At 39.2% G+C, this 60,948-nt stretch overlaps 4 protein-coding genes across 4 annotated transcripts in view; 1 reads left to right on the forward strand and 3 right to left on the reverse strand.

The window, feature by feature from the left end:
- LOC149087661 (uncharacterized) overlaps positions 1–2,381 on the forward strand; it is a 2,907-nt gene extending 526 nt beyond the window's left edge. The window contains exon 2 of the mRNA XM_089231941.1: positions 2,196–2,381. Coding sequence (XP_089088067.1) covers positions 2,196–2,381 — 186 coding nt within the window. The remainder of the gene's footprint in view (positions 1–2,195) is intronic.
- A 23,833-nt stretch (positions 2,382–26,214) lies between these two features.
- LOC149087662 (protein roadkill-like) lies at positions 26,215–26,955 on the reverse strand. Its single transcript, XM_089231942.1, has one exon. The coding sequence runs from the start codon at positions 26,953–26,955 to the stop codon at positions 26,215–26,217; it is 741 nt and encodes a 246-aa protein (XP_089088068.1).
- A 15,848-nt stretch (positions 26,956–42,803) lies between these two features.
- On the reverse strand, positions 42,804–46,457 carry LOC149087663 (speckle-type POZ protein-like). Its single transcript, XM_089231565.1, has one exon. The coding sequence runs from the start codon at positions 46,374–46,376 to the stop codon at positions 45,396–45,398; it is 981 nt and encodes a 326-aa protein (XP_089087691.1). The 5' UTR covers positions 46,377–46,457; the 3' UTR covers positions 42,804–45,395.
- A 6,970-nt stretch (positions 46,458–53,427) lies between these two features.
- On the reverse strand, positions 53,428–58,540 carry LOC149087664 (speckle-type POZ protein-like). The gene is made up of 2 exons (XM_089231853.1): positions 56,991–58,540; positions 53,428–54,113 (listed from the first exon to the last, which is right to left on the reverse strand). Exons 1-2 carry the CDS (start codon positions 57,015–57,017, stop codon positions 53,847–53,849), a joined length of 294 nt encoding a protein of 97 aa, XP_089087979.1. The 5' UTR covers positions 57,018–58,540; the 3' UTR covers positions 53,428–53,846.
- Positions 58,541–60,948: the final 2,408 nt, after the last annotated feature.

Raw genomic sequence — 60,948 nt, forward strand, 5'->3', positions numbered from 1 at the left:
CGGGACGACCAGCAACTTCCAGCCTCCCCAATATTTTCCTCAGGCCAGTGCCTCTGTTTGAAGGTGAACTTCGCCTCTATTGCTTCATTTCAGACGAACTGTAAATATGAAAATCAAGGGTTGACATATCCCAGCGGCCAGGTCGACTAAAAAACGGGCATTAGCACCAAAATTTTCCATGAGAGTTCCAACTTAGTAAACTGAGTTGGAATTCGAGGACTGCACAGAATTTTTGAAATTCATTTTAGCAGGTCTGCCAAAATGAAATGGGTGTCAATAAGTCCAAGAGGAAGAAGGAAAATAATTGTTTTGGATCAGTTTTCCGTCAAAAAACATATATGCCTAGCCCCTAAACAATTTGACTGGCATATAAATATTTTTGGATTTGTCAAGCCCTGATGAAAACAATCACAAAATAATAGATCTGCAAAATGAGCAAGAAATGGTTTTGTTTTTTCTTTTTGCGATTCCTTTATTTTCATATTTAAAATGGTATACCATTATAGATTAGCTAAAACGTGAAAATATACAAAAAAAAAAAAGGATGAACACGGGAATCACGGAATTTGGTGATTATTCAGACCGTAGTCTGCCAACGAACCTGCAACAGGTGTTGCAGAATGATGGTGATGAGTCGTATTGCGGAAAACGTAAATGTTGCAATGGTTGTGGGGGAGGGGGGAATGGTGATGATAGTGGAGGTGCAAATGGTGGATAGTTCGGGTTTGTATCAAATCCAAATATGAGGGCGGTGACGGGGTTCTTTCTCCGCCGTAACAATTTTAGATTGAATGCCCAAGGATTCAATTTCTCCCTCGAACAAAGCATCCCCTATTAGTTTTGGCGCAAATTTTCTTTGATGTTGCGGAGTCGATCGGCTACGCACTTCCCGAACCGATCAAAAGCATCCTCTGCATTCAAAGACTCCAATTTTTTACTGGCCATCGTTAAAACATTGACAATTTTATCATCGTTTGTGGGTGCTTTTCTCTTCCTGGACGAGCCCCGTGAGCGAAGCACACTGAATGCCGAAGTGCTCGAGTTTGCTGAAGTTGCCGCTGAAGAGGATGGTGTCGCCAAGATTTCTTGATCACTTTGACCCTCCTGAAAAAGATCAGACAAGCATACAATAGAATCTTGATAATTCTAGGTGAACGACCGAGAAAATCTCGGATTTCTGAAAATGCGGATTATCCAAAAAAGTCAGAGAAAACGTCATTTTAAGTGTGTGTGTGTGGGGGGGGGGGGAAATTATACTCTAACCTACTTCCATTCCACCACACATCAGCTTATCTGAGACTTTCATTCGTCACTAGATGTGAAATCACTGGCCGTGGTATATATAGCCCAGGCTGATAAGATACTAGCCTAAAGTACCAAAGGATGTTTAGAGGTGTCGCGAGTTCGATACCCGCGTCCTTGTCAGAAACGTTCCTGACACAGGGGTACAACAGAAATCGCGACATGACTGCAGAAAAAAAGTTGCTACCGCAGGGAGTCACCCATCGAGGGGTTAGCGCACCAACCTCTCGATAAGTATGAAAACAAGCCTGCCGTTCGGAATCGGCAATAAATTGTAGGTCCCGGTATAATTACCACTCGTGTGCAGAAAATGACCGCGGTGTGACAAAAATGATCAAATGTGAAATCACTTGGTTAAGTCTATTTACTATCAGTTCCACAGTCTTAAGCAAGATTTTATCGGAGGGGGGGGGGGAAAGTTTGTTTTTTACTGCGAAGATCATCTCGGCTGGGAGAAAAGTTACACCCCCCTCCTTGTGTATGCCGGATATTAATTGCTCTCTACCGCCCGAAACAATACTTGAAATTTTGAAAACATTCCTGTCAACGGCCTTGATTTAGAATGGCGCACTCATGTTGAGTACTTACGCAGTTTTCAGTTTCTTCAATTTTTAAGAATTCAAGTGATTGGTTTCATTCTCAACCAGAGGCGCCGATATGAAGAAAACATTGGAGGTGCTGGAAGTTGCTAGTCGTCCCGGGACTCAAGCAGAAGAGGGAGGGTCCATTGCATTGTTTCTTCAGAAACTATTGGCGGCCTCGGACCCCCTACAAAATTTATTGGGGGGAGGGCGAAAATGGCCTCAGCCCCCTAGCTTCCGGCGTCTATGTTCTTAACATAGGTATTCAGCTGATCATTCAGTTAATTAAATTTTTTTTTTTTAATTTTTCAGTTTCCCAAAGACTCAAAGGACTGGTCAGAAATAGTGGCTGAGTTTCAAAATAGATGGCAGTTTCCTCACTGCTTAGGCGCCATCGATGGGAAACACGTACAAATTGTTCCACCAAAAGGCAGCGGGTCTTACTACTTTAACTACAAAATAACTCAGTGTCGTTTTAATGGCCGTGGCAAATGCTAATTGCGAATTCATTTACTGCAGTGTTGGCACAAATGGACGTGTTTCTGACGGTGGAGTGTTGAACAACACAAAATTTTATGAGAAATTGATTACGTATGAACTACATTTCTCTAAATTGTCTACTTCGAATCGAATTCTTCCGTATGTTTTTGTGGGTGATGAGGCATTTGCAATGCGTCCTGACCTCATCAAGCCTTACAGTCGTGACGTATTGTCTTTCGAAAGAAGTATATTTAATTATCGACTGTCGAGGGCACGACGCGTTATCGAAAACACGTTCGGAATTCTAGCAGCAAGATTCCGCCTTTTCCATACACCTATTAATCTGAAAATTGAAAATATAGAGGATGTGGTTCTTTGCATGCTGCACACTGCACAACTTTTTGCGAAGGATATCGCCAACATCGTATACCCCCAGTGGCAGTATGGATGTAGACAACATTTTCCCAACATTCTGTGGAGTTGGTGACAGATGTGACCCTGAAGTCATGCATGATCTTCAGCGGGGCCCGCGGGGCAAACTATTGGAAAGTGCCAAAATTGTTAGACAATTTTAACGATTATTTTAATGGTGAAGGGGCAGTTCCTTGGCAAGAAGAATGTTTCCTTGCCTAGAAATAAAAGTTGACTCGGGAAAATGTAATAAATATGTCGTTGCAAATTACGCAAGTGTTTTGTTGTTTTTTTGGGTGCGAGTGTGTACCTCCTCTTCTTCCCAACTTTTTCCCATCTATTCTGAGATGGGAGGGGTTCGAATTTCTCGAGGCCTACGTAATTTAATGAGTATAATTCACGGATTACTTAAAAATAAAATTATAGGGATTATGTACCACATTCGACTAAATCTGCCGGTGTTTGTGTGCGCGCGAGAAAATTTAAACTTGATTACTTACTTCTCGTTCGGTTCTTTCCAAAGCTGCATTAACTTACAAGCGGCTTTGGTTCTTTCCGAGGCATCATCTTCCTCAAAAGTTTCCCTTGGCGTCCTCGGGATATCTTGATCTTGCAGGAAATCAAACAATTCGTAGTACCATAACAATGGCTTGTAAACTTCCTCCTCTCCTGCCCCTGAGGCGGCTGATTTTTTTGACTTTGTTCAGCTCTTTCTTAAACACACATCTCATAGAGCTTATCTTTTTCGTCAGTTTCTCTGTTAGCTGTAAGGTCAATGTCTTTGCATATGATGAACTTGTAAAAAAGTACAGTCTTTTTTTATTTCTGTCCGCATAATCTTTACTTTTCACATGCCACAAGCAAGGAAAACTCCTATACAGCTCGATGAATTCCGTGAGAAAATCTCTCGAGCATCGTCGCAAATCAGACATAATTTAATGTTACAAAATCGATGAAATCAAAATTAAATCAAAATACGAAAAGATATAAGAAATTAACTATCCAAAAAACGAAAATTACCCAACAAAAAAAACGTTGGCGCAGGGCAAGAAAAATACGTGCAACTGAGGTCAGTAAAAGGCAAGAAGTGCCCTGAAATGTGCCTTCTGATTCGTGGATTGTATACTCCCTTGAATGGGCGCAGGCCATTCCAACTTTCGGGGGTCCCACAGTTACGCAAGTTTGACCGTTTTCTTCGAAATGGTGGACAATGGCATTGTCCCCTAATTGCTTACTATTAATCCGAAATGGCCTCGGTCCCATCCTCCTCGAATTATCGAGATACTACCGTAATTCTCTGCTCGAGTAAAAATACCACTGTCAAAAGTGTCTCGATAAGAAAAACGGATTATGGCGTGTAAAACATTTCGTGCTGCTTCATCCCGAAATTCCGTATTTACACAAAGTTTTTGGTGCCAATACTGATCAAAAAAAGTTTTTGACCAGTTCAACAATATTGCATATCATGAAGCTAGAATACAAAAAGTACCTTAGTTGTACAGCCAAACGCGGTTAAAACGATATCGAAGATTCTGCGAAATTTTTTTGGTACAAACGATTCGTTCGTCATTATAAGCGAGGCTGACGTACTTCAGATTTTTTTTGATCAAAAATGTAATCGGATGCAATCAAATAAAGTTATTCATCGACCATAATTGATCTACGACAGTACGGTGAATTGGGATCATAAATACGAGACATCAATTTTTGCTAAAAATATCATTAATTGTAAATAAAATTATCGAAAATTGGGAAAAATGTGGGGGGGACACTCGCGAAAACAAATGTCATAAGGGGTCATTCAAGTATTACGTCAGCAAATGTTTAGCCATTTTTGACCCCCCCCCCCCCCCACCGTCAGTAAAATTTCGTCAACACACTGCCCCTCCACCTCCTATCACATAATGGTGGGATGAGAAACGTTCGTGGAAGGGGGTCATAGGGGGCTCGTGCACCTACCCCCAGACGAAAAAAAATTACAAATTTCGAAATAAAATTCCTTTATATGTTATTATAATCAATTTCTGTTACTTAGTTTCCTTGCTATTTGAAGGCTAAGAAAAAAAAAACTCTTTCTTTTTCAGAAATTCGTTGCGACGCACCCTTTAAGCCATACATGGTAAACCCTTGCCCGCAGACAAAATGTGGCCCTGAAGATTATCTGATGTAACTTGCTGCCTCAAACCCAATTTTACAAAAATAAACTAAGCGGCACATTTACAGACCCCTCAAATGACCTGTGGCACAATTCAAGAGCATTTAAGTGGCCCGTGGCATATTTTCAGATCACTGAAGTGGGTGCGTGTCACATTTAGAGATCCCTTCAGTGACATGTGGCACAATTTTAGAGCACTTAAACGGCCCCCAAGTGCGTCTGACTGGGAAAAATGAATTCAGGAAATTAAAATAAAATACAGTGGATCCCGCTTATAACGTTTTTCAAAAAACCGCCATGAGGAAACGTTGTAAGCGGGAAAACGCTTTTAACGGGAAATCTCAATTAGAATTACCTAGACCCCCAAAATTAGTTGCATCAAGCGGGAAAACGTTATAAATGGGAACGTTATAACCGGGATTGACTGTACACGAAAATTCATTCCATAAAAAAGGGTGCGAGAAGGGAAAAAACTGACGACAAAACGGAAACTCACCCTTTTATCGTAGGATTTCGCGGAAAACTATTGCTCGGCCACCAGATTTTTTGACGCGACCTTGAACCACTTGACCTTCGATTTTTTTCCGTCTACACGACACCATCTTATCGCAGACACTCCCTCTTTTCCCCAAAACGGACGGCAAAACGGTGCGTGTAAACCCATGGAGGAAAGAATAACCTTCCTCCATTATTCTTTCCTCCATGGTGTAAACCGGCCTTTACGATACACGGTCACCCCTAATATTGATCCATGGCACAATGACAGCCCAGCGGTACGTCCATAACATCCTTCAGCCACATGTGTTGCCACTCATGGCAGGGCTCCCAGGAGCCATTTTTCAACAAGACAATGCTGGGCCACACACAGCAAGGATGTCACAAGACTGCCTCCGCCACATTACCACCCTTCCCTGGCCTGCTCTATCCCCAGATATGTCACCAATCGAGCATATTTGGGATGGCAAGTTGGACACCCTACGAGGTTGGTCGAGCTAGAGGCGCGTTTACAGCAACTGTGGAACGAGATGTCTCAGGACATCCTACGGAACTTGTCAAAATCAACACAACACAAATCCCCAGTCACCACCGGGGACGGTCGCAAAAATTTTTTGCTCCCAAATGATAGACTAAAATTATCATTTCAAGGCCCGTACTCAGTCGGAGCCATATCAAACAAATAATCACAATTTCCCCCCATTCTTTTTCTAGTTAACTAAGCTTTGCAATGGATCCCTCAAACGACTGTAAATATATCCCCGTGTGTTTCTTTCACGACGTGATAGAGCAACCAAACAACCCCGGTTGGCGTAAACTCACGGCGGAAATTCGCAGCAAGAAATCCACAGCCGAGCATGTTCTGTCCATACAAGACTTCTTCGAAGGCATTCATGATGACTACACCAGCCTGTTACAAGCTGACAGCATGACGTCTAAATCGTGCAACAAAGGTCTCACCCTACAGAATGCCTTCCTGGACTTTGGGAAAATCGCAGAAACATCGGAGCCAAAGGAAATCAAACGCCTTCAGCTTCTCACAGAAGGAGGTATCAAGTACCTGATCAATTTTCCGAGCCCATGCTTCTACGACGAGTACCCTGGACTAGCCGCCAGAAAAAGACTTGAAATCCGTAAAAAGCTGAAAAATCTTGGAATCACCAAAACCGATTTCAGACAACAGGAAAAAAGCCAAAACACCCCTGGCCCCTGCTTCGAAACTACTAACGAAGCCCACAGCACAGGAGTTATATCGGAACCACAGCGACAACTCTCCCGGAAAAATCCCGGAAAAGAAATCGACTCCGGAGAACTTCAAATAATCCCAACGGTTATCTTCGAAAATACGACGAGAGCCTTCCCACAATGCCTTGCGGCGCAACCGGCAGTGTCCCGACAGCCGGCCAAAACGGACCAATCAAAAAGCGTCCCTGCAAAAGTCGCCACTCCCACCCACGTGAGTGACAGCTCACAACCACCGCAAGGAAACAGGCCAAGCTTCGCCGTATACATCTCGGCAGACGACCGCTGGTTTCAGCTAGCCGACCCCCTTCGGAAACTTTGTGCACACGACTTCAACGTTAAGCTTGAAAACGAACTCTACAAAATTTCGTTCCAAAGCAAAAACGATTTCAACTGTGCTACAAAATTTCTCCGCAGCAACGAAGTCGATATTCCCCAAATCGCGAACAGTGACCAAGAAAGCCAGAGCTTCGTTCTCAAAGGCCTTGGAATTACAACACCTTCTTCTCTAATCGAAAAAGAACTTAAAAACCTTGGCTTCTCGGCCCTGAGCATCACACAGATGTCATCCAAAAAAAAATCCACACGACGTAGAAAACTTCCACTTTGGAAAGTCACACTCCCCCGTGACCAGACGTCCCGCAGCATAATCGAAGTTTCCTCACTAAAATTTATCACCGTCAAATTCACCCCTTTTCGACGCTCACCAAGACGGCCCACACCAACCAGATGCACTCGCTGCCAGCGGTGGACCCATCGAGCCGAAAACTGTGAGTTTGAGGAACGATGCATCAAGTGCACTAAAAAGCATACGGGACAGCCATGCTCGAACATCTTCGGAGTCCACCAGCCGACCTGTGTGAATTGCAAAACTGGAAATCATCCAGCCAGCTATAAGAAATGCAGTGCATACATCGCTGAACTAAAAAAAATACGAGCTAACCACCCGAAAGCCCAAGACAGTGCACCCGTTTCCAGTGTCACTCAACGTAACATCGAAAAAAACCCCCCAGTTTTCGTGCCTCGCAGTGTTCAAAAAATATCATCGGCACCAAGAAAAAAAATCTGTGTCTCTCCCACGCCACCGTTGCAACAATCCACCGTTAAACCGCTCGATCCAAGAAAAAAAGACAAGTCCGCAGAGAAAGTGAATTCAAACCGCAGCGAAAAAATCGACTCTACGGACTTCCGTCCATCGAATGGATCTACCGACTTCCAGAAAAACTTAGAAAAATCCTCGAAAGCCCCAGCCGAAAGAAATGCCCACGCCGAGAAGCAGCCAGAAGATGCCGAACCCTTGACGGCAACACCGGCCGCCAACCGTGCCGACCTCTCTGACAGTTCTTCCACGTCAGATGACAGCTGCCCAAACTCGACGTATTACATTTTCGAGTACGCAAAATTATGCTTCGAGGACTCTCTACAGTTAAAAACGAAAAAAGAAAGGCAAGCGGTCTACGAGAAATTTCTTGTCGAGGCAGGAAATATAATCAGGCCTAGCTAAAGCCTCATCGAAGCTGCATTATTTAATCGGATTATCTCACTATCTTTTTTCTTTTTCCTTTCCCCATCTTTGATCTGTCTTAATCAAAAAAAAAAAAAAATTATAAATATTTTGTGAAAAAAAAAAAAAAAAAATCGTGTTGTGAACATATTTAATCGTTTTTAATCGACTTTAAATTTTCTCTTCTTTTAGTCGTTTGTCGAAACTCTATCATTTTTCCCAACTTTGTAATAATCGTACTAATTCTATCTCTGCTTTTCCCTGTCTTTGCTTATTTTTTACTGTATGAAATATGTATCTTTCCAGATCCCAGCCAATAGGGAATCGAGTCAGCGTCTCAGCCAATGAGAGACGCCCTGGCCAACATCAAAGCGTTGCCCGACCGGGCTTCTTCACAAGCGAAGCTAATATTACTAATAACGCAAGGCAGTGGCGGCATTTTTTCGACGTTAAAAGTTACATAATCGCCAGACCAATTAATTGACCATTTTTCTTTTAAAAGAGGATTTATTCCCAAACCTTCCCTTCTCATACATGCACTTTCACAACTACACATACATAACTCTCTTGTCTGTCCCTTCATCGGGGGTCCCCAAGGGGCCCCAGCCCTTAAGTTGGCTAATGGCCCATTCTAAGGGCCAGTCACCATCGCAAAATTTTAAGTCTGGTCTGGTCTGGTCTGGAACTTGTATGCCTCAATGCCCGCTCGTATCGCATCGTGCATTCGCGCTAGAGGGGGGTCCAACAGAGTACTAAAACTTCTGTTCATCTGTACTTTTTTCTACAATAAATGATCCTTTTTCTCGGATTTTCTAATCACTTACTTATATCAACGTAGTACTTACATGTGTACAATTTCGTTTCATTTTGACGACGACTTCTGGGTGCGCAAATTTTTATGGCAATGAGTGTATATTTGTAATTCCGATAAATTTTAAGAAAATTGATTGGCCGCCAAATATTCTGTATTCGGCCAAATCATTATTTGTCCCATCTCTAATTCATACATTAAAAAGCTTGTTTATTTTTAGCATTTTTTAAATAAGATATTCGATTTCGTGGATAAAAATTAATAGATGTAAATTAATAACTAAAATGCAATGATGATGGCTGATAATTATCCCTAACTTTTTAATCATGTCAAAATAACAAAATAATCAACAAGATTTCGTGATTAAAATTAAATCATTGTTAATTACATTATGCTTAGAGAAAAAAGAAAAGAGCCGCTAACTCACAACAAATAGTTTCTCACCTGAACGTGGTGTGCCATTGAAATTAATTAAAAAAATTATACCATTTTACATCAATAATTAATTTGATGCATCAAAAACAAAAATAGGTTTCTCCGATTTGCATTCTAATTGCAGAGCTCTGGCTAGAAGTAAGTCTCGAAGTAGATCGGGCCTAACCATTAGAGGCTCGTATTGTTCGGCGTGATTGAAATCCGTCAAATTCCTGCAAATGAAGTCCATGGCACGTTTCTTGATTTTGTGCGCAGAAAGAATGTCCGCGTGCAACAAAATATTCAACGCATTCGATAAGTCGATCTCCAGGATCACTTGCTTCTAACAAGCGTTTTTTAGTTCCGGTATCTGGTATTTGTCGGCGGCTTCGAGGAGACTCAAGGCAGATTCTACCGGTATTTTCGGGTATTTGAACGTGTACAGAAACGTAATCATGGCCTTGATGGTCTCGTAATCGAAGTCGGGTATTTCGATTCGGTTCTGTTTACTCTCACGCAGACCGGAATTGAACATCGTGGAGAAATAAGGCGAGCTCCAGCACAAGACGCTCTTGTGACATCTGATTTACTCATTATCGACGTTTACCACGATGTCGTTGAAATCACCGCTCCGCAAGAAAGAAAAGAAATCTCGCGTGGCCTTGTTTTGAATATTCTCGAGCACCGATTCCGAATGTATCTCAGCGTGCAGTGTTACGCAAATTTTGAACTCTTCGTCTTCTTTCATTGAATACAACGGCAAACTACAGAATAAATGCGAATCACTTTTGTTGGTTTTTGAAAATAAAAAACAACGATTTTCTCTACTCACTTCGCTATCACTTTTTTTTACGACAACAGTAAACTTCGAGGCGATTTGATCATTCGGACATTCTTTCAAACAAATGTTCAGACCAAAACCGTTACCCAAATTGCCGTGAAAGAAACTTTCCAGCACAAGATACCAGGAAATTTCTGCCTCCGGGTCAGGAAATATTTCGCTTCTTATTACACGATCCCTGACGTCACATTTACGCAAGTTCGTCCACTCAAATTCAAACTTTTTCATTACAAGCACGGCATAATTTTCTGGATCGGTAATCTTTTGCAAGAAGGAAGACGATGTGTTATATTATTTTGGAGTCTGTGCTTCGTTTCTGCCGAAGAATACGTAATATAAACATCAGCGAAAGATGAACTTGTTGTGACTACAACTGAGGGAGCCTTCAAGACTTTATCTACAGAAGATAAAGTCAGGGTTACCGTACAATAAATTCTATTGTCAAAATGCTGTTTCGTTTCATTAACTCTCCAAGGGCGTTTTTTCCTCAAATCAATCACAAAAAAAATAGGCAGCGATGAACACAATGCCGCAGTTATTTTCGCGAAAACGTCAATCGTGTGTAGAGAGGAAGTGGAAGTGAATTTAATTTTTTTGTACTATAAAATGCTGTGATGGGAGATTTTTGCTTATGCTTAGATAATTATATGAGCAACGTAAATAAAATGTATATAGTATATACTCCACATCAATATTTGGCCCATACGCTATTTTCATAATTTCCCCCGTTTTTTGAATTCAAATATCTCAGCGAATATTGCAGTTAGAAACAAGGAATTTTTTTTCCTTTTGATGGCGTCAGGAGACACAGGGCAACAGATTTTAACCACTACCCTTACGAGCTATTCCCAAGAATTTCAGATGATCTCTATTAGACGCATTGGTAATAAATATGGTAACCTTGTCCTAAGTTACTGCACGTTACAAAAAGGAGAAAGAAAAAAAAAACAAATAAAAGGTAAACAGTAAAATAAATAAATAAGTGAGTAAGTACGAAGTAGATTTCTCTTTTCACCCACACCCTACCTGTTCTCTTTCACTCTTAATAGGTGTATAGTAGAAGGATATATCACATGTGGGAAAAGGTCATTAATAGGACGGAGGTAAAGAGAACAACTTACAAAAAAGAATAACTTTGTTTCATAAGGGTTACAACAAAGCTCCGCGGTGATCAGGAGAGTGGAAAGAAAACAGAACTTGTTTGAATTTATTCCACTGGCGTTTGGACGCAATATTACGTCCTCGTAAAGGGGTTTTAATTGGGCTTTTCAAGACAGGGTGACCAAATCGAAAGTTAATTGTATTTAATAACTATACATCCCCTTGCAATATGAATGACGCATCTGAGGTCCAAACGTTATTTTGATACTGTTTCTGATTGGAAGTATGCTTCTAGGATCAACGTTTTATCAGTAATTTGCGACCACGGGATTTAACGCATCACCATGTATGTATGTTCACGTCAGTACTGGGCATTGGTTTTGGGCCCGGTGTTTTTGGTATAATTGTCTTTGGAATTTTACGTTCTACGCATTCGGTGCCGAATTTTTGTAATTCTGGTTGTACTTTGCACTCACATATCGCGACATTTTAAGAAAATCTTGAAATTATCAAACTTTTTCAAATTCGCAGCTTTGTATCATTCTGAGTGTTAGGGAGACAGTCTTGTGTGGAACTCAAAATGAGTTGTATATTACACATACTCTCTTCTTCGATATAACACTTGGCTAACTTGGATCGGATTATTAGTCACTGAAATATTATCTTGTTCATGTACACATGTCGAAGCCGGAAAGTCGAAAATATTGATGTTCACTTTGCGCGTGCGCAGTTCGCAACGTCCGGCTGCCTCGTATGTCGAGAAGTGGTAATTACATAAACTTTCATCCTTCTTTAAAATTAGACCAAGATGTCTTCGCTATGTCTATTTTTAGCCGAGGTATTGAAGTTTGAAATTACTTCGACAAAAACTGTCACTCGTTTGGGAGCGATTGACTCCCCGCACCGCGCATCGATTTTTAAAGACGCTTCCACGTCAAAATAAAATAAACAGGGAAAAATTTAAGATGGCCTAAATGAACATGGTCGTAAGGGCAACCCGAAGCAAGCAAATTAAATGTGTGGACAGATTAAAACATTATTCCCTGTTACTACATACTATATTATACTATATTACACATTCCTCTGCGGAATTTCTATCGAATCGGTATGTGTGTTCTGAGCAGGGGCGTAGCCAGAAATTTCGTTCGGGGGGGGGGGGGGGGCCCAAAGTGACAGAACAATGAAATTGGCCACCTTTTTCCGGTCATTTTCTCACATTTCGGGGGGGGGGGGGAGGACCAGACCCCCAAGTCCCCTCCCCCTCCTCGCTACGCCCTTGGTTCTGAGTGTATTTGTGGCCCGCTAACGTATTCATGCAGTCAGATTATTATTGCTTATTTCGTGTTCCTCTGGTGCTGCCATAACGGAAATTTTTGATCCTAATCCAGGTCTGTTCAATGTTAGTGGTGCTGCCATCTTACTTCCATATTTTAAAGCGAAGGTGGTAAGTGCTTGAATTTTCATGTTGTGTAACTATCGTGTTGGAGGTCTGCCCGCTCTCTGAGGAGATACTTTTCAACTGACAATTTTGTTATTCAAGACACCGGCTCGTATCCACCCTTTGAAATTGGAAAACCGCAAAAAAACCAACATCAGGCTCTAGGTTATTTCTTCTATCTCTAGTCCTACAATGCTAGAGCCTTTTTGCTGGAAGTTGGTTTTCTGTGGTTCCCAACTTCAAGGCGTGAATACGAACCTATCTCCCCGTTAAAAAGTCTCGCCACAGAGAGCAACAGGCCCACGACACTAAAAATATTCAAACAGCAAACTTCCCTCACAATTTATAATATAGATAGCACCACTAAATTCGCACACAACACTATATATATGGTTACCAACCATCCTCCTTTTTTACGTCATTTCAAGGGTCCTCCTTACGTTTCAGAAAATTCACCCTTTCGTCCTCCTTTTCAGGTTTCCAGAATTTAGTTTTATTTTTTTTCCCCACTTTGAAACAAACATCTCTTCATCGATACGTTTCTTGTGTTTTTTTCTTCACACACGCATTCACCAACAGCCTTTCTCAGTTTTCGAATCTGGTAACCCTACTAAATGTGCACTCAGACTGTTAGGCACACACTCACACTTCCGGCACAACTCAATCGGTAGTAAACTGCCCATGGCGATAGACCGTAGTTGCGCTCCGTTTGAAAGAAAGAAAAGAAAGCGTTATAGCACAGAGCGGCGAATTCGAGAAATGAGTGGTCAAGAAAATTAGACTAGAATGAGAGAAGGGCGGCGAAACCGTGCATACACCTCTGCATGCGACTCTAAAACTGTCTCTATGGGAAAGAATAATCTATAGAAGTAGTATCCTCATCAGACTAAGGAGAACCTGCTTCCCTAGGCGCCTTTCTTTTTCTAGTGATATACATTGTATTAGGATTGAATGACCTCACTACTTCTCCTCAAACGCATCAAAGTGTTCTCCGACTGTATTCTACGAAAGGGAGGTAAATGACTAAAATGCAATGAAATTTCTGAGGCGCCTGGAAAATTAGTGGGCCCTGGGCACGCACCCCGTTTGCCCATGCGATGAACAGACCCTGACCACAGGGATGGTTGCTGCTTTGCGTAGGGTCCGCTTATGTCAATGTCTTTGTTGTGATCATGTTCGTAGATGATGATCATTTATGACATCAAATTGAACAAAATTATAAATTATATTTTTACGTGATTTTTCCCACCCGTTAGATTTATTAATTTGGCGACGATTAAAAGACATTCGAGCGATAATGTGCCAACATGTGGATAGCGGGATTCGAGTTTTTTTTATACGTTTTATTCATTGTTTTCGATTTTACTTTCGGGTAAGAACATTGAGATAAATTTTGTTCATAGCTAATACTCATTTAGGGAAAAGTTGGGTTTCAGAAATTACAATCACTCAATAATTTGATGGAGGGGGCGAGGGGAATGGAATGATCGGCAAAAATGGATTTCCCGCCAAAACTGAGGTATTATAATGAACTCGATTTGCACCTGAAAGCGGGGGGAAGGATGCAATTGTATGAAAATCCTTTCATCAAAGCGGAATAATCCACCAGCACCATTCCCAATTCAGTGTTTAATAAATTCACTGATATGCAATAATTGAATAGAGAAGTCCTGCGTTTTGAGTAAAGTGTAGAAACATGACTTTCCAGCGGGGGCGTAGCCAGAAATTTCGTTCGGGGGGGGGGGGGGGGAGGACCAAAGTGATAGAACTTAGCCAAATCTTTATATTCTATTCATCTTTTTCCTCTTTTTTGGTCATTTTCTCACATTTCGGGGGGGGGGGAAGACCAGACCCCCCCAAGTCCCCCCCTCGATACGCCCTTGCTTTCCAGTGACATTTTTAGTTCTTACCCCCTTTCCCCAAATACGGCTGTTGGGCCACACGAGGCGCCGCTTTAAGAGCGGCACGAAATCCGAGATAAAAGGATAAAAAAAAATATTGCAAAAATGTAAGAGGAAAAGAATTTCGAGGAAGGTTGCCGAATCCAAAAAAACGAGAGAGCGGATAATAATTTTTTAGAGCACACAAAAATGATTTCTCTCCGTTCTGGGAGGCGCACCAAATCCGAGATAAAAGGATGAAAAAAATATGGTTTTTTTTGGTGAACACCAAAAATTGGACCCACACGGGTAGAAATTTTGTCTTGAGACGCTCCTGCATCCCTCCCTCTTGAAATGGGTCCATAATTTCCATTGAGAAGAAGGTGCTTGAAAAAATAGTGGAACTCGGTTATAACGACATGAATTGTAATGACATCTCACCTATAATGTTGACATTCGGTGGTCCCGGCTGATTCCCATAGAGAATAAATGTTAACCCCTTTACGATCACGGAGAAATATTTCGTCCAAACGTCAGCGGAATAAATTCAATCTAGTTGTCTGTGTCTTTCCTCTTTTCTCACCATAGCGAAAATTTGTAACCCTGTGAACTGAAGTTTGTTTTTTTCTTCCCCGTTCTCTATAGCCCTGTTAAGTGATTTTTACCCGTCCCCTCATATAATGTATCTTTCTACTATGTACATGCAGTGGCGGTCTTAAGGCAGTGCGACCGGTGCAATTGCACCGGGCGCCAAATGAGAAGGGGCGCCGAAACGCGTTAAATATAAATTGCCTTAATATCCAACCAAGAGGTGTGTGGGTGGGGGGATATGGACGATCACCACACCAAAAGTCTGATAATAATGTAGAATGAATCTGTAAGTATACTGTACTGTCCCGTATTTTACGGGACAGTAATAACTAGCAAAAATTGCCTCAGACACATCACTCTGGATTTTTGCCTGGGAGGGGGGGGGGGTGCTGGCTACTGTTTTTTCACCGGGCGCCACTAAGTCTAAGACCGGCCCTGTGTACATGTAAGAGAGAAGGAGAACACGTAGAGTGAGGGTGAAATCTATTGAATATTCTGTTATCTAGAGTTGCCTATTATATACAGTTTTCCCTTTATTTTTTCTACCTTTTTCCTTCCATCTTTTCTTTCCCCTTCTTTTTATCCCTAAGGTTAGGTTAGGACAGCGGTTCTCAACCTTTTTTGACTCGCGGAGCCCTTTTCAGTATGTAATTTCTATGGAGGAGCCCTTTTTTGTACATAATTTTTATAGCAGAACCTTGTAGGCCTCTCTTATTTATTTCTCTATCAAAAATTTACTGATTCATTTTATTTTCCTCGAGTCACCGCGGAGTACCAGTTGAGAGGTTAGACCTGGGTTAGGACAAGCTGACCAATTTAATCGCCGATACGTCAATCAAATAAAGATCATGCAAATTTGTTGCCAAAAAGCCAATGCGTGAAGGGGAAATAATGAGCCTTGCTCGTAACGCCGATGAAGCGCACGAACTCTGTGATAACGACACATTTATCGTTGATTTTGATTCCACTTTTAAGGGGTACGCCCGAAAAAAATTCTCAGAAATAGAGCTCACATAAGTTGAGAGAGAAAATGTTTTGTTTAGAGTTCGCTAGTAGTGCCGTATTTTCCGTTGAGGATATTTTTTATGAGCAAAATTTGGTGATTTTTTTCCAGCAACGTGTGTTGTATTCTTTGAAAGTGCAAAAAATTCAAAGATTATTCGAGCACTTTTCCAGGCAAAAATTGAAAATTCAAGGTCATTTATATCATGCTATTGATAAAAATCGTGATTTTTTTTTTCAAAAATATGAAAATTAATTGGATCTTTTCATTTATATTAAACATTTACTTATTTTAATTTCGAGTTTGAAATGCAAATTTAGTGAAGATGAATAATTTTTGCGCGCGCGCGAAAAATATTTCACTCGCAGTTTTCTTGATGATAAATCCTCTCGTAAGCGTAGGATCCCTGAAGGGGTAATCCTGTCGCAGTAGAACCTCTCAATAACGGACACCCATGCGACAGAAAATTTTGTCTGCTAACTGGGAGGGAAATTCGTTGAAGCCCCCTATTCCATGGGATTTGAAAAGTGTCTTAATGGGAAATGTCTGTTATCAGAGAAGGATTTATTATATTTTTGACATTTTGCCGCCCTTTTTACCCATTCTTCACTCTAATTTCCTTTTCAACTCATCCCTCAAATTTCCTGTCCCAGGCTATAGCGCACTTGTCCCCCCCCCCCTTCCGTAATTATGCCCGTCTCACTCTTTTGGTATCTCATGACGTGGTTACTCGTTCTCTACAATTCCACGCTCACACACTCTCTGGGTTACTCTTGTAGTCACATTAATCTTTCTGAGGCTCTGACTGATAAATTCACATGCTTACTCATGGAAATTTCAACAAAATCTAATTTTTGTGAACCTCCTTCCATTTAGGACCCCCGGGACGTATACGACACAGGGTTACTCACATGCTCGCACACACTCCCTAGACCAGCGGTTCTCAACCGGTGCTCCGTATGCACTCTCCATGGGCTCCGCGACCGCTCGAGGGAAATAAAAAACAGTAAATTTCAAAAAAAATATATAATTATAAATATTTTTAAACAATAAAAATAAACCAGTAGCTTTGATGAATAAATAAAAAAATAGGCTTACTGGGGCTCCGCCAAAGAAATTTTTCACAAAAAAAGGGCTCTTCCATTCAAAAAGGTTGAGAACAGCTGCTCTAGACCAGTGGTTCTCAACCGGGGGCCATATGGCCCCCTAGTGGTACTGGGATACTTCAAGGGGGCCACGGAAGAAAATGGAGAAAGGGGCCATGACAGGTGGTTTGGAGGTCTGTAGAGAGCTGAGAAGAAAAATGGGTGGGAAGAAATAAAGCTTTTATATATTTTTTTTTAGTGACTACAGAATCCAACAAAGCCACCCATAAGACCAGGGCCGTCTTTGGGCATGGACCCACCCGGGCCTCACCACCTACATTTTGCAGAAGGTTCCCTAGGATGGGGTTTTTCGCAGACCCTCGGCTAGATTTTTCACAGACCCCTCCTCTATTAAATTTATAGTGTGAAAAACAAAAATGATGAAAACCATATCAGCCTCCGGGCAGCAACTCTGTCAGTCCCACTATTGTGAGGGGTCATACCAGGGGATCTTATGTTCATAAGTGACCCCACCTTATATTTTGCATAGTACAATAAATTTTGAAAATACGTAGGAAATATGCGCGCTGTTTATTTCCAGCTAAGTATGGGACTACCATAGCATCACTTTGCCTATGGGGGCACCCATGATGTTCAGACGGTCCTGAATAGAACTCGGACTAGCGGGGAGCTCAATAAATTCTAGGCCAGTGGTCTGGAGACCAATCTTATTTGAAAAATTTTCGTTCAGTATAAATTCACTGAAAAAATCAATTCAATACGTATAAAGAATCTTGCTTCTAGATGACTGTCCAAAACTCTGGGTAAGACAGGGGAGCCGCGAGGAAAAAATATGGTTCAAAGGGGGGCCACGGGCAAAAAAAGGTTAAGAAACACTGCTCTAGACCATTCTTGTAGTCGCTCAGTAACCAGCTCTTAGATGTCTGGGCTATGGGGTTTACCCCTTCTACTATATTTACCGCCACTCATTCCTCAAAATCTGTCATCCTAGGCTCACTTAGCCACCTTTCCCCCCCCCCCCCGCAAATGCGCTTCTGTCTGTTATGGAACGTTTTCCACTATACATAGTTTAACGGTAAACCACGGATTCAGGAAAAAAATGAATATTCTAAACAGAGATGTGCCCCCCCCCACCCCACAAAATTAATTCAGAGGTATCTTAATCTCCTACATCAGGGGTTCTTAACCTTTCGTGTTCCACGGACCCTTTGTGCCAATAAGATTAAGACCACGAATCCCTTCACAGGGTGTTTTTTCTTCATCGCATAATGATGGGAAAACAATCAAGTTAATTGTAGAGAGATTATCATAGGCGTAAACTTATTGAAAATGTTGGGGGGGCTCCGGCTCTAATAGAACCTCGTTTATACGACGCGTCGTATAAATGCGAAAGCAGTACTGCAAAACGAACTTTTTCCGAAAATTACCCCCCCCCCCCACCTTTTTTTTACAGACGTTTCCGAAAAAAAATTTTGTGAAAATCTGTCGTTTTGATTCAAAATCTTATGCTTGAGAAGAAATATACTTATAATACTATCATAACATTACTGTTGCTAAAGTCTCAAGCACTTTTACGGTATTCATTTCAAGATTCAACAGAAAAAAAAGTGTTATTTAAACGTTATGTAAAACGTCCTTTACTTGACAGAGAACACCGTTACAAAATTATCGAATGTGGGGGCGACAAAAATCCCAGTTACAGCCCTGGCTATCAGCATACCGTAGCCCGTTCAATAATTATTTCAGTACCTGTCAAAAGCCATTGAACACAGGGCCACAACTAGGGAGGAGCAGGCGGGTCTCGTGCCCCGGGCGCTAGACCGGATGGGGTGCAAATTTCATTCTAAAACCTCTCCTTCAACATTACAAGGGGGGCGTCAAAATGCGCGCTTGCCCCGGGTAACCAAGCATCTAGTTGCAGCCCTGATTGAACCAGTCAATCATCTTAAATTTTATTACTTTTTCAGTAAAAAATATGCATGAGAAACTACAGTCGGTCCCGCTTAGTTTTTCCGCTTACAACGTTTCTTCATGATGGGTTTTTGAAAACCGTAAAACACTGTATTTCAGTGACACGTTTTCACCAGTTGAAAAATTATGTGATTCGATTGATAGAAAAGGTGTTTTCCAAAGACTTGGGAGTTCGAATCGAAGTGAAAACGTCGATTAATTGAAGTGTATACAGGCAGGGCCCTGGGTAAAGCAGGAATTAGGAGGCTCTTGCGACAAGAGTCAAAGATGTTAATTGGTCAGTGAATGTATGTTGTTTGTACTAATAACTAGAAATTCCTAAATAAAATACATGTAGAAATCATTTGCATGAGAATGTTTTTGCAAATGAATATGCACCGAGATAAATAGAAAAGATGCATTTAAAAACGCATTTGCGTTTTTTGCTTGGTTATTTGTTCTTTAGCACATATTTTCTCAGTTTTAGTTCATATTTAGCCATTTTTTTTAAGTGGAAAATTCGGGCTCTAATTACAGGCGAATCCCGTTTTAACGAATACCGTTACAGCGAAAATATCATTTTAACGAATGGTTTTCTAATCCCTCTAATAAGTATACATAGGAACAATGCAAACAATCTGAAATTTCTTTATAACGAAGTGTTTTCTCCGGTTTCTTGGACTTCGTTATAACAGGATATTCGACTGTATAACAATCATTTAATGTATTGTTACCAAGGTGAATGGGACAAGGGCGTAGCCAGAAATTTCGTTCGGCAGGGGGGACCAAAGTGATAGAACAATAGATTTGGTCATCTTTTTCCCTTTTTTCGGTCATTTTCTCACATTTCGGACGAGGGGACCAGACCCCCAAGTCTTCCTCTTCGCTACGCCCTTGGAATGGGATACCCCTGAGCATGAGCTACCCAAGAAAACCAATCTATTGGGGGGGGGGGGTACACGGAATTTCTTCCAGAGAATTTTTGAGTTGGTGCCAATTTTCCAAAAGCATTTAATTAACAAAAATTTATTTGATTGTTGGGGGCGTAGCCTTTGCCCTTGAGCCCCATTCTAGTTTGATCACGGTCCAAGTAAAAATATACTTTCATTCTCTCTCTCTCATTGAAACGAGCACAACTCCGGTCTATCGCCATAGGCAATTTATTCAGATCTAGTCATGCCGTAAATCTGAGTATATCCTCCCAGGATCCCCCAGATCTCATGAATCCCGAAATCCCCTGGGCGGGGTCATGAAAATGACTATATACAAAAAATATATTTAGAACAGTATATGCATCTTTATTTATTCCAGGGTTGGACAAACCCCAAGTGCCAGGTTACCATGGTGACTGGAAAATCTGTATTCGCGCCTAAAATTTTGTATATGTGATTGCTAAATCAGAATCTAGTGATGGCTCAAAATTTTCCGATTTCATAATTGTCTTCCAACATGGAAAGGAGCAGAGCCACAACTAGAGAAAGCAGGTAGGTCTGGTGCTCCGGACGCTGGACCAGAATGTGAGTCGAATTCACCCTTTAACTGCTTCTTCTACATGCAAGGGGCGCCAAAATTCCGAATTGCCCCAGATGACAAAGTATCTAGTTGCGGCCCTGGGAAGGGGGTCATCAATTCCCAGAAAGGTTGAAAAAAGATTATTTAAGATACTTTTCTCGTGAAAAAACCATGCTTGGCTCTTACAAAATTTGGCTGGTGCCTAAATTTTTTAATGATTTTTGTCAAGCCCCGTATTTATTTATTTATATTTTATGATACAGTGTATATTTCCCCCAAAATCAAATTACATGTCACTTATTTAAGATTTATTTTACTCTCATATATTGAGTCATATATCAGGTTTTAAATTAGAAAAATAATAATTTTTTTAGTTGCATAAATTTCTTATTAAAAACTCGATTCAAATATTGTCACTTTTACAAGTACGCAAGCCAAATGGAGTTTAAATTTTTCTTAAATAAATTTTAAATATGATTGAAAAAAATAAGACATATAGTAAGTTTTATTAATTTATTGATGTGTCTAACAGAAAAAAAATTATTTTATACTACGCTTTATTGATTATAAGTATTAGAGGGCTGCAAAATCTAGATTGTTTTTGAAGATTCTGAATAAATTATCATTAAAGAAAATGCTTAAAATGCAGGAATTTATCAAAAATGTGTAACTATATTTAATATTGCTTACTTTTTCTGTCAGGAAACTGTGCGGAATCACGAGGAACTTTTCCGTTTTCTTGTAATACAACATGTTTTACTAACAGAAGGTTTATACTGTACGTGCACAACCGAATGTGGTCCACACAAACCATAAATTACTGTGGAACTGTCTATCTCAACATTTGTGGGGGGTGGGGGGGGGGTTTCAGTGGAAAAACAAGGAGTTTACTTCAAGTGGCTCCAAACACAGCTATTCTTATTTTGCAGAATCACAAACCTCGTCTAGATTTTTCTTCACCACCGTAATTTCTTTATATTCCAATTAGGATCATCTATGTCGGCGTCCTTCAGGGATGGCCATCCATTAAGCACAAAAGCTTTTAAAGCCTTGACCGGCGGCGTCAAGAAGAATGTAGTTTTCAGGATCAGAAGGGGGGTCCCCATATGGACGGATGCCTCCAGGTGACATATTCCCCACATAAGCGACACGCTATACACTCCCCGTCCTTCTAATTAGGAAATGGTGATTGTATTCAGTAAACCTGCATTGAAGCAGCCGAAACTGAACCCTATTGAAATGCTCTTTGTCAGCTGCAGAAGGTGCGGCCCCTTTATCATGAAAAAAAAAAAATACATGGAATTAAAAGTCCGCCAAAGATCCCAGGCTAGAAGCCCTTCTCCAGTATGTGGGAGTCCATGGCCGTGCTTAAAGCTCGCTGAGTGCCCCCCCCCCCCGGGAAACACGCCACTAGATGCCACGGACGGGCTGTAACTAGGAGTGAAGATCATTTTATTGTCGGGAAAGGGGGGGGGAAAGCATCGAAATGCCTCCTTGAGATCGACTGTGATGCCGCAAGATATTTAAAATTTCTAACAGTGCTGCGAACGTAAACAGGGTATGTAAAACCCCCTCTTTGCGGTCACCGGCTGGACAAATAGAAATTCGTCAGTAAAAAATAATTGATCGGGAAAGGAGGAACCCTATTAAAACATTGAGAATAATTCTTCATTTTGAAATAAACACAATTTTTTGAATAACATAAGTAAGAAATACTACATCCTTTTTAGAAAAATTCCCCAATTTAATTTGCAATGGAACATAGAAAAAATTACAGTATTTTCCGATAAATAGAGGTCGCATCCTGTAAAATGGCCGGAAAAAGTGTTTGTGGAAAAATCGCCACTTTTTTTTTAACATGTCACAGCTTCGTATAAAGGCCGAAACTCACTGTACTGACGTGACGTGATTATTCCGAGTCTAGGTGTGGAAAACGTGTCCATGCGATTTTTCTGGGGGGGGGGGGGAGATTGAGCCAGCTCTCCGAAATTAATAAGAGGGGGGGGGGTCTCGATCCCATTGGCTTAAAACAAGTTACGACAGGTAATACAAGTTACGACTTAATGCACTTAACATACGACTTAATACAAGTTACGCTTACGACAGGTCCAAGCACTTCCCTGTAAAAAATCGGGGTCCTCGCGAAAGATCTGTCCAAAAGCCCGGTCCAACGGAGACAGGATCATTTTAGTCGTGGAGGGAGGGAAGAGTATGTAATTTTTTCACCCTCTCCCCACTAAAAAAACGATCGAAACGATATTTTTCGTTCTTCCACCCCCCCCCCCCAGAATTAGCACTCCCCACAAGAAATCCGCCTGTGAAAATTGCCTTCTTCCCTAGTTCCGGCCCTGGCTACCTAAGTGTTGGAGTACTGGAAACAGGGCTGGGGGGGAGGGGTCAAATGTCTAGGGTGCCGGACCAGAGGGGAGGGGGGGGGGAACGCAAATTTCACCTTTTAACCTCTCTTCCAACATTTATTGAAATACCGTATTTAAAATTTCTATATAAGAGTGCTGCTAACGTAGATAGTTTGAGAATCCCTGATTTATAAGGAGGAAATTTCATATTCCTAGTATTAGAATGCAATGGTACCCGGCTCAGGGGGCTTTGAAATTTTCCATTCATTTCTTATTTTCTTTTTTTTTTGTGTGTTAATTTTATTTTACTATTATTTATTTGATTCCCCTCAAAGGCACCGGAACCTAGGAGTGGAGGATATTTGAGCCCAAAAAATTTTGTAAGGCGGTTGAGCCCCCCCCTGAAAAATGTTTCGGCATCGGTCCTCAAGATCTGTTATGAATGGGCATTTAGAATGTGCTTTTTTCCCCAATATTTTTCAAAAAAACATTGGGGGGGGGGCCAAAAAGTTATTGGTCCTCCCGCATATACGGGACTCAAGCGTGTACAAAGGAGAGGGAGAATGCATTGCACAATGGTTTTTTTCAGCAGTAATTACTGGGAGGCTCAGTCCCCTTACAAAATTTATTGCGGGGGGGGGGGGTGTGCTCAAATGGCCTCAGCCTCTAGGTTCTGGCACCTATTATTTATAGAGTGTAATTTATTTCGGTTTCAATATCATTGCTTCCCAATTTTCAACCTCCCCCCCCACCATGCATCTTTGGGCTTATTTTCATGTCGGCGCCATGGCCGTCCTCCGGTCGCAGTGAACAAAAGAAGAGACACTCAGTTTTTGCCACAGGCAAAGAAGAAAGAGCCCCCTCAACACCTCAAAGAATCTTCCTCTCAGCCGTGCCTTCTGGCAGTAAATTGGAACCGATGGAGGGTGCAATTGGGGATTGAACGGCAGGGAAGAAATGAGATAAACGTATTGTCATGGAACAAGAAAGCCAAAGACCATCCAGATTTTTTAAAAGAACTAAAATTTTGAGCAGATTGTTTCCATTAACTAATTCATAATTAGGACAACTTTTGGTTAAAAAAAATTTTTTCATCATTGCAAAATGAATAAGCCATATTCATACGAATTTTTGGGGGGGCTGAGCCGCGTCTTCAAAAATGTTGGGGGGGCTCGGGCCCATGGGCCCTATAGAAGTTTACGCCTATGGAGATTATCGTTACATCGAGAGGTAGCAGTGTAACATTAGAACAGAGGTCTTCAACTTTTCAGACACGGCGGGCCAAATTGAAACTTCCCACTAAGCCTGCGGGCCTCCAACCAACTCATGTAATATAGTGTCGTCTTAATACAAAGGGTGAATGGGGCCCTGAGTTAAACAGGGACAAAAACTAAGAGGACTTATTATTGTGATACTATATCTTTTATCAAGTATCACTTTCAGTTAGTTCTTAAATATTTTTTTTTCACCAATTCTGAGAAAGTTTTTGATTAATTACTGATTAAATTAATTCTGATCTTAATTGTAATCTGAAATCACTTTAAAAATGATTCTTTAATTATTTATTTCGGTAATTGAGGGAAATTATTTTCTTTCAATAATTATTCAATTATACTTTTATTGATTGTAAAATAATATCCATCAGAAAATACGAAATCGTTTCTCTCCTTGATTCAAAGTTTTTTTTTTTTTTTCATTTTTCTCTGGACTCAACCATTCCCAAAAATTACAGCCCATTTTTGCTTCTTCAGATTGTCACAAATTTAGCTTATTCCCAAGAACCATTATCGACTGGAACAACTTACCACCAAATATTGTAGATTGTACTACGATTTCCGCGAATTTTCCTGTTCCGTCAATCGCCATTTTCGTCATACATAACTTCCGCATCCTCTTGTATAGGCTTCGGCCAAACAACATTGAATGAATAAATGCATAAAGTTAATCTGAAATTGTTGTTTCAAAAAAAAATCTAAAACAATTTCTTCCAGTTATTCTGAATTTTCATAAATTCTGGAATTATTTCTTTCAATAGAGTAGGCTAATTCTAAGAAAAAACCGATTTTCTATGTTCTCAACCAGTTTATGAAAATGATCGGCGGGCCATAACAAAAGGCTCCGAGGACCAAATGTGGCCCCGCGGACCATGCTTTGAAAACCCCTGCATTAGAGTAGGCTACTATAGACAGGCCCGCCCTTATTTTCGTTCGGAGATGGATGGACCACTTGCACATTTCGGGGTGATAGCACAATAGATTTGGTAATTTGCTCACATTTCGGGGGGGGGGGGAGAAACCAGACCCCCAAGTTCTCTCCCCTCCTCTCACTACGGCCTTGACCATAGACATTTCCAAACAAGAATAAAAAATAACGTTGTAACGAGGTGTTTCGCTGTATTAAATCCGTTTAGGAAAAAGAAAATACGACCATGTTTTGAAAAAAAAAAGATGATTAATTTCATAACGATTAAAGCAATAAAAGATAAAAATCAGTGCGATTACATATATTTAGAAATTTAACATGAAAAAAACAGGCCTAAAACAACATTAAAAAGATAAGTTTTGAAATTAAAATTACTGATTTAATCATGATAATTATATTCGAAATTCCTTCAACGCCGGCGAAACGTAAAATTAGAAACTGATTGCTGAATAATAAAAACAATACGGTCTTGGCTAGACATTTGGCAAATATATTCGCGTTGGCGAGTCGTTTTTTCCGGGTCATTAGTTAATTTCTACATGCACGTGAAAATAGTTATTACGAAGCTATTATCATTTTAAATTCGGATTCATTTTCGCCAACACCAAATCTCGAAGAAGTTCAGGCCTCGTTTTCAACAAATGTTCATATTGCTCAGGTTCCATAAACTCTGATGAATTCTTCCATATGAAATCCATGGCTTGTTTCTTGACTTCGTTAGCTGAATGAACTTGAGCGTGGAGTAGAACGTCCATCGCATTCGATACATTTATCTCCGACAACACATACGTCTCGCAAATAGCTTTCAAATCCGGTATTTGGTACTTGTCGGCGGCTTCTAGGCAGATTCCGCCGATAACTTGGGACATTCGAAAGTATATAGTAAGTCAATCATGTTCTTGATAGTTTCGTAATCAAAGTCGGTTATTTCGATGAGATTTTCTTTATTCTCACTAAGGCCAGATTTAAACATCACGTCGAAATAACACGAATTGCAGGACAGGATGGGTCTATGGCAATCGATTTCCATACCATCGACTCTAATCACGACATCACTGCAAATTCCTTTCCGCAATAAGTAAAGTAAATCCCGCATTTTTTTGAGCTGCGAGATCTCCTTATTAATAAGAGTCTGTGTCGAATCAATCTCGACGCACACGATCACATGAAGATGGAAGTCGTTAACTTTCCTGTACGAAGACGGTATTGCAATATCGTGTTCCATAGAAAGGAAATCTTTACTCGTAAATAGAAAACAACCACTTTCTTTGGATATTTCGCGATCACCACTTTTGAGAACGAAAGTGAACTTGGTTGGAACATTAAGGTCCGGGCGTTTCTTCAAACAGAGTTGTATCTGGAAGTCAAGCTCCGATGAGACATCTTCAGAATCAGCTTCCGCACTTCCTAGTCGAATGAACCAAGACTGTTTATCATTGACTGCGTGAAAACATTTGCTCTTCAAAGAACGGTTGCTGGTCAACAGACTTCTTGTCAAGCTCCACACATATTCGCATTTCTTTTCAACATGCACGGAATAATTTTCGCTATCCGTAGCCATTTCCAACAAGGAGAACATCGTTTCTTTAGGAGCCTTCAAAGAACGCTACAACTACACTGCACTCAAGGTTGATTTTAAACCCAATCCGTATATTCTAGAATATATTCTAGAAACCTTGCCAATCCGTGTCTCAAGACAAAGCTGGGTGGTAAATTTGTAGTGAGCATGCGCAACAAAGAAAATGTAGTTTGAACTTTTATCCGTTTCTCTTTGTATACGGTCCATGTGGGGGAGGAGGAAGTCAAGGTTACCATAAGTTAACGCAGCGGCTCTCAACCTTTTTTGACTCGCGGAGCCCTATTTAGTATATTATTTCTATGGCGGGGCCCTGTTTGACCAGAGGAACCTTGAAAAAAAAAACCCTTCTTTTTTTGTGAACCTTGTAGGCCTCTTTTATTTATTTATCTCTATCAAATTTACTGATTTATATTATTTTTCTCGAGTCACCGCGGAGCCCCTGGGAGATGCACACGTAGCCCTTTAGGCTCCGCGGAGCACCGGTTGAGAACCCCTGAGTTAACGTAATATCGCCAAGTTGAGTGTGCGTGTGTCAGAGAGATAGTTTTCTTTTTTTAAGTTCTATTCCTCAAATTTCAAGTAATTTTTTTTTTAATAGAGTTGTTTCTCACCGAGAAAAAACAAACCTCTATTTTTGCAAAAATACCCTTAAAATTTTGGAGAGAGGATTGAAATTGCTGTTCAAAATTATGTTATTTGAACAATAATATAATTTTGAACATCTTATTATTATTTTCAGACCCAACACTGATCACGCGCACGCAAATACACTTCATATAGTAAACAAGTTGTCTGAGCTTCAACCGCGAAAAAAAATTCTGTAACCATTTTTTATGTAAATTCTGAATTTTTATTGGGATGCTGGAATTATATTTCTTTCATAAATTCTTAATTTTAATCAATTCTGGAAGTATATGATATTATACAGTATATCATGGTGTTATACCGTGACCCTTATTTTATTGGCATGAAGGTTCCATGAAACACAAAAGGTTAAGAACCCCTGATTTATTTTATTAATTTTAATTTACTTGGCCATGGTCTGAAAGAGGTTGAGAACCAGCATACTAAACATATATAAAATGTATTGTAAAATGCGTCTATATTAAGAATAAAAGAAAGAACTCTTCTCTGCTGACAAACACACAGATCAACTGATAAGAAAACTTCATTTACAGTACTTGGAATTTCAAGGAGTATTTTCACTCCTCAACGAAATTTGTAGGAGTAGAATTTAATTTTGATGGGAGTGAAAATATACTCCTTGAAAATTTACCTCTTCAAAAAAATACTCCTTGCAATTTTTTTAATAAAGTTATTTCTCACTGATAAAAGAAAATACCCATCTTTTTACAAAAACCCTCCTCAAAATTTTTACTCTTGAAAATTATATTTTTGGATAACTCTGACTATGAAATTCTCGAATTATTTCATAGTTGAACCAGAAGACAAGTTCACGCAAATGGATATATATCATAGAAAACAAAATCACGGGATGGATAGATCACAAGAATAATATACACGGATGGTACCTCGGTCTGCAAGTCACTCTGAAAATTTAGAATTAACGGGGGGAAAAGTCCCAGTATATATATACAAAAATTCAGAATTAATGGAAAAAAATTCCAGAATTTACAAAAATTCAGAATCACACTTAGTTATTTTCCAACGAGATCTGGTCTTTTTTTCGACCATTTAGCTGGAAAAATACCCATTTAGTTGCTCGTTGTTTTTTTTTTCAAAAAAATTTCTGTGTTAGTCTTTTATTAAATTACGTAGAAATACGGGAATTTCCCGGAAAATACGGAACGTATGGTCATCAAAATGATGGCTAAAATTAATTATGGTTGTTTATGGGCGGTTTCCAGTTGTTTTTGACGATGAATCTAGTAGGAAAAGTTTTTGACTGTTGGCAGCACTGTTCAGAATTAATGCAGAATAATCCCAGAATTGATAAAAAAATTTAGATTTAACGAAAGAAATAATCCCAGAATACATTAAAATCCCTAGAATTGAGATGAAAATTCAGAATTAATGAGGGGAAAAAAATCCCTAGAATTGATGGTGATTAAAAATTAATGAGAGGAATAATTCCAGAATCAAATAACAGTTGAACCTCAAACACTTTGTTTACTACAAAAAAAGTGTTTATGTGATGTCTACATTTTTTTACTTCTATTACTGTAAGTGCGGGGCCCGGTGCGACCGCACCTGTCGCACACCCTTAAGGGCGGCTCGGATCGAAATAATGCATTATTTTATATGAAATGAACGAAGATGAATAATTTTTTTCAGATATAGAAACCGAAATTATCGTTATATAATCAGGTTCAGGGGTCTGTCCAGTCGAAATGTGGGTCATTTTCCGGACCCTTCACAAAATTCCGAATCTGAAAAAAACGGACCCTTCATAAAATACAAATTAATGAAACCATAAATTCAGCATCTCATTTCTTTTGTTATAATTGACTAGATTATTTTTGCTTCCCACAAAAAATTACTTTTCACAAAATTAATGACCCTTTTCACAAAAATAAAGAAAATTTTGATAAAAATTGGGCCCTACAAAAAAATGTCTGGACAGACACCTGATATTACAGTGCTGGACAAATCCTAGGTGACAGGTCACCATGGCGACTAAAAAATTGGAATTGGTGCCTAATATTTTTCATGTATCGTAACGCAAATGAAGTCGAAGGACAGCACAAAAATATTGGAAACTATGCCGGCGCGTGTGCTAGTTTGTCCTAAGGGCGATTTCTCTACTCCCAGTCTTTGGACAAGTGAAAAAATTCACTATTTTGGACCGATTTTTGTCTGGAAAAAAAATTGCTTGGCACCTTCAGATTTAAAGAGAAAAAAAATTCAAAAATTCAAAATGAAAATTCAAAATTACTAAGAAATGAAATTCCTAGAACCGATAAAAATTCAGAATTAATGAGAGAGAAAATCCCTAGAATTTATGAAAATTCGGAATTAACGAGATAAAAAATCCCTAGAATTTCTGGAGATTTTGCTGGCGCCTAAATTTTCTTTCTTTCATTTGTCAAGCCCTGATATATTATGAAGCAATAGAATAAATAAGAAAAATAAATGAAAACCTGTGCTTCAGGTATTTATAGTCAATTACATATAAAATATTTGAATTGGCTTTCATATCATATGAAATAAACAAAATTATATTTCTTTATAAAATTAAGATTTCTTTTTAAAGTTTGAAAAGCCAATAAAAAAATAATCAAAAATCCCACTCACGTGATTCCATGGTTCTAGGGCAACGCTTTTGCCCTTTTTTTATTCACTCATATTGAAAATGGAAGAACAAAAAATAGACACATAATTTCGAATATTATTTCACCAAATATCCGGACTCAACTAGTTTCTCTCTAGCAGCAATAACATCGCTCAAGAGGTTGGGCCTCGTTTTGAGAGGCGTCAATTCGTTCATCAGTAGATTACCTTTCGAATTTTTCCACATGAATTCCATGGCTTGTTCTTTAACCACATCAGCAGAATACGTGTCCGCTTGCAACAGAATATCCACCGCATTCGATGCGTCGATATGTGGGATGATATTTCTTTCGCAAACATCTTTCAGGTCAGGAATTTGGTATTTGTCGGCAGCTTTCATCAGATTCATCAGAGATGCAAGTGACGACAGAGGAACAGTGTACATGAAGCTAATCATGGCCTTGATGGTCTCGTAATCGAAGTCGGTTATATCGATCACGTTTTCTCCACTTCCTTCCATACCCGATTTAAACATAACGTAGAAATAGGACGATCTCCAACACAGGACGGATTTGTGGCATTTGATTTCTCGACCATCGACTCTGATGATCACGTCACTAGTATCACCGTCTTTACAAGGTGAGTCATGCGAGACACCTTCGGTGGATGGGGGAGGCTCATCAAATGCTAAAAGAAGTTTTACACTCAAGTCTTTAACATTTAAGAACCTGATAGGTATCTTTTCGTATTCGGATAACGGATTAGATTTAGAAAAGACAAAAGAACTCGATATTTCCTTTATCACAGTACGGTCCACTCGCAAAATAATCCTGAACTTCACTGAGAGATTCGAAACCAGGTTTTCTGGTCGCAAGAAACGGAGTCGGAAAGCAGTCTCATTCCCGCTTTCTTTTATTTCAGCGATCCAATATTGTTCGGAAACACCGTCAAAGAAGCCCTCGCTAATGAACTGGCCGGTCTTCTTATTACTTGTTGGCCACTTCAATTCAATTCCTTCAGCACCCTTCAATGGCGTCGTCGTCATGGTGAGATTTCGTTGAAGAACGACCGTTCTTTAGTACCACGGGACAAGAAATACGAGTATCAAAGCAGCACTAAATCCAAGGTTTTTAGAATATATGAAAAACGTGAAGAGTAAAACCTTCACCCAGTGCTTGGACGTGTATCTTCCTCGGTCTCCCAGACAGGTAAAATTAAGGCGACTAGATAAGTGGCTATAGGTAAAATAACACCGGAGGTGGGAGGGGGGGGGGGAAGAACATCGTTACCAATCGCTATATTTTCTCGCCAAGATAACAGTTTCAGAACCATAATCCATGTTTTATCTGTGGAGACATCGACAACAAAGAAGTTACAGGTGAGATTGTATTCGGAGACACGCCCAACAATGTTTTGCATGAATAACGTCAATACGAAGGATTTAACAACTGGCTGTTGCGAAGATATATTTGGGAAAGAGAGAAAATTCAACTGCCCCTGCGGGGAATCGAACCCACCCGCGATGGGTTAGATTCCCCGCAGGGGCAGTTGAATTTTTCTCTTGCGGTCACTCCTTCGTATGAAGTGACTGAATGAAAGACCATGCGCATGACCGTATGAGCGACCAAGTGAGTTGGACATTTATCCCATGACATTTTGCTTGTCCTGACAGTGTGAATGAGTGATAAAGAGTAGGAGTGATCAAATGAATTGCACATTTCACCCTGACATTTCACCTACCCTGATCACATGAGTGACCAAGAAGTGACTGAATAAGTGACCATGCGCATGACCACATGAGTGATCAAGTAAGTGAGTTAGACCAGAGGTCTTCAACCTTTTTCTAGTAGCGAGCACTGCCTATACTCGTCATTAAAAGACGAGCACCCTTACAGCAAGTTTGACATACGAATGCATGAAATTAAGATGATTTCAATCCATGAATGCAATGGGTACTAGGTGCTTAATTGGAGTTGTTGAGCAAGTGCTCGCGAGCATGAAATCGGACACGAGCACTCTGGGTGGTTCGGGGAGCACTGTGGTGCTCGCGAGTAACGGGTTGAAGATGCCTGAGTTAGACATTCAGCCTCGGACAGGGCCGCAACTAGGGGTGAGCAGGCGGGTCTCGTGCCCTGGGCGCTGGACCAGAGCGGGGCGCAAATTCTATTCTCAAACCTCTCCTTCAACATTACAAAGGGGCACCAAAATACGCACTTGTCCCGGGTGACCAAACATCTAGTTGCTGCCCTAGCCTCGGATATATCAAACTCGACATTTTGCCCCTTGTATAAATATTATGTGAGTTATACGGTCACTCACTTGGTCATTCACTCACATTCACTTGGTCATTCACTCAAATTCACTTGGTCACTCATACGGTCACTTACTTTTTGATTCACACGGTCATTCACTCGGCCATACATACGGTCATTCACTCGCTCATACATACAGTCACTCACTCAATCATAGGACATATAAATACAGTCACTCGCTTAATCACTCATATTATCACTAATTTATTCACTCATACGGTCACTCATTTCGTCATTAATACGGTCACTCACTCATGCAGTCGATCGCACACTCACTTAGTCACTCATACAGTCATTTGTTCACTCATACTGTCACTCACCCACTTATATAGTCGCTCACCTAATCACTTGGTCACTCCCCATTTATATGGTCACTTACCTAATCACTTAGTCATTCATACACTCACTCACTCATGCATACGGTCAGGTGCAGGAGAAAGTCAGAGGCGAAATTTCCGGATCTCAGTAATACCATACATCCTGTAAATTTTGAATTTTCCATAATTCTAAAATGATTTTTCTCATCGACTCGAAATCCCAGATGGCATTTTGTCAAAAAGTGGCCGTCAGAAGATGCGAAAGATAAATGGGGGAAGCCACTATGGTTGACTGGGTGTTTGAATTCTGTGGGCCCATCTACCGTCTCCTTCATCAGAATGTTTTTCCCGCATCACCCCTCCCAACTCAAACTACCCATATCCTATGGGTCGAATCTAGGATTCATAAGATCCTAGCTTCCATCAACCCCCCCCCCCTCCCCTTGGACCATTCCATCGTCCCCGGGGGCGATATTGCCGTCTTCGGTAAACACTACGATAGTGGGAATCAGTCCGGAACACCAATTGACGTTACGGCCGAGGTATCTCTATAACCAAGGTTGATGAGGGCTTAGCGAGTCAGAGCCCAGGGCAGCAATTTCAGATGAGCGGCGAGTTCGAGAATGAATTATATTTCATTAAAACAACCAAAAGCCTTGTTGGTTGCATTTTTCAAGTTTTATAAAAGAACTTTTATCAAAATTTTGTATTATAATCCCGGCTTAAGGATAACGATATGCTATGGGTATTCAAACTGATTTAAAATTTCATATGAAATTACTTATATTTTTTTGTTTTTTACTTCAAAAACATCATAATCTTGGCTCAAGTTTCCCCCCCCCCCCCACCTTGCCTACACCAGTGGTAACTATATAGGAGCACCAGGAAAAAAAAATATCCGGATATGAGAATCAACCGCTTATAAGAATCAAAATGACCGAACCAAACATGATTCTTATACAAGCGTCGTCTACTGTATGTACAGTAGCCACTGCTTATAAGAATCACTGATTATAGGAATCAATCGCTTATAAGAATGAAATCGGCAAAACCAAATGTTATTTTAACGTAGGAAAATCGTCGGTTGTAAGAATCAGATTTCCGCTTATAAGGATCAAAAAAAAATTTTTTCTCCAAAACTGTCACCTTTAAACTCAGTAGTAGGAACTTGTAAAATATTTTTGTTATCTACAAGATTATTTTTGAGGACCACTTATTGTCACTCTTAACTTTGTAATAATCATCCAATACTGACTGCCCCCCACAAGGTCATCTTAAGAGCATCATGCCCCCCGGGACAAGTGAGTTTTCTGAAGCCCTACCTGGCTAAAAATGCTTGCCTATAAATTTACATGTTTTTTTCCTTGAAAATTTCAATCAGATCCCATTTTTGTGGGGCCCCTTTGGACATGCGTTAAGACGGCACTGCCACCGAATAAATAGTAAGGAAGCTTTGTAGTAAAGTGAGCTTCCATGAATGACAGACCTTGAATGATAGGGCCTTAACTTTGGGGGTGCGTGAGTAGACGGATCTGGTGCCACGGGTGCTTGACTAGAGTGGGGGGCCCTGAATTGACTCTCTTATTATACGGGGGTAGCAAAATGCTTGCTTGCGCCGGTTTTTTTAGTTCAAAAACATCGCAATCTTGGTTTAATCTTGGTAGGGCGTAGCCAGGGGGGGGGGGGACTTGGGGGTCTGGTCCCCCCCCCCGAAATGTGAGAAAATGACCGAAAAAAGGGAAAAAGATGGCCATATCCATTGTTCTGTCACTTTGGTCCCCCCCCCGAAATGAAAGTGGTCCCCCCCCCCGAACGAAATTTCTGGCTACGCCCCTGGTTTAAAGCGCTCCTTGCACTCCTTACGTACTACAGTGGTAACTATATGGGACAGCAACAGAAGAAAAAACTCCAGATATAAGAATAAATCACTTATAGGAATCAAAATGGCTGAACAAAACGTGATTCTTAAGCAGCGGCTACTGTACGTGCCTTTCTTTCATAACTGTAACTGGAGCGAGAAAGTGCCAAATGTGGTTGGCATGAAGCATTCGTTATAACTGGGAATGCTTTTTACGTTGTTTTGTGGGCACACAATAGCGAATGTGACAGTCTAGTTCCCCACCCCCAAAAGTTCAAAAGCTTATAATTCCAAGAAGGATCAGTGTTTGATCTCATTTGTTCCAAAAATGAAGTCACCAGGTGTTTATCAGACAAGGCCGTCGTCAGAAGCTACATTCGACCGCGCCCTCGGATTTTCCTTATCAGGAACGGCCTTGTTATCAGAGATTTTCCCCCCTCTGATAACAGAACAATGAAGAAAGTTATTTAGCATTATACGGTAAGCAGTATACAAAAAGAAGCATTTACAAGATTAGGTGGTGATTGTGCACTGATTGACCACACCATGCAGTTTCAAAAACCACCTCCTACCTGTATCATTTATAATAGGCGGCAGGCGGATGCGTATTTAGAGGGTGGAGCGGACTATATCTCAGGAGCAGGGAGGGGGGAAGTAGGTTCGTGCAAGTCATACATGCTCAAAGGTGCATTAAGAGCATTAACTTACAAGCGGCTTTGTACATGCTCGACCCATGGCATGCGGGGCCAAATGTAGCCCTCTGAGACATCTGATGTTGCCCACGACTCCAAACCTAATTTTTTTTTTTTTTTTTTAAAAGAACCCAGTGGCAAATTTACAGCTGCTCATTCAAGTGACCCACGGCGCATAATATCCCTTATGGCAGGGCAGCATAAATCGCAAATAAATCTAGGCGCCAGAATAACTTTTTAGGCCCCCCCCCCCCCGAAACAACTTTTACTCGAAGGAAAAGGCCCAAAATAACGCTTCTTTTGACTTTTTCAGGGTATAGTGACCCTCTTTCATGTCGGCAGATATGCTGCTATAAATTTCCAACATTTTATGCTGCCCTCGGCCTGCAATTTAGTAACTACAAAAAGAAAATTAAATTTTGCAGGTGACAATACGAATTTTTTAGTTGCCGTGATGACTTGGTGCGTGGGGTTTATCCAGTCCTGACATAAGGAGCCCATGGCACATTTCCAGATCCTTTGAGTGAACCACTTCATATTTATAGATCACTTAGCTGACTCGGGATGTAGTTTAAAATCACTCAAGTGGCGACGGCTCAAGTGACCTGCGCCACATTTCCCAGATCCTTTTAGTGACCAAAGCCGCTTGTAATGCAGCGACTCTTAATGCAGCTTTGTTAGTGACCCGCGTTGCATTTACTGATAGCTTGAGTGACCCGCGATACAGTTCCAGAGCACTTAATTGGCCAGTGGTGCAACTTGGGCGATGTTCTACATCCCTTCAAGTTACCAGCTGCATAGTTCCAGCTTACTCAAGTGGCCCACGGCTCATTTAAAGATCACTGAAGTGGCTCACGGCCCATTTCCTAGTTCATTTAAGTGACATTCGGTCAGGCCCGCAACTAGAGTGGAGCAACCAGGCCACTGCCCCCACAAAATAATGTGCACGTATTTTGCGTAATAACTTGACAGAATCGTCAATATTGTCAAGACATATAAGTAGGTAACATACTGAAGAAATGAAACGAAATAATTAGTTTCTTTGGCAGAAAAGGCAAAACCAAACGCTTCACTACAACACGATCCAGGGCCGTAGCCAGAAATTTCGTTCGTGGGGGGACCACTTTCATTTCGGGGGGGGGGGAGGGACCAAAGTGACAGAACAATGGATTTGGCCATCTTTTTCCGGTCATTTTCTCACATTTCGGGGGTGGACCAGACCCCCAAGTCCCCCTTCCCCCCTCGCTACGCCCTTGACACGATCATAGATTTTGGGAATAATGCAGCCTTCCATTTCGCTTCTTTTGGGGTAGTTCAGCTGAGGGCAAAAGAAGAAGTTGTAAAGCAAAGTACTATCTCCACATCGTATAGCGTGTTTACAGGGCGAGGGCATAGCCCAGGGCGGAAAATTTGAGGGATGAATGGTCAAGAAAATTAGTAGAATGGGAGAAGTGAGTGAGGCAAAACTTGTATTACTCTCAATAAATTTCTTTTCTCCCCCCCCCAAGGGTGGGGTTAACAGAACTTTAAATTTACTATAGAGAGGCCCGTTTGAAGTCCGACATGGGGGGGGGGTGGCTAAAAAAATATCGCAACCTAGGAGCCCTGCTGCAGGATGTGCGGGGTGGGGGGGGCATGATAGATTAGCATCTGCCGAGACATTTAGGGACTAGATCAGTGAGTGACCAAAAAGAGGGACCTAGAGGAGGGTCATGAGGCGTTCAAATGTAATATAGAGGGAATCATATCACAGAGTAATTTTCAGATTACCTAATCCACGTGCGCGAATCCCCATGTAACAGCTAGTTTGATACATATATATACAGGGTGTCCTGTAGGTGCTATCACGGCGTTTATCTCAACCGCCGTTTGTCGTAGAGGCATGATTCCAATTTAAAAAATGCTCAACCAGGCGTTCAAAAATTACCCTGTACCAGTTTTGAGAGTGAAAATACATTATGTAACAAAATAAAAAAAAATCTAAATTTTTATACGGTCCTCCTGTGCTCTAACATCTAATAAGAAAGTTGTAGCCCTGTGTTTCCTGATGCCAACAAAAAACATTCCCTGTTTCTAGGTGTAATATTCACAGAGATATTTGAATGTGAAAAACGGAGGAAATTTGGGAAAGAACAGCGTTAAATGCGGAAAACCGTTTTACCCCCCCCCCCCCCACGTATATATATACAAAGGTTTTCAACAGCTGGCTGATGCGAATATGTATTTAGGAAAGAGAGAAAATTCAATTGTCCTTGTGGGGAATCAAACCCACGTCCTTTCACTTTGTGGTCTAGGCCCTAGACTCTAGGGTGCTACGCCGGAAAGTTAGAGGACGTGGGTTCGATTCCCCGTACTGGCAGTTGAATTTTCTCTCTTTCTTAAATACAGTCGAATCCCGTTATAACGAACTCCAAGAGACAGGAGAAATCACTTCGTTATAACGAAATTTCGTTATACAGGAATTAAAGGTTTTTGCATTGTTCCTATGTAAACTTATCTGCGGGATTAGAAAAGTGTTCGTTAACACGAGGTTTTCGCTATAACGGTATTCATTAAAATGAGATTCGTCTGTACATCTTCGCATCTCAGCCAGCAGTTAAAAACCTTTGTATGGATAGCGGAGAGTGACATCATACTCGCACCCTGTATATTTCAGTGGGTGAAAAAATATCACAAAACAATAGTTCGTTGGCCTCAGCAATGAATTTTTTAATGCTTACTTTTTGGTACCGTGGCTCCCAAACAAGCGTTTTCGACATTTTTTTTTTGTCTCTGCAATGGTTTGTCACTCACTTCTTTAATAATGAACATGAAAAACAAACCAGGCAGCACATAGCTAGTACAAAGCAGTGTATAGCTAGTACAAAACAAAACTACAATCACAGATATTGTTTCGGGCATCATGGTGCAAATTTAATTTTTTAGACAATATATGAATGTGTTGAAAGTTAGATCGAAATCAAAAATCAAGTTTCAGTCGATGTCCCAGACTTATGTTCATAGTTTCTTGAGAAAGTGTTTTCTTCTTGTGAATGCTCTAGGATTCCATTGACATTGGTGGATGTTGATGATGTCGCATACCCCGAGTTCTAGTCGTTTCAAGCTCTAGTCGTCGACGAATTCGTCATTTCATTCACAATTTTTTCTACAGCCTCACGATCCGGAAGAAAGATATTTTGAGGGCAATAGGCGTTGACGTATTTGAGATTTTGAGCAGCTTGCATAACTTCTATGAAAATGTTTTTGTTCACATATTCAAACCTATTAAAATCCAAAATTTCGAGCCTTGGGTTCGGATTTTGATGCAAATAAGCTTTCAGAACTTCGGTTATGACACGGCGTAATCTAATAATTGAGAATATATGAATTTTTCTTATAAATAATTAAAAAGTTTTTTACTAATTTTGTTTATATTCTGAAATATAAATCAGTTTTCATTGCCTGAAACATTTACAAGACAATTTTTTGTATAATCACACCCCAATGACACCTCAGTTCGAGGTCTCCTGGTCCTGATGAGAGGTTTCGAAAAAGTTTGGTTGTACAGATTTTAGAAACCTTCAGATTAAAACCTTAAAAAGTTATTTAAAATTAAATAAATTTTCAGAAATTAGTTCAAAACAAAGCGTAAAACTCAAAGTTGATTGACAAAGGAAGCTATTCTTATACAATCGCCTTCATTCTAAGAAGATACAGAACTGTTGTTTTCTTCAATGTACATACACTTAAATACTGTAACCCTCACGTTTCTTTGCATGTTGCCAAATTCAGCCATGTTGGTTTCATTTTCTTGCTTTTAAACTTTAATATTGTAGGCTACAAACTTCAATATTGTAGGCTACAAACTTCAATATTCCCTGTCTTCTTGACGGGAGAGAGAGATGCGAGTCACCACAGAGAATATTCTCTCGAAGGACTACTATTATAAATAACTTGAGAATAATTCTTATCATTTTCAAGATAATATTTTCAAGGATATTATAAATAATCGTTCCTTTGTTATATGCAGTCGTCTATAACACCACTATGACATAATTAATTTTTTGGAATCGATCTCATCAGGCAAATTTGAATAAGACAACAAAGGGGAAAATGTAACCTCTTCTGAGAACTTATTTTCTAGTTCTTATCTGTTAGTCTCCCTATTCAGAGATGTAAATTCGATCAGCCTTGTGTATTTGAACAGTGGTAAGGGCGATTATGCTCTGCACACTATTGACGGATAAAGTGAGACAACAAGAAAAAGAAATGTTAAACGCTAGGGCACACGCATAATCACCATTTTCGTTTCTTTACATGATAAAAAGGAGGAAAAAGCACGTAGTGAATTTTCCAAGTAGCCCTGGACCTCCCCCCCAGAAGGGGACGAAGAGCTTACGTTGCTTCTGCTAGGTGTCTCGCAGTTTCTCCAGTGAATTTTCCGAACGTTGTAAGCGGGAATAGCAAAAAAGTTAAACGTTGTATCCGGGAAAAGTTAACATCAATATAGAAAAAAAGTTAAATCCGCGAAAATCAGTCGTACTAAGGCGGGAACGTTATAAGCGGGATCGACTATATTACCCGACACACCATCATTGAAAAAAATAGCGTTCCATCTAACAACGGTGAGAATTCAGAATTGAGCTGGCTAAAAAAAATAAGCACTGCAGAATAAAATGCACCTCTTGTAATATGCGTTGTGTTTAGTTTCAAATTATTAGACACATTTCCACCAATTAATTAGCACTTTTGAAAACTTGCCAGAGTAAATATCTGAAAGTGAAAAAAAACACCTTCTCTTATAGCCATTTTTTATTGATAAAATTAAATGAAATGTTTATATTTTTGTAGTTTAATATTCGTTGAACACTTTTCTCTAACCGGCAACACTTTCAACCACTAATCCACAATCTCCTTGTGACATCTGATCTCACTGACCGAGCCATTTTACAGGTTACTGCTAAAACTTGAAACTGGTAAAACGGATTACCCGCATTTAATGCTGTTTTCTCCCAACATTTTTTTCCCTTCGTTTTTCAAATTCGAATATCTCAATGAATATAGCTCTTAGAAACGTGAATTTTTTTTTTGGCATCAGGAGTGACAGGGCAACAATTTTCTAATTTGGTTTTTGAGAACAGGGTGTCCGCATAAAAATTTAACATTGTTATTTTAATGATTATACAAAAAACCCCTTGCAACATGAATGACATATCTCTCAGTACTACACGTTATTTGGATACTTTGTTTTGATTGGGAGTATGCCTTTAGGAAAGCGCTTCTCAACCTTTCTGAACCCAAGGACCAGTAAAATGCCTGTAACAGGGACCACTCGTGTGCCGTATTACGGGACATTCCTGTAGTTTTGGTCGTTCCGAATTGTTTTATACGTTTGTACCGTTTTTTCAACGATGCTTACTTGAATTTGTAATGTAATTTGTAATTACTTGTAATGTTTATTGAAATCGTTAATAAACGGAGTTTTGTATAATTGTATAAATTTTGTAATTTTGTAACGGAGTTTTCATGACCTATTATGATAATTTAGCTGCAAATACAAATATTCAACTTACATTATTTGTAGGGATGGGACGAATAGTGATTTATCCGAATACCGAATATTCGGCGGCCGAATATCACACAATTTCTTTAAAATTCATCAAAATTATGAATAAGATTGACATTTTTTATTGAAAATAAAATTGCTTGGAAATTTCAAATTATTGATATTGAATTGATTATATTAATTAATTGAGATTTTTGTTGCCATGATACTGAAAATCAAATTTATTAATCATGTATTGTATTTTAATATTAGTGATACCTCAGTAACGAAGATTATTTGTTCCGGAATCACTTTAATTAGCCGAACGTGATTTCCCATAGGTTTCTATAGAAAATCGTTTGATTCGTTCCAGCTTCTGCTAAAAATTTAAAAATAAGTTAATAAAGATAATAAAGACATAGACTAGATTAGTAGTAATTCAGTACTCTACTAGTATTCAGACATCTATGTCTTAGATGTCTAGAATTTGGCTCAATTTTGAAGTGATGGCATCAAATTTTAAAGCGTTTTAACTCATTAATTATGGGTTCGATCAAAAAACGGAAAATTTTTCCATGTATTTTTCCATATATATATATATATATAGATAAGCCCGTTATTTCGTAAGGTTGGGATTGTCTCTTCTAGGGAAAAGCATTTTCAGTTTTAAACTACTGACCTTCATTATAGGTTTAGTGCATAACACAAAACCTATGATTTCAATAGGTTTTGTGTTATGCACTTGAGCGTAAAGCACTGCCGTGAAAGTTCACACTAGAAATATTCGAAGTCCTTGGAAGGAATTAAGAAATTTTGCATTGATTCCTACAGGGCCGTAACTAGGGGGAACAGAAGGGTCTCGTGCCCCTGGCACTGGACCAGAGGGGGCGCAAATTTTATTTTCAAACCTCTCCTTCAACATTACAAGGGGGCACCAAAATGCGCACTTGCCTCGGGTGACCAAGCATCTAGTTGCGACCCTGGATTCCTATATAGGGGAAAACTATTTTGGTTTCTTTCTCTGAACAATTGGATTTGCAAACGGACTTCCGGAAAGTATTAGTAAGTTCGTAAACCGAGGGTCGACTGTTCGCAGAAGCATAAACGTTATAATATGAGACCAAGAATACTTAAGTTACTCTCCCTCCCAGTAATTTATGAGTAAATAACGTAACGCATCTCACCTTCATGGCATACGCCCTTCAATCACGCATATACGGGACGGGACATCTGGCATCCATGGCTCTAATATTCTGATATTTTACTAATTTTTGCGCCTCTATGTAGAAGTAGTGTGATAATATTTTCGTAATACATTGTTAGTTTGCAATTTTAAATACATTGCAATGCCCACCAAAAGAGAGTTTTGAAAATGTCCCGGTTATCATAAATGGATATCCCGGTTTTAACAACGATTTCCAGGATTTGTCCCGGTTTTGCAGGCGCTTCATCTGGCCACCCTACCCTAATAGAATCATTAAAACTTGAATACAATTTTCAACCACAACTTATATAGATTTCTGGTGAAATAGATGAAATAACCAAGGAAAAAAAAAATCTCCGGGAATAAATATTTTGAAATTATTACTGCTGTATTGAAATGTGAATATATATCGGCTCGTTTCTGCAACCACGAATGAATTGCTTTGAATATGCACCAATACTGACCATCCGAAGGTGAAGCTTAACATTTGAATATTTTACGTAAAGTATTTTATTACTTTACGAGCAATAAAAACTTTAAAAAGTTAGTAAAATTCTTTTATCTCTAAATATTTTAATATTTTACACGATAGCTACAAATGAAATACAAACAACTTTCTTTTAACGTTATGATAAAAACAAAGCTAATAAAACAGGTGTTCAATAATAAAAGGAATTTAAAAAGAACTTCAATAATAAAAGTCACTTGTTCATAACCATTTCTGAAAAATTAAACCGGAAAAATTATTGTCAGAAAAGTTCTTTTTAATCATACAAACGTATAATAGACGAATAATATTGAATTTGGTACAATTGAAAATTTTGTATATAATTATCACGAACAATAATGAACACTGCATCATTTTTCCAGTAAATATGCATTCTCTTGCGATCAGTCCTCATTTAAGAGTAAGGGGCCGTTCAAGTATTACGTCAGCAATTTTTCAGCCATTTTTGACCAATCCCTGTCGGCAAAATTTTGTCATCTCTGCACCCCCCCCCCTCCAACTCCTATCACATATTACTGGGATCAGAGACTGTACGCGGGTGGGGGGGGGAGACATGGGGGCTTCTGCCCCCACCCAAACGATCAAAAAATATTTTTTTACATGCAAAAAATATTTAAAAAAAAAAGGAAATAAAAATTTCGAAAGAAAATACCTTTGTATGTTATTACAATCAATTTCTGTTAATTCCAATGTTATTCGAAGGCTAAGAACTCAAAAATTCATTGTGACCCACCCTCCAAGCCATATAATGATAAATCCTTGGCCCGTGGGCCAAATGTGGATGATATTTGTTACCTGATTGATAATGTTACCTGCCCCCTCAAACCTAATTTTGTAAAACTAAGCGGCACATTTACAGATCGCTTAGGTGACCCACGGCACGATTCCAGAACACTTAAGCGATCCGTGGCACATTTAGAAATTCCTTGAGTGACAGTTGGCACAGTTTTAGAGCACTTAAGCGACCCGCAGTGTGGTTCTACATAACTCAACTTACCCCCGGCACATTCCTAGATTACTTTGGTGATCCGCGGCATAATTACGGATCACTTGACTGATGCGTGGCACAGTTCGAGAGCACTTAAGCGGCCCAAACACATTTCTCGATCACTTGAAGGAACCACGAAACATTTAGAGATCACTAAAATGACTCTCTGGGAGACTTATCAATAGGGAGATTGTTAGTTCAGGATGCCATTAAGGATATTTCATATTTTTATAAAGGGTGGTTGATGACGTAAGCATCATCCAACCCCCCCCCTTGTCATCAAAAGTCAGCAAATTGGACCACCCCCCCGCCCTCCCCATCGATGCTGACGTAATACTAGAATGATCCCTAAGTCGTTAATTTTTGAAATGCCCGCTTATGAAAAGTATGCAGTAGCATCCACAAAATGTTGCATATAAATCGAATTTTAAGAAACAAAGACTTCAAAGTCAGGAACAAAATTGAGAACAAACGTATCAATCGATTTAAAACTATGCATCATATTGGGAAGAGTGTATATATTACCTATACATAATGAAAATTAGTTCCGAGATTTTTTTAATTAGAAAATACAGTATTCTAACAACAAAGTGTAAAATCAGTAAAAACAGAAGTATTAAAAAAAGTTATAACATAAAAAGGATTCAAAAAATCACCATTTTTTTTAAAAATTAAATTTATAAAAACTAATTTTCATAACAATAAAAACACACGATCAATTAAGGAAACTAATTTAGATCGAAATTCCAATTATAAATGTAATAAAAAAGAGGAAACAGAAATATGTGTCGACATGAGCATGATTTATCTCAGTATCATTTTTAAATACGTATTACATTCAACAAAAATGATCATCGTCGCAATCGGAGCGTAAAAATAAACAATTTCGATAACCGTATAACATTAAAAAGTTGGTTGATAAGCCCTACGCATTCTATAAGTTTTGCATACGAGGCATCAGCTGCATGCCCTTAACCAGAAATTAAAATGTAGGCCTATATGTAAATATTGTTTAATGCAGCAAAAAACAGTTTTATTATTTTTTTAAATTCTACTAACCCAAATCCAAGCAATTGGTTTTCCTTGATTTGCGATATAAACCCCCGGCACATGCGAAAATACGTAGATGTTACGAAAAATGTGATAAGTCAGTAATTATGCATAATCACTAATCATCTCAGTAAGGTTGACAAATTTCATTGCATTTATCACTTTTACCGCATGCATAATTCCCTAATGGAGTTTGATAAATGTGGAAGAAATGCATGGAAATACAGTATCACTAACCACTGCGCAGTTTTGCCCGTACGTGATGCCATGTAGTAGACGGTATTTTGTCATAAAAACCAAATAAAATTAAAATTAGTTTATTCACCGGCCTAGTAAATGCTGGCTTTCTTCATATTTACCAACATGTACACACACATTGCCAAACTTTACCGATGAAATTAATCATCCTCACTGAAGTTCATGAATAATGTCCAAAAAATTTGAATTAAAAGATGACGATTTATATTATATTTACCAATATAAGAGCTGGGGATTAACCATTTTACAATATTTATCAAACTTACCGGAGTAATCGGCGTCTTGCATAATCACCGGATTTATCACACTTTCTGTAACATATATATGAGGAGAAAAGAGTAGTTAAAAAATTAAATAATGGGTTATCATTTCATAATATTTTGCTCACCACTTTCTTTGGCCATACATTCTTTTTTTGTGCTATAATAATTATGCTAACACATATTATTTTATGGTACTTCATACACTAAAGAAGAAACCCGATGATTCGATTCAGATTCAGCTGGAGTTGACATTAGACAACAGGATGGCTCGAAGGAGGTCTGGTCTCGTCATCAATGGCTCGTACTGTTCGGCTCCATCGAAATTCTTGAGTATGAATTCCGTTGCCTGTTTCTTGACTTTGCCAGCGGAATGAGCATCCGCGTGCAACAATAGTCCCACTGCATTCGATTTATTTATCTCAGTGATGAGATGATTCTCACACGCATCTTTCAAATCACTTATTTGATATTTTTCAGCGGCTTCCAAAACATTCATGGCAGATTCTACTGGTAATTCGGAGTATTCGAAGGTGTACAGAAACTTCACCACAGCCATGATGGTTTCCTTATCGAAGTCAGTTATTTCTATGAAACTTTCTTTACTCTCACTCAGACCAGATTTAAACATCGCATCGAAATAGGACGTCCTACAGGACAAGACGCTTCTGTGGCACTTGATTTCTTCGCCATCGACTTTGATCACTACGTCAGTGAAATCACTTTTCAACAAGGATGAGAGTAAATCTCGCATATTCTGATAACGCACGATTTTATTGATGATTGCTCGACCCGAAGGGATCTGAGCGTTAACTGTCACAAAGATGTCAATCTTTTCGTATTTACTTATGGAACTATCTAAGCTGAAAGCCTTTTGTGGGAAACAGTGGCGCTCTTTTGATAAGACAAAAATTTCATCGTCTTCGTATAATACACGATCAACCAATTTCACAAGAATTTTGTATTCTGCGAAGATTTCATCTGATTTGTAATCATTCAAACCAAGACTAAAATAAATTTCGGAAGATACGCCGGAGTGACGACGTAGCTGAATGAACCAAGAATAGTCCGATGTGACTGGAGGAAAACTTTTGCTTTTGGTAAATGAATGTTTATATATTTCCTTTATCTGCAGGCTCTTCCATTCGAATTCAAATTTTCTGAATACACGAACGGAATAATCTTCATGATCCGGAAGAGCATTTAATAAGGAAGACATTATTTTATGGTGTTTTTAACTAACTGTGGCCTTCACCGCAACCCTGGTGCTCTTTCAATCTAGAAGAGAAAAAACAAATCTTATCCGCACAAAAAGGAAATAGAAAACAGTCTGGGTTATACGAAATAGCATAAATTCTCTCGCCAACATTGTACAGACAGGAAGAAAATAAACCATCTCGCCAGAGATATTGGCGTAGTGCCGTAGCGTAATGACTGAAGAATCTGAAAGAGAAAAGGCAGTCAAAAAACAAATAAATTTTTAAACCCTTCCGTGGATTTATAAATTTCCACTGATCCTCATTATAGCCTGGCCCAAGGGAAATAACAAGCCCTTTTATAAGGCTGAGATTACACTATAAAAGTTTGACAAAAGCTGTTTTATGAAACTTCAAAAATCCAACCAATAAACATATTAGTTATATTCATTCGAGCAAATGCAACTGATGATCTTATTGGTTGCATTTTCCAAGTTTTACAAAAGAACTTTCCTAAAACTTTTAGTGTAATACCGGCGTAAGAAGTAGATGGTAACTTCATTTCACCCTATAATAGAACTCCAACAAAAGGGCGAAAAAGTCTCATAAGTCATAACTAATGACTAGGGCTCGGACTTTTATGCCCTAAAGATGATTGGGCTAAGGACCCCCTAACGTCGTTGCTGATAGATGAAAAACCTGAATTTACCGATCAGCAACGACGTTTCATCTTTAGTCCGGGATTACATTATAAAAGTTCGACAAAAGATCTTTTTATAAAACTTGAAAATTTCAACCAATAGGCGCATCGGTTGCATTCCAGCAAATGCAACCGGTGATCTTATTGATTGAATTTTTCAAGTTTCATCAAAGGGATTTTACAAAACTTTTATAGTGTAATCCTGGCCTGAGGGACAAAAATCCCAGCCCTACTAATGACTTTTCAATCTCTTCAAAAAAACTTTTCCCATAGTCTTGGAATTCTTCCTCTCTACGTCAACTTTATTTGTATAAATCTACTCAAATTACACCGGTGTCTACAATGGAAAAATTTAGCTGTTCTTAATTAGCTTTTGGGTGCTGAATCCACATTTGACCTGGAAAAATAGCCACCACATTCAGTTTTTTTTCGTTATTCGGTAATTAATATATTCGAAAATTAGCATACTTGCATGTGTAAAATAATACTAGGTAAGTAAAAAAAGATGGCAGAAATGCATGCTGTTGGTATGAAGGAGATTTATGAAAGCATGAAGAGCGTTCTCTCTCTACAATAAAATATGACTAATGCAGTTCACGCTGCTTAATGTGATCACAACGGGGCTTGGGGTTCCTGATAGCAATAGCCGAATGATAACTATATACGAAGTAAAGTCCCTTTTGCAAATACAACGACCAAACGGGACAACTGTTTTTCTTTCCCACATAACTGGTTGCAAAATGTGCAATCGTTTCCATTTTTTTTTTCATTCTATTCTAAAACGGGACCTCTTTCTTTTTCGTTGAGCTAAAATTCTGCATTTTTGTTATATCAGCCACTGTGTGGCGTTAGAATGAAATTGTCTAATGTTTATCACAAATTACGATATTTTTTCAACGTACAATACTGTACGTTTCATAGATCCCTTGAAAAAGTCTCTTGGAAAAAGAAATTTTAATCTCATCAACTGAAAGAAACTGATCAAGAACCGAAGGAAAGCGCTTTTTTTTTTCGTCATACATTTATCTTCACTACATAAGGCCATTGCAAAATCAGCTCCAAATGTTACATGGATCTCAGCGAATGGGCTGGTAACGACATTAAGCACGGAGATGTATGCCAATAAGAGAGGGAGAACACCTTCTAGCCTCGTACATAGCCTTGCAGACTGATAACGATAACCTACAGGGGGAAAAAAAATTAAGTTTGGTTTCCGCATGTTATGATATTGGTCTGCTGCTTGCAAAAAAGTTGTAACACCCAAATGATAACATTATCCGTGATTGTAATAAACAGTGACGACTATATAAGTAGAAACTATGTGGCGATCTCTTCTGAAAGAAATGTTCCCGTTTGGGCTTCACCATATTCTGTTGCTTTTTTCTCTGCACTTAAGATAGTAGGACCACAGCAGATCATCATAAAAGACTGGGCTAAACAAGGTATCTTATTCCAGGCAAGATCTAGGGCTCACTGGTGGGGTGGGGGATTTTACAAATTGCTTAAAAAAATTAGTCTCAGCATTTTAATGTTCCACATTTTCCGTGACAGTTTCGTTTTTTTTTTTCCATTTCAGCTTTTTTGAAAAATTTCCCGGTTTTATCCGTTTTTTAGTCGAAGTTTTCTTGAATTTGTTGTTTAACTTGCTTTTGCAATATTACTATTATACAGAAGTTCCGAAAATTTCATGAATTATCGCATTTTACTTGGGGGGGGGATCCCCCATAGAGAACCGTTCTCCCATTCCAGGAGAGAATAACATTCATCAGTCTTTTGATCCAACTGATTTTTTGTTGCCACCAGTTCACTTTGAATTGGCGCTGAAGAAAAACTGACAAGTCTGGCAGAGGTTTGTCTCTCACTTGAAAAAACTCTGAAATTAAGTGAGGCAAAACTAAAAGAATTTTTGTAAGTCCTCAAATAAGGACACCATCGAGTGATTCTTCTTTTACAGAGAGTCCAAATAGAAATAAAGTTGTTGTACGACAGTAATTCACGTCTGTTGTGAAGGGCTTTTTAGGAAACCACAAAGAGGAAAATTACTAACAGCTTGTTGAAGACTTGCTCTGTTCGTACAAAAATCTTTGATATCGAATGCATCCCTCATAACCTGGGAACAGTGTTATCCAAAAATAATAATTTTAAAAAGAGTAATTTCATTCCTCTCCAAAATTTCAAGAGGGTAATTTTTTTAATAAAAAACAGAAATATATAACTCTATTAAAAGAATTACCTAAAACTTGAAGTATTTTCACTATTCAACAAAATTTGGAGGAGTGAAATTGAATTTTGATACGCGAATCACGGATCTAGATGCGTATTGGCGAACACTGCCTGGGAGTAGTCAGTAATGAACAAGGACAAAGGTTCCACCAAGACTTTCGAACTATGGACAAGGCAGGTGGGACCCTTCAATGATGAGTAGGGATACATAAATTTCAGAAATAAAAAATTGAAATTTCGCAAAAAAATAGTTTTGAAATAGGAAATTTCGCATTTTTTCGCGGGAAAAAAAACTGCTAATCAAAAATTTTGCATTTATTGGCTAAAACCGGCATAATTTTTTCAAGTGTAATTATGGCTGTTAATTATGTCATGTTTTTAATCTGAATTAATGGCTTGTCCTCGAAAAGTTCAAGTATACCAAAATTTTTTTTCTTCGTATTTGAAGTCCAACTACGTATAAATGTGAATGCAACTCGTAAACATTCCTCTGGGGAGTTTCTAATGAATTGGTGCATGTAAGGAAACATTGTGTGAGTGTATGCGAGGCCTTAATATATTTATGCTGGCCGAAGAATGCTTCGGTTATACTGGTGATATTTGAAGTCCGTATGACGTAACTAAAAGTCTGATGGTTTACCACTAGAAGTAGCAAGCTGTCTATATAATCGTTTCTTCCTTCCCGTGTCGCGTCTTCAAAATAATACTTTCCGGAAAAATTTTCCAGCAATATAAAATTTGCGTACAAAGAGTGATGTAGGTGGTGTTGCGGCTTCAGATGCCCAAAATATCTACAGGGTGGTCATGAAAACCACTCGGTTTGCGACTTCTGAGATATGCAAGAAATCGCCAACCGAGCGGTTAGCGCACCAAACTCTTGGTGAGGTGATCTTTGTGTGCGTCTATAATGCTATAGGCATCGCTTCAACGTCATCCGTGGGGTTTTTTTTTGCTTCGCCGATCTTTTTACAATGCATAAAAGAGAGTTTTGGCGTTCGAACTTCGAAATTTTGTTGCTGTAACCGCGAAGTTTTTTTTCCTCATTCTTGATCACGCACTCTGAAATCTGAAACACATCTCGAATTTCATTAGCATTAGTTGTTCTTGCGGCCGCTAGGGGCTCGTATAGCGGCAAAGTTATTTTATGACCACCCTATATATACTGGTAGGCTTTATTGGCTGCGTTGGAACGTCATGTGTAGAGATAATGGATTTGCACATTCAAATTATAATGGCATTTGAGTTTACCATTGTTTACAAACAATCTACACCTCACCATGTATATATACTGAAGATACTTATAAGTACCAGTCACACAAATTTGTTTGGTATTTAAAACACGGGTACTATTTATAAAAACGGTGACATGAACCGAAATATGGATCAATAATGAATAAGGGGGAAAAAATATTCATTCACCTCTACTATTTCTTTAGTATTGCGCCTCTGCAAAATTGCAACTGCTTACAATGACCGCGAAAGTGATTTTTTTATTCATAAATCTTAGTCATATTTAAAAAACTAGTTGTCCTACACTTTTGCTGTGATCTGGTACTCTTAAAGTAGTTGTACAGATTTAATACTTCAAAATCCCAACAACGTATGTAAGGGGTGATACGGGGACTGAAAGTTAGTGGTATTTTAATGTATCGTCAGAACTGAAAGGGTTAAGGATCAGCTTTCAGAAAAATATACGGGTAGTATGCGACTTTGCCCAAAAAAAAAAAAATGATTTCATCACGAATGTTCAAAATGACGTTTGAAGGGACTTCAAAACTTACGTAAATGATGCAGTTATTGACGTTAAAAGATGGCACACAAAAGTTTCAAGTAATAGATACAAATTTACACTGTAAACGAGTTTTACTTCATTAGTATGCTAACGTTGTGACTTTACAACTTTATGTTCCAACGATTCTTTCGGGAATTAAAAACAAAAGCTCAAGCAAAACGTGGTTAGTTATACGATCTTTTGTTCACCTTAGTTTCATACCAGGTATACAAAAAAATATATGCAATTGAACAATGCATTATGAATTGATTTTAGCTACCATCAAGTCTCGAAGCAGCGCGGGCCTCGTCAACAAACACTCATACTGTTCGGATTTCTTAAAATCTGTGCTGTTTTTACATATGTAATCTATGGCGTGCCTCCTAACCCGATGTGCAGAGTGAGTGTCGGCATCTAACAAAATACCTATTACAGTCACCGAGTTAATTTCCAATATCAACTGCGTTTCACATGCTTCTCTCAAGTCGGACATTAGATATTTGTCGGCAGCTTCGAGGAGACGCACAATAAAACTTACGGATTGGCAGCCAAAAGCGGGGTATTCAAAGTACAAAAAGTTTATCATGGCTTCAATGATTTCGTAACTAAAGTCTGTAATTTCGATAACATTTTTTTCACTTTCTTTGAGTCCAGATTTGAACATCGCGGCGAAATAAGTCGACCTGCAGGACAAGATGCATCTGTGACACTTGATTTTCCTACCATCAACTTCTATCACCATATCGCTGCAGTTACCGCTTTGCAATGAAGACATTAAATCACGCATGTTTTTGAATTCGGAAACTTCCTTCATGATCTTTGGTGTCCAATGGATCTCGGCGTGCACCGTCACACAGATTTTGAAATCTTCATACAGGCCTATGGATTGACGATCAGCGAACAGATCGTACTGCGCAGATTGATTACATATTTTCGAAAACAGAAAACAACCACTTTTTGTGCTTATTTCACGGTATCTGTTACTCAGAAAAAAACTGAACTTAGTAGCGATTTTTTCAATGGTTGGACTGTCCTTCAAACAAAGACGTACAGAAAACATCAGCGTATCGTTGTTTTTGAAGTAAGTATCCAACAGAATATACCAAGATTGTTCGAAATCGACTCCCCGAAAGTCTCCGCTTCTCTGTTTTTCAACACACCTGGAACTATTTAGTTGCAAGTCCCACTCATATTCAAATTTTTTCAACACCGTATAATTTTGATGACCTGAAATCGTTTGCAAAAATGAAGACATGTTTTATCGATCGACACAACTGAAAATTTCAATAAATACTGAAATCATCAACTAGCCACAGAGAGGAAATAAAAGCTATGGGAGTAAAATGAATCTTGTCGCCAAGATATGGCTTAAAATTTAAATTAATCCGCCAAAAAAAAAGTTTCACGTATCTTCAACATATAACACAGAATGCTATTAATAGGCAGCTGAGAATGATTGGAGGTGAGAGCATCACCCTTTGAAACCCCAAAGATAATTGCTTACTGCCGGAATCGGCTGTAAACGACATGGGGGACATAAAACTCGGAACACACAATCCGATATTTACCAATTCATTAGAAATTCCGCTGAGGAATGTGTACCAGTTGCGTATTCGGTCAAGTAGTACTATTCACATCTATACGCAATCTATAAATGTTTGAAATTTAATTTTATATATATACAGTCAAACCTCGTTAGTGCGTCACCCGGTTAACACGTCACTCCACTTACCGGGTCACTTTTTGGAAGTCCCAATTGTCCTCAGGCAGGAATTGGCGCAGCTATGGCATACTCCGTTTAACGAGTCACTCCGCTTACCAAGTCATATTTTTGCTCTCCCAAGAGTGACTCATTAACGAGGTTTGACTGTATCTATATATACAGTCAAACCTCGTTAGTGCGTCACCCGGTTAACACGTCACTCCGCTTACCGGATCACTTTTTGGAACTCCCAATTGGAATTGCCACAGCTATGGCTTACTCCGCTTAACGAGTCACTCCGTTTACTAAGTCATATTTTTGCTCTCCCAAGAGTGACTCATTAACGAGGTTTGACTGTATATATAAAATTAAATTTCAAACAATATTATATATATATATATACAGAAATTACTTTTCAAAAATATTTCTAAAGCCGTAGGTAATAAAGAGTGGCATATAATCCCCGTACTATTCCGTTTTTTTTTAGCGTAAAATCTGCGGATATACGCAGGAAAATAGGATATTTAGAATTTCCGCCGACAATTTTAACGTTGGAATTATGAAACCAAAAAAAAATTGCAATTTGCCATGAGAGGATGAAATATTTACGTGATAATTCCAAAACAAAATTCAAATGATGAAAATAAACTACAAGTATGCATATAAAATTACCGTGATCAAAATATAAATCTCATTTAATGAAAATAAAAATATCAGGGCAATTTTTGAAATTAATATATATATAAAGGACACACACACACATTATAACGTAGGCACTTGTTTTTTCTCTCAAAATACATTACCGACACATGAAAAATTTCGTTGTTTCGTGTTAATGCTCTTGAGAAGCAACTTATTACGAAACAACGTAAACCATGTGATACATAATTTGGTTTTAGTAAATAAGATTACTCATCGAAAAACAAAAAATCGATAATAATTCAAATTAAATATTGTCCGCACTCAAATCTTGAGTATCATGTCACTTAAATGCATGAATCAAAATTAATTATGTTATGCACTGATAATAGTATTTATACTAAAGTTATGAGCTGCTCCATTTGACATCAAAATGCTTCGCTTTAGCCAAAAGCAAGTCACGGAGTAGATCGGGCCTCGCCATCAAAGGTTCGTATTGCTTTGCTTTCTTGAAAGCTGTCAAATTTTTTGCAAATGTAATCCACGGCGTTTTTCTTGACATTACCAGCAGAATGAACGTCCGCGTGCAGCAATGTTTCTAGTACATTCGATGCGTGGATGTCCATGATGATATTTTTTTCGCAGTCATCTTCCAGGTCGGATATTTGAAAATTTTCGGCAGCTCTCAAGAGGTTCATCGCAGACACCAATTCTAATTTAGGACACTGAAATGAATACAAGAAGTTTATCATTACCTTGATCGTTTCATAACCAAAATCAGTTATTTCGATACTGTCGAGACTAGATTTGGACATGCCAGAGAAGTAAGACAATTGAAAACGCAGGACACATTTATGGGTGTGTGTTGACACTTGATTTCTTTACCATCAACTTTTAAGACATCATGAAAATCATCATCACGGGCTGCTGAACATCGAGATTGGGAGCAACATGATTGGAGCCAAGTGCTGTTTACAGACGAGTCCCGATTCAGTCTGGAGTGTGACACCCGACATGTTCTGGTATGGAGGGACAGGGGCACTCGAAATAACCCCGCATTCGTTCGTGAAAGGTCACAATACAGACGAGCTGGTTGGATGGTATGGGGTGGAATCAGCATAGGCGGAAATACGGACCTGCATATCATTCGGAATGGCACTTTGACGGCCCGATGGTATGCAGACGAGATACTGCGACCTCATGTCCTCCCTTACGCTGGAGCCATTGGAGATTCCTTTGTTTTCGGGGATGATAATGCCCGACCGCGTAGAGCTCGTCTGGTGGAGAACATGCTTGAAGCTGAAACAATACAGCGTATGGAATGGCCAGCGTGCTCTCCTGAACTGAATCCAATCGAGCATGTATGCGCGACCAAGGCCGCCTTTTACTGTCCGAGACTTGCAGATTGCACTTCTTGAGGAGTGGAACAGTATTCCCCAAAGTCTGATCGATAACCTCATCGCATCCATGGCAAACAGGTGTGCAGCAGTCTTAGCTGTTCGAGGAGACCGCACGCCCTATTAAAACTCATGCATCATGTCTAAACAGTACTTTTTTTTATCGTTTACATGTAACCAAATTGTTGCCCTAAATCATCTTTTCATGTTTTTTCCATATTTTCAGTTATTTCGATACTGTCGAGACTAGATTTGGACATGTAAGAGAAGTAAGACAATTGAGAACGCAGAACACATTTGTGGGTGTGTGTTGACACTTGATTTCTTTACCATCAACTTTTAAGACGACATCATGAAAATCATCACCAGCATTCTGCAATAAGGCAAGCAAATCCTGAGGGCTCTCGTTTATTTGGAAAAAATTGGCAAGTTTTGCCAGAAATCTTAAATCAAACCTCTGTCCTCCATACGAATCTGAGACGTATACGAATCGTAACACAAATCTTGACCTCGTCGTCAATATCGTCTGAGCAAATTGGGCAAGTCATAGGATCGAGAAAAGCAGTTCAAACGGCGAAATAAGGGCCACTTCATTGATTTTAACACGTGTCGTGGCACTCATAAGCATAGGCGTACGCAGAATTTTCTCAAGGGGGGGGGGGTTCAGATTTTTTTCCTTCTGAGAGGGGAGGGGGTTTAAGTTTTTCCCTTCAAAATTACACTATAATCTTGGCTCTTCAACCCCCCCCCCCCTTTGCTTACGTTAATGCTCGTAAGTGATCTGGTACAGCACCACAGGTTACTTAAGTGATCTGTCAATATGCCGCGGGTCACTCAAGCCATTTGCAAATGTGTCGCTCAGGTTCGGAACTGAGCCGGGGCATCAGATCGGCCTGCTTCCCCCCCCCCCCCAATTACAGCCTTGGTGCCGCGGGCCTCCATGAATGATCTGGAACTATGCCCAGGCCACTCAAGGGATCTGTAGATGTGCCGCAAGTTACTTAAGTGATCTAAAAATGCACAGCGTGGAGCTCAAGTGTTCTGAAACTGTGCCACAGGTTACTTAAGTGATATGTAGATATGCCACGTGTCACTTAAATGATCTGTGAATGTACCGCGGGTCATTTGAATGATCTGGAAATTTATCGCGGGCCACTTGCGCGATCTGTAAATGAGTCACTTGGTCTGGGAATATGTTACGCCACTCAAGTGATGTGGAACGGCACCGCGGGTCACTTACGTGACGCATGGTTTATTCGTACAAAATCAGGTTTGAGGTCACGGGCCACATCAGATGACTTCGAGGGCCACATTTAGAAAGCGTGCCATGGGCCGAGCATGTATTCTGTCTATAAGAATTTGGCGAAATGCTTCGTGGACCGGCAGAAAATTCCAACGCACCAGCAGTGGTTGAAGAATGGACTTTTCATAATATGTAATAATATTCTATCTATAACAATAGATCCTTCGTACATTTCTCCGCTCCCTTGAGTGTCCCTTGTATAGGATGCTGTATAATGGGATGCCACCATATACGCCAATTATGTGTAGGAAAACTTTGTGAGTTTTTTCTTTTTTCGGGGCTTATAGGGAACATTTTTCAACGCACAGTGAACACAAAATAGTATCAACTATTATTACATTTATGAAGAGTCAAACGCTCTAGCAGTCCACTACCTTCCACTGAAGAAATACTGATCCTAATCTGAGTTGTAGATGATCTGTTAGATACCAATTACGAATGAATTTATTCCTTGTTTGACAGTGGCATTGACGAGATATCTCGTCTCCATAAAAGACGTATTTTAGCATTGAAAAGCCCTAGATATTTTGTAACGTTTATTTCCCAATGGAACATTTTCCTTTCTACCCCTTACTTCGGAAGAAAGCCTACATCATTATAAAAGATATGGCATTTTACAGGATATCATTTTTAGAAAGGGTTAATAATATTACAAAGATTCTGCATAAGTAATGATATCCGATAATCAGATTGCCTTTCTACGATATTGGTATGATAATTTTAGCAAATATATGGCAACATATAGATACACAATTTTTTTATTAGATTTCGATTTTGAAGTGTAAACCAACAATTGTTAAAACCAAACTTTTTGAAATAACATTTTTTTTACAATTTTGCGTGATACCAAAAGATTTGAAAATAACAGAGGTTTGTTATTCTAATACAAATATTTTGCTCACCTCATTTTCGTAAAAGTTACGCTGCATTCCTTGGCTTAATCTGAGGCTCCCACTCGTGTTCAGCGGGGCCTAATGTGCTCCAAGTTTCGTCATGGGCTCGAAGTGTGGCCACTCCACCACTAACAATGATCGCCAAATGTTGGAGGGTGGAAGGTTATATTGAAAGGCTGGTCGACGAGAACGACCAGGAACTTTTAGCCCCCCAGCTCAAGTCAAAAGAACAGCTTTCTTTTCTGATCCTTCAATCCGTCTAGCCACACATTAGTCGAAGAATGTAAACAGTCACAACACGTTGGCATCCTTGGATGGTGTTCTGAAAGCAAATATTCACCAAGAAACACATAGCCATGCTGGGCCAGTGTATAGCCAGCCTATGCCGCTGATGCTTCTTTGCAGCAGGTGGAGGAAAAACTGGAAGCAAATTTTCGCGAATGACTATTGGGTCAGGCTGGACACTAATGTGGCCCTTTACACGCACTAAAAAAAATTATAATAAACAAAAAAAAAAATTAAGTTAATGGTTTTCATTCACAATTCAAGAGCTATTCTTTTTAGCCAACACCAATTCTCGAAGAAGATCGGGCCTCGCCATCAAAGGTTCGTATTGCTCAGCATTTTTGAAAGCCGTGCCATCCTTCCATATGTAATCTACGGCCTGTTTCTTCACCCGGTGTGCAGAATGAGTGTCAGCATGTAACAGAATATGCATCACTGTCGATGCGTCCAGCTTCGAAATCAAGTATGTCTCACAAATATTTTTCAATTCCAAAATCTGATATTTGTTAGTGGCTTCAAGGAGACGCATCGCAAATTTTTTAGATCGCAAGATTGGATATTCGCAAGAGTACAGAAAATTTATAATAGCCTTGATGGTTTCGTAATCAAATTCTGTAATTTCGACAGTATTCTCTCTACTTTCACTGAGACCAGATTCAAACATCGCGGAGAAATAAGATGCCCGGCTTTCCAAGATGAATTTGTGGCACTTAATTTCCTTACCTTCAACTTTTATCACGAAATCACTACATTCACCATTTTGCAATGAAGTGATTATACCTCGCATTTTCTGGTACTGTGTAATTTCCTCGCACGTTGGCGTGGAATGGATATCAACTTCTACGGTTACATATATACTGAACTTATCCGTTATAAATGCACAGACACACGACAAATCGTATAGTGCAGATTGACGTTCTTTGGCCGTGAACAGAAAACAACCACTTTTTTCGCTAACTGAAATGGAGTCTTTCCTCAGGAAAAAACTGAAGCGGGTGGTGATTGCACTGTTCGAACACTCATCCAAACACAGACGTACAGGAAAGATGAACTCGGTGTTATTTTTAGAGAAATAAGGCTCCAGCTGAACGTACCAAGATTGTGACGGAATAACTCCTTCGAAGGAACCCGTTTCAGCTCGCTCAGTCGCAAGTGCCACAATAATTGGAATTTCTTCAGCACGAGCACGGTATAATTTTTACGATCGTTAATTACTTGTAGAAATGACGACATGACGTTGTTTCTTCTGACACTTGGCAGCTTTTTAGAGCGACTGCTTAGAGAAAATAATACGGAAATGACTCAGCCAGGAGGAAAAAAAATAACGATAACTATATCTGATAAGTTGGAGGGGGAATAAAATAGCTTCTGTCGCCAAAATTTCGCGCCGGTCAATGTCCGAAGTCAAACCAAAGTGGGCTGTCCCTTCACGATGACGAAATTCTTCGGAGGTGGACTGTAACATAATACAGTAGAACCTCTCGATAACGAACACCCATGGGACCAAAACTTTTGTCTGCTGTTGGGGAGGTAGGATGTAACGTGGAACCTCGTTTATACGACTTCACATTTATACGACATTTGATTTCGGTCGCAATTTGTTCCTATACATTACTATGTGTGTAAAAGTGGGTAATCATCAATCGTCTCGATGAAGAAAGTTTTATTGAACTTCACTACCTTTATCACTTTCACCCCGATTACGCATAATTCGCAAATAAAGTTCGTAAGTCTGATATAGTATAGAAAAATTTATAACCTTTCTTTTCTTCATTAAACCAATTAATTATTTTCACCCGTACATGATACGTGCAATACACATATTTTGCAATAAAAATTAAATTAAATTAAAATAAGTACGAAGAGGATAGAAACATTCGTGACAACATTATCAGTCTTGTAAAGTTGGCTTTCTTCATACGTATCTACATGTGCAAATAAAACCAACATTACTATTAGGAATCATCATCCTGGACCACATTTATGTTCAATAAATCAAGTAATTGACTGACGGATTATCATATTTACCAATACGAGCTCGGGATTATACATAATCACCGTTGAATATGATAAATTCTAGATTTATGAACAAAATTAGAGTTTGCCTAATTTTACTGTCCGCTTACGGGGAGTGAAATACATTACAGCCCTATTCCACAGGACCGGGAATCAGAAAAGTATCCGTTAACGGAAGGTGTCCGCTAACGGAGAATGTCAGTTATGGGAGGTTTCACTGTACACATAATAACTTTCAGCTGAAAAATGTTTTGACTTAAGTTCAGGTGTTTTAAAATTAATTTCTAATGTTTCATCTTACAAAAAACTATAATTGTGAACTTTTTATCATGATTTATTTGTCATGTTACTACATTTATGTCCTACATTTATAAATTTTATGGAAATTTTGTGTACGATAATTTATTTTAAATTTAAGAGTTTTCTTCTAAGATTGGATATGAATTTTTTGATTTTAGTTATATAGAGAATTTATGATTGAAGAATGGAAGTGAGATACAGTATAATGGAAAAAAAAAAGTACGAGAATAGGCCAGAATATTTCATAAATGGCTCTTTGATCACCTAATTTATTTTTAAATTTGTTAAACAAGTTTAAAATTCAATTATGAAATCGAAAAAACAAGATTGTATTCAGTTTGTATATAAAATAACAGGTGCACAAAATACACTGTACAGTCGGCCCCCCCGTATTCGCGGTTTGTTTTACATTTATTGGAATTTTTTTTTTCCATTTTTTGCAACACTCAAAAATCGTCATTCATGCGGTTTTTTTTTTTGCAAAATTTGAGTTGTGCATGTTTAGGATGGCTCATGTTTGGATGGCTCGCTAATGACATTACTGTCATCACTAGAGCCATGGCAGCTCCCAAGACAGAAACAGTCACCTCGGGATGGATTAACCTTTGGCCACAATGTGCGATAAAGGGCATAACCATTTCTACAGCGCCAACTTCATATTTTTTCTAGCTGTTTGTGTTTTTCTAGCAAAACATACGCACACCAAGAAAATAATAAGTTTCCGTCGAAAAAGTAATTAAAAATATCGGTAAAACTGAAATTTTTTTTTTTATTTTTGTGGATTTAGTTCGAATTCTATATTCCACACCCAACTGCAGTGGTTGTTAAACTTTTGTCACTCGTAGCCAAGGCCCCCCCCCCCCTCATCCTGGAGCAGGATAGCTAGGAACTCTTGCAGGCCCGCAGCACAGACGGGCTTTCTTATGGTGAATTTATGCGTGAAAAAAAAAAAATTAAGAATCAACCCGGACGCCAGGGCTCGTGCCCTGTAAGCTCTACCCTTGTGGGGGTCATGCCAAAGCCTCCTAGATACTAGGTACTTCTAGGAGGCTTTGGTCACGCTCGTGCCTCCCTTGCCCTGTTCATAGTTGATCTGTGTCTCTCAAAATAGTTTAGTATAGATTTGTACATCCATAAAAGAACCACTTCAAAGCATAAATAGGCACACACATACACATCAGTATTTCCAGCTCGTCGTGACGCCCCTCACAAAAGGATGGCAACACCCCTAGGAGCAACAACGCACACTTTGAGAAACACTGTCCTGGCGGCTTAAAATAAGTGATAAGAAAACTAGAATAGCTTTTGATAAACACCACTCCTTGTGTCCAACATTTTCAGCCTCTGATCCACTTGACAAAGAGGT

Source organism: Pholcus phalangioides, unplaced genomic scaffold (genome assembly GCF_987345545.1).
Source record: "Pholcus phalangioides strain wild (caught in Gottingen) unplaced genomic scaffold, Ppha-v1.0 ptg000004l_1, whole genome shotgun sequence".
Taxonomy (NCBI): domain Eukaryota; kingdom Metazoa; phylum Arthropoda; class Arachnida; order Araneae; family Pholcidae; genus Pholcus; species Pholcus phalangioides.

What these genes read in the sequence shown, in the direction of transcription:
- LOC149087662 (XM_089231942.1), bottom strand. Translation starts at nt 26,955, where the DNA reads ATGTTCTCCTTGTTGGAAATGGCTACGGATAGCGAAAATTATTCCGTG.
- LOC149087663 (XM_089231565.1), bottom strand. Translation starts at nt 46,376, where the DNA reads ATGTCTTCCTTATTAAATGCTCTTCCGGATCATGAAGATTATTCCGTT.
- LOC149087664 (XM_089231853.1), bottom strand. Translation starts at nt 57,017, where the DNA reads ATGCAGCGTAACTTTTACGAAAATGAG. An exon ending in GTAACTTTTACGAAAATGAG is followed by an intron (nt 54,114 to 56,990) that starts GTGAGCAAAATA and finishes TATTCATTTCAG; the next exon opens with TGTCCTAAATTAGAATTGGT.